The sequence below is a fragment of the Ostrinia furnacalis genome, unplaced genomic scaffold, assembly GCF_004193835.3.
Source record: "Ostrinia furnacalis isolate ACB-3 unplaced genomic scaffold, ASM419383v2 OfSCF2450, whole genome shotgun sequence".
Classification (NCBI taxonomy): Eukaryota; Metazoa; Arthropoda; class Insecta; order Lepidoptera; family Crambidae; genus Ostrinia; species Ostrinia furnacalis.
Genome location: NW_021132689.1, coordinates 374,911 through 435,858, shown reverse-complemented (window position 1 = coordinate 435,858; position 60,948 = coordinate 374,911). Strand labels below are relative to the sequence as shown.

Genomic DNA, 60,948 nt, shown 5'->3' with positions numbered 1-60,948 from the left:
AAAGGCAACAAAACCTTGTTGAAGAATTTATTTTATACCCATCTCACTTCTGATTCTGTTTTTGAGAGTCATCATGAATGGTTTCACGCGACATCTAGCCTCCCGAACAAATCGGTTTCCGATAAGGCTTTAGTACGATAGACCACATACTTATCTATGGCAGAAAACTGAGGAGAATAATCAGCAACTTTGTCTGGCATTTGTGGTCTATGAGAAAGACTTCTCTCTTCAAGCTACAGTCTCTCCAACGGTGCCAAATTTACTATAGATATAATCGTTGAAGGGCTTGTACGAATAGGCCACAATGTCAGTCCGTCTCCGGGATCAGGACTTCAGTTGCAGCGAGGGGTCAGACAGGGAGATGTCATATTTCTAAAACTGTTCACTACCACTCTGGAAGATGTTTTCAAGCTTCTGGACTGGAGCGGATTGGGCATAAATATCATCAGCGAGTACATCACCCATCTTTGATTCGCGGACGATATCGTAGTCATGGCTGAGAACGTGGAGGATCTAAGCTCAATCCTCGATTGCCTCAATAGAGCCTCTCAACAAATGGGTCTTTAATGGACAAGACAAAAATCATGTCAAATGCCGTGCTGTACCCACTCCTCTGAAGGTTGGAGACACTATAAGTTGTCTGATGGCCGCTGGGGCAGGAAAGTTCTTGAGTGGCGACCATGAGCTGGAAGACGCATCTTGGGCAAGCCTCACACTAGGTGGACCGATGATCTGGTGAAGGTAGCGTCAGGTGCCTGTATGCGAGCGGCACAGGACCGGTCTTTGTGGAAATCCTTGGGGGAGGCCGTTGTCCAGCAGTGGACGTCTTTCGGCTGAAACGAACGACCGAGTCTTTATTTTATTAGATTGGTATATTTAAGATCTAAAAGTACGTGCCATATCTTAATTTTTGATTGAATAACAAGCGATCTCAGCAATTATTTTGTAATACTTGTTTCATTTACCCCTTGGTCATTTGGGAAAGTTCAACATGAAAGCGTTATTGGCTTATGATAAGCGCAGTATAATTGTATTATTACTGCGCATTTAAAGTTTTGATAAATTATTTTGATTCACACTCCCACTCATAAATGCAGTAAGTTGTAAAGATACGGCGCTTATATTACGTTGTAAGAACTAAAATTTAAATCAATCATTTAACACATGTACCGTAAGTAACGAAAACTACTGATAAACGCAGTAAGGAACAATCATACTGCATTCATGGGTAGTAAGTATCGAACGAAAACTTAGTTAATCCATTCAACATAAGAGTGTATATCATAGTTGCGACAAACAAAGGTGCTACAAACGTAGTGGCGACAGTACGTTATGCCGACAATCAATGGCGCGACTGCACATTTGCTCGACGAACGTTAGCGCGACAGAACGATGGGGCGACAAACGAAAGCACGACAGTACTTTGGAGCGACAAACTCTAGCCCGACATTACTTAGGCTCGACAAACGATTGCACGACAGAACCTCCGATCGACAAACTACACTGTGACACAACTTTTTACTCAACGACCTAAAGCATGACAAACATATGTGGATATATTAGGTTTATTTTAATCTTACATTTTCAACTTAATGTTATGTTAATTGTTTCAACTTAATGTGCCATAAGTATGTATAACTTAACTTTAAACTATCATGTTTACTTTAATTATACACAAAAATAGAATAAAATAAATTATAAAATAGAAATAATAAACGTTAACAAAAATGTACTCTCTGTATTTTTAATATTTTTTTAAATCACATTAATGTTATACGAAAAAATATATGATAATGCATAATTCGATGGCTCCTACGTATAAAGGCGAAACTGCCGCTTACGCCTTTTTCCAATTATTTAAGCAATGATTTCATTTTGCTCTAATCTATAACGTCAGTAAGAAAAAATATTTTTTTTCCCATTAGATACAAAATAAAATTTTAGGCAAATAGGCGTATGTGCAAAACTACGCCACGTATAAAGCCCAATCATACGATTCGTCAATCTATACGAGTAGTTGCTTACATAAATATATATTTTTTATAATCCAAATCTTAAATAAAGCCATGAAAATATTTAGCAAATTGTTTTATTTATAAATTATGACACATTATATAGTTATTTAATTTTTAGCGTTAATAGTCGCATCTCAAACTAATTTGAAAATTATAAATAACTTGAAAAAATCTAACTGCCTAAGGCATCGTGGGTTCATTTCCCGCCTTAGGCAGTTCGAATTTTTCAAGTTATTTATAATTTTTAAAAATATGACACATTATGTTAAAAGACTTAACTAAATCTCGAGCACAGTATATGGGCGTATTTGCGTTAAAACGTAATAACGATACATTAAACAACTTTTTCTAACTGATTTATTATTGATATAGCACATGATAACAATTAAAATAATTACATGCATAAATAAAGAGAGTAATCGCTTAAAATATTATACTTACGTTGTCATTTAAGTCTCTTTACGTTGAACAATATACATGAAATTATAGAAATGTGACGACGTAAAAGGGCAATGCGTAAAATCTCAAAATATATAAGAAAAATATAAAAATTGATAATAGCAGTAGCAAAAGCATTACATGTTAAGGCTAAATGTGAAATTTCATTAAATTCGTTTTAGTAGGTCAGAAGATATGACCCAAAAATATGGTTCTGGCCACTAAAATGGCTCTCCTGTAAAATTTACTTTTTTCACTTACGCCAGTATACGTAGGAGCCATCGAATTAGGTTTTTTTTACTTTCATGTTTACTTTCACATTTTTATACAATTACATTTTTTGTTAACGTTTATGTAGGTATAATTTAATTTTAAAGTAAACATGTAATTAAAAAATAAATCTAAAGCCTAATTATTATTATACACTAGCTGATCCGGCGAACTTTGTTCCGCCTTAATGGCAATAAATAAGCAGACTTTTTTTTAATTTCGAACGGGATAAAAAGTATCCTATGTCCTTCTCCTGGCTTTAAACTACTTCCCTGACAATTTTCAGCTAAATCGGTTCAGCCGTTCTTGAGTTATAAGCGAAGTAACTAACACGACTTTCTTTTATATATATAGATTACTAATACATCCAAATACATATTTTTTAAAATAACTTGTCACTATGTTTGTCATGCTTTAGGTCGTTGAGTAAAAAGTTGTGTCACAGTGTAGTTTGTCGATCGGAGGTTCTGTCGTGCAATCGTTTGTCGAGCCTAAGTAATGTCGGGCTAGAGTTTGTCGCTCCAAAGTACTGTCGTGCTTTCGTTTGTCGCCCCGTCGTTCTGTCGCGCTAACGTTCGTCGAGCTAATGTGCAGTCGTGCCATTGACTGTCGGCATAACGTACTGTCGCCGCTACGTTTGTAGCACCTTTGTTTGTCGCAACTATGATATACACTCATAACATGAAAACAGTTTTTTAATAATTTTAAATACAAAATATTAATTAAAATACAAAAACCTCATATCAAAATAAACTTTGAGTTTAGCTCTATAAGCCCATACATTTTTTTTTACAAATATTTGCGTAACTAATTGTAGACACTCCAAAACAAAATTTCAACTTTGATCGCGTTTTTCTCGAAACTGTTCACGTGTTACTTACTGCGTTTATAAATTGTGCGGCAGAAAACTGGTCGGGGTCAATGATCTACACTCATTAGTTTTTGATCACGCTTGCCCAGCACACATAACATCTTATCCCTATAACAAAAAAATCACAAAATTGTACTCCATGTGGAGACGAATACGGTTGAAAATCCATTGGGTGGTGAAAGAATTTTTTATAATACAGGTACTCTAAAACAGGTTTTGTTCTTTAGACGGTCGAAATGATAAAATTCCACGTTGGTTCGTGTAGATTAGGAAATATCTTCGGCTGGCTATAAGTTTCGAATGTTTAGTACCTCGAGGGGCAGGCCGATAAATTTTGGTAGATTATAATAATAGTTGTGCCGGACCGAGGTGGAATGTCTGGAAGGTTCCGTAGCGGTATTTGTTGGTATCGGGTTTTGGGTAACGTTAACTTGGTTGTTTTTGATCGAAGTTTGTCTATTATACACTTTTTATGCTAATTGATACTGATATTTATTTCAAAATCCGACCAGAGTTTGGGTAGATACCAAAGCGTATATTTTAAATAAATTAAAATAGAATTTAGGTAATTATCTTGTATCATTCTTCTAAGTCCCATTACATCTATACCAAATTCACCAGTTACCTACTTAATACTTGTAAATGAATTTAGACAGAGTTACTTCAATACATTCTAAAAAAATTATTTAGGACGAAAACGACCAAAATAAATTTGACCTTCAGCACCCATCAATCGCATTAATATACGAGTTATAAAAATTCTAAACTGTTTATTGCTATCCAATCACCATAGCATTGTTACTTGTCTTGTTACTTAGCCACTCTTAGGTCCTCTGAAATTCTAAAATCACTGAACTAGTGGCTATTTGTTACCACAGTGTTACCAGTGAATCACTGAAGTCAGATTACCAAACAAAGCTGATATTACCAAACTCTGGCCAGAATGGTTAATACTATCAATTGAATGCAAATATGATCGCACGCGCATTCTCTCACGCACACTACACACTACGCGGGGCACATACAAAGAAAAAGTTGGGGTAAACAATTGAAATGTATTTCGGTACAATTTCACCAATGACGTAACCTGTGGTTACATACTGGTATGTATCCTTGAATAAGTCTTTTTAGTCAGTGAATTGTAATTACTAGACGTAAGCCTTCCCTAAGGGGAATCGCATAGCATAGCACCATCTCCCGCTTTTTCATCCAGGCACTACCATTGAAGTACCTTCTCCCATCTCTCACCATCTTACTTTACTTTATCTTTAACAAACGTCAAAAATCTGTCAAAGTCCATACAAAAAGCACCTGTTATCGGGTGGTTATAGTTACGGTTAACGTTAGATGGTGCAACTCTGCGTGTACTAAACACGATCTACATTGAGTGCCAGTAACATTTACCTACTTACATTGTGCCTACGATAACTCAATTCTGAGGTAAGTATTTATTTTTTAGATTAGTGTAGATTCTGAGCCCTCTACTAAGTAGATGCAATATCATGTGAAATATGTAAGAGGTCACGTTTAACTGAACATCGATTTTTATGCTCAATAGTTTCAGAATTTCTAAAAATAAAACTCGAAAGTATCGACTGACGAGACTTTATTCACTGAAAAATATGTCCAAAATATAGTTGACGTCATGGGCTCACTCGAACGACTTCTGCCTCCGTTTCAGGTACCCCCGTTTGAAGAAACTGTTCTGTAACAAGCAGACAATAATTCATATTTATCACATATTATTATAACTCTTAAAGCTATGAATTAGAAGTAAAAATACAATTTTAAAACTCCTATATTAATCTACAACAAATGAAAATGCATGAAATGAGGATAAATGGATCTACAAAACCAAAATACGTAATAGATTTCATACAAAGAGCTCACAAATAAAAATAAAGATTCAAATAAGATTCACTAACAGTCATTAAACTCGTCAATAGAAATAAAAATCTAAATAATTAAAAGCGTAGACTCTCCACTGTCTTTACACTCTACATCGACAAGTATCTATTAACTAACTGTACCAATAGACAAGATGCTAAGAAAATCATTAATAACTCACATGACCTAGCAAATGAGCCGTCAGGACACGTAGAAAACATAATTACACAATTAGCATCTTGCCTACAGTAGCAATTTAGACTATGCGACAAGGAGAAGCGGGGTATTGGCAAGTAACATTCACCATTTTGGCGGACTTTCTGCAACAGGCTGGTATCGACTCACACGTCGGCTGGTGGATACAGTCAGGTATAGCTTCACAGGGAACATAGCCTTCACACATCAACTTCCCCAAGCATTTAGGTATGAATATACAAGGCGGATCATGCTTACACTCCATCTTTACATTCGGCTTAACTTGAGTACCAATCGTGTCTCGCGCTGCCAGAACAATGTACTTCTTCGGCTTTCTCTTGCAAACAGGCAGTTCAGTACACTGCGGCTGATGATCGCATTTCATCAAATTCACGCTCTCATTTATGACGCATTCCGGCAGTCTCTGACACATTGGTACATGCACACATGAGTTCTCTAATTTTGGGTCAAACTCTGGCTTGTAACAGCATCGCACCACTTCGCAAGGAGGATCGTGGTTGCAAATACTTTGCGTCATCTTCTCCGTTTTGTACTCTGTCTCTAGACGTTGCTGTAAAGTGAAATCAGGATGCTGGTACTGGCACGCTTGTTCCTGGTGCTGCTTGTTGATTTCTTCCTTATGAAAACCACAGTGGAAACTCGATCTTTGAGTCACAGGCCATGCTGAAGGAGAGAACTGGCCTTTCACTGGAGGAAGATTGAGGCAACCGTTAATGAGGATACAGGGAGGATTGTGAATGCAGAGTATTTCGCCGTTGTACTTCTTTTCTAGCGATGCTTTGATCTGATCGTGTGGCTCTTGACATGGTCTATTCATATCGTCACTTCCTTGACCTTGCAGTGGAGTCTGAGGTGTTGGGGAGTCTTTTTGCATAGGAGACAGTGGTATAGGTGTGTGACATTTGCATTGGATTTTAACAATGGGTGTAGTTTGATCTTTTTGTGCTGTATTGCTCATTTTGGGTTGGCTTGGATTTGGGCTTCCGCTCGCTGGAGATGTTTTGCACGAACAGATAACATCCTGTGTGCCTTGATCTCCAGTGCTTACTGGACTTTTAAAATCTAATTTAGGCCCGGTTGCATCACGTAGTAGAGAATCCATGGCATTTGGACATTGCTGCGTGTTTGTGCAGTGACATGACTTAAGTAATCCACTTCTGTTGTTGTTCTGATATTTTTTGTTGATTCTGTCAACGAGATATTCCCAGAAAACAGATGAGTTTGATGGCATCACGTTGCAGCCGAAACTGCTCATATCTCTCAGGTCTTGTTTACTCAATTTACTTGTTCTAGGAGTGGAGAACACCTGATAATTTGGCTTAGCAGGTAACTGTTGCTCTTGTGTTTGCCTTACGAGTTTCTTGAGGTATGATTTCCTGATTTCTCTTTCAATCATCTTTTTGAATTTCTTTTTAGCTGTCTGTATATTTTCACTAATAGAAGACGAGGTGAAGCTGCAGCTAAGGTTGGAGTCTTTCGCAGTTGCGCTCTTGTTTGGGCTGTCAACATTAATTCCTGAGTCTGGTGCATTATCCAAATCATTGTCAGTCGAGTAAACAGACTGCATTGCGAAGTTATGAACTCTTTTGCTGGGCCTTTTTAGTCGTTTATGATTGCAGTTAACGCAGTACACTTGGCAGCAGTTATCTTTAGTGGAATTCATTATAACGTGTTTATCCTTGACATTTGAAGCGTGAGACCGACTGAAAATATTTGACAAACATGGAAGGATTTTACTGCGAACTAGAGATATTCTGGAGTGGGTGTTATGGACGTTTATGTTGTTGTCTCCCTCATTGAAATACTTGACTTTTTTCCTTTTTAGATAGTTCTGTTTCTCTTCAACTGGCTCAACGCATTCTTTGCAGGTACATTGTCGGGCGTGGATGGTTCTAGGCTCTGTGTTGTATTTGTTTTTGTATCTCTTGGTACTCACTTCTTTCTCGTAGTTCGCCATTGCAGTATGCCTATACACCTTCCTACGTAACACGCTGTGGTTTGTGCCGTTACTTTTCAATGTTTCATCATCAAAATCACTGCTGTCTGAATAAGTCTCGAGGCACTCAGGATTGTAGGTCATCAAAATATCAGAAGAATCATCGCACATACTGCAAGCAATCCAAGACCCATATACTTTCTGGTTGGTCTCGGTTTTCGAGTTTTCGTGATCATTACGGATTTTTTTGGATCATTTTCGTCGCTTTAAATTCACATTTTTAAATTATTGTGTTTTAATTTTGAATTTCACGCCTGTCAGTCGACATGACATACTTCGCTTGTTGTTTTCTGTTTTCGTGTGACTAAATTCTTGCATCGTCAAATGAGTTCTTATGTACTGGTTTACATAAAAAGGTTACAATTGTTTCACGATTAATAACTTTTTACTTAAATGCAGAAAAGAGGACTATGTTTTTGGAATATAATAATATTAATTTGTGTATGTTTGGTAGGTGTAAGTGTATTTATGATATTTATTTATGCTTATTACTATCCTTATTTACCCAAATGCTAAAATCTTAAATAATTAACTGAGACTTCATCTTCGGAGTATACAAATACTTAATTATTTTTTTTAAATAAAAATAAAATAAAATCTTTTTTATTTACTTTTACAAGCAGGTAATTACATTAATCTGAGGCTGGGGTCTACCTAGTAAGTATATGGATATACTTGTGGAACCCTGAGTTGTTATTTTATATTCATACATGATTTAGTTTGTCATAACAATAATTCATAACTTATCATTTAATGTCATGATATTATTTTTTACATAACAGGTACTGTTAATTAGTATAAAAGTACGTATTTGTCAAATAGCAAAAACAAAGCTATTGTGTATTAAAAGAAAAAATATTCTAATTTTAAACGTACAGACGACAGCACGCAGCTATTCACTGTGGGCTCTTATGCAGTTGTTATAGAGGTGATTTTGGTCTGACGTGCTGTGGCTGTACAAAGACGTTAGTCAAGCTGCGCACACGCATTGTGGCGTTGAAACAATGGCGCGGCATGATTACGCGCAAGCGCCGAATTAATATGCACACTGATACGTCATCGTGGAAGCGTTAGAGTAGAGGGGGGGTGTACTGCGACTGAGTAGTTTTGAGCTTAAAAAGTATTTGTTTAAAACAATGAAAAAAATATTTTAATAAACTGTCATAGAAATAATTCTGTATGTAGGCTGAAAATACCCTGGAAATGATAACAGATCTAGCTTCGAGTAGATATCACCGTATTTGTACTGGAATGACTGATACGCAAATGAAAGTTTTTGTTATGATAAAAGCATGTTAAAAACATTGACTCCTTTATACCCAAATTCATCGACTTTACCAGGCAGATGTTATAGAAACAAGAGGGGCAAAATTTTTCAAAATTTTAACCGTCACACTTTTTACAGCTATAATTTAATCGAAATTTGGCATACTTAAAAGGGTATTGTTGAAAATTAGTCTCAAAATTAAAAATTACCCTCCTCATACTAGCAGCAAGTATCAACCTCATTAAATCGAACTAAACAACTAAGCATCGCGTCACACTATAAAATAATAGGAACAGAATAAAAAACAACGGAGGTGAATGCCGGTGCACGTAGGTACGTTTTAGAATAAATCGAAAGGGTTCCAATATTAATATAATAGGGGTCCAACCCCATATAATCATAGGTGATCTAACGTACCTTTGACCATAGCTCGGAATGATAAGCCAACTCATGGCGAGATATTTACAGATAAATGGATACTACAGGACTTTCTAACAGGGTAAATTTTGTTAAAAAGTATTTTATTGTATTTAGAATTCAAAAAACTTCTGATTTAGCATTTCATCTGATTGTAACAATGACAAGCTGTGAACTTAGATTTTAATCAATAGGTACATTCGGAGCCACTTGTGACTCGTGTTTAATAATTTATGAAGCTTAACCTTTCTTTTTTCAGGATAATTATGTCAAACCTTAGTCAACATCATCAACAACAGAATAATCAAGACACAATCAATATCAGCTGTCAATCAGCTAAAATATCTCCAACTGAAAATAGAAGACTACGAAGGACCGGACGTTCTGTTGGTTTTAGTGAGGTATAGCCTGACCAGGAACATAAAAACCCTGGCATAGAGGCGCTTCAATCGCATTTGATAGTGCAACACTGAGTACAGTCGTACATGTGTTAAATTAATAGGCTAAATTTATGTATCAGGATTCAGGATTACGGGCTAATTTGATATTTTCATAAATTAACGAAAAATATTACTAAAGGTAACCTGGTTTAAATAAATTAAATGAAACCATCAATCGAGCTAGTAGGATTTATTTTTATTTATTCATCAATAATCAAATTCAGAACTTGAATATTCAACTGCAATGTCTGCTCATGAACGCTTCAAACTCGGTACTTCTTTCCCAATTCCATAAAATTCAAAACTTAGAAAGTGACAAAAAACTTTAAAATAGGTAGTTGAAACAGACTACAGCTAATTTTCATAGTGGACTGTACTATACGATATACATGTCAGTCAATTTGACAACCTTTGTCGGAAACATTATTCAATGAAAATATTGTCCGAACCTTAAGTATTTCTCTTCGACAAATACTTTAACACATAGTGAACCACTTTTCTTTCACGACTATAAAAATATTTTAGCAATTTAATTCACAAAATCAATTGCAAACATTTAAAATAAAGTTTGTTTACACTTTGACAACAATAGACTGACATGCAAGGTGACATGTCAATGAAGTTTTCAGTTACTGTTGCCATTAAAAGAAATTAGTACCATTAATTTTCCGCAACATGGCGAGGGTTTTTATGTTCCTGGTCAGGCTATACTTATCCATATTTTTGGTTTTAGTTAGGTACGTAATTTTTTTTACATTAACTTTACTTCAACTTAGACAGTGCTTATTCAAGAAATTAAAAACTACTAAAATTCATCAATGAACACTGTTTTCACGTTTTTTATTTAACAAAACATTATTAGCAATTTGTATTGCACAAATTACTAATAGTCCCGTTAGCCCCTCGTGTTAAGCTAAATAAGCTTGTATTACGAGTGGGCTCACCACAATAGTCGAGCGGTGGGAGGTTTTACTGCCATCATAAGCTCTTAGCATCTTAGCTCTATCTTTTGTACAAAGTGTGCTGTCTCATCAAGTTGGTCTACCAAACCTTTTTCTTTTTGATTCCAAATTAAAATTGGAACGGCTATTATGTTTCGGCCAGTAGTCCTCGCCTAGCCAGCTGGGATGGGGTTAAATTTACACGGACGGTTTGTGTTAATGAAAAAATTCGACTTGGTATTACGATTTGAGAAACAGACACGTTAAGGCTGGGTTGCACCATCTTTAACTTTGACAAACGTCAAAAATCTGTCATACTAAGGGTACCACCAACTTTGACCGTAACTATAACGACAACCGGTGCTTTTTATATGAAGTGTGACAGATTTTGACGTTTGTCAAAGTTAAAGTAAGATGGTGCAACCTAGCCTAAGTATAAAAAACGTTTGTTAACGTTAAAATTAGCGTTAAAGTTTGGCGGTGCAACTCAGCCTAAGATTTTAAGCATATTAACAACTAGCTTTTGCCCGTGGCTTTGCCCGCGTTAATTTCGGTCAATCGCAGTTAGTTATAGCTTATGTTCGTCAGGAATAATGTAGAATTCTAATAGAGAAAGAATTTTTCAAATCTCTTCAGCTCTAGACATTTTATAGAGCGGCTCATTGTTCTGTTACAAGTAAATGTACTAGTCTATACCCACCTTTAGGGTCGGACGTAGTTCAAAACCGCTCTATTATCTTGATTTTTATAACTAACCATTAATTTGCAGCCGTTTGTGCAAAATTACTACAATGTTGTCCAAAACATAATGAGTAAGAAACTCATCTTTTATGCGAACCAGATTTTTTTCGGACCCCCCCGCGAAGTTTGTAGGTAGGTATTCTGTTTATAAACAAATTTCACATTTAATGTTCAAAATTGAATCTTACGACCATTGCAATAGGGCTGTCATGTTTCGCAAACAGTCGCCCAAAATGTTTTAACCGACCGTAAAAATATACAGTTGTATGGAAGTATTTTTCTTCATAAAACGAGTGCAAGATGTACGACTAAAAATAAAATGTAGTCGTTTTTTGTTCTTAATTTTTTGCTATTCATCTATTTAAATAATAATCTCACACATTGGCCAAATGGCTAGCTATTAGAATGTTTTTGAACTCAATGTGCTAAATAATGTGATAAGATAGTGAATAAGCATTCAATTATGCGGAACGAAATAAACGAATTCTTGAGAGGTGACTTTGGTCTTAGTAAATTCATTGTATTTCTTTGGAAAATTTAACAAAATAACTATGCAACTACGCTTTTCAGCAAGCGATAGATAAACTTTTGGGTAAAAATAAAAATGACTTGTTATGACTTATGGACAAATTTATCAAAAAGCCGCTGGCCTTAAATCGATCGCGAATTTTCAATTCATTTTTCATTTTGTTTAATATTGTTAATAATACCTACATAACAAAATAAAATGTCATTATTTCTTAGCTTCAACTTTTACCTGGTAGTGGCAGAATTGTTGCCACCATATTTTGAACGTTATTGAGAAAACATAAGGTACAAAACTAATGAAAAATATTTTTCTCTATACCATTTAAAGGGGCTAACGTAGCCTGCCTGTTATTCTGTTATTCAATTTAAAATCACACACAACTGGTAGCAATGCAGCAATAATAATTATAATTGGCACAAAACAAGTTCAAATTCGAAATTGGAACGGAACGTCAATCGAAACTTAATTTGATTGGCCGAAATCCCGCGGGATGTGCGATCACCGAAACGGTGGAAATGGGGGGAAAAATAAAAAAGTTTTTTTCTTAACGGCCAGTGTATGTTGAGCCGCCATACCCATAAACTGATTCTGATTTAGCTTAGTAGATGTAGTGGTGTAGGTCTGGTTAGGCTGGTGGGTGTATGCAGGGTAAGCCAATCCGCTGTCGCGATTGATTGGGGCGATTTAGCGAACATTGGCAGGGGTGAGTCACTTTTGGCGTATGTGAAACGTGGGTGGGTCTTGTGTGGAATCGAGTAGGTAATGTGTGATAATGTTGGGTGTGTCAGGAATATTAAAATTCGAAGATCTGCCGAATCATGCGAATCATAAATTCTTGTAGGTATTTGCAATGCTAATGTGTAGACTTTTAGGTGTTTAAAAATAAATTCTTTGGATTCCTAGTTTATGGATGATGATTTCATGTCACTGACCTACCGCGCTAATATTTAATTTTGCAAATAAGGCCCACTACCTAATATACCACTGATTATGATTTATGCTCTTAATGAAGTTACTAAATAAGTATTGAACTTAAAGAGACATGTCAAGTCAATAAGACTTTTGAAAAATAACCTTTTATCCTAACTAATTTAGGTATTTTACTGTATTGCATGATTTACTAGCTCGGATTCAAAAAGCACCAATATTTTTTCAAATATTATCAAAACTTATTATTTTAGAACTTTTTAAAAGTTGTAAAAGTAAAACTTTTTTCAACAAAAACGCAGACTAAAAATCAATAAAGGCGCGCACCAAGCGTTCCATATTCAAATTCGAAAGTTTCTTTACGATCATTTATCTATGCGTCCAGTTAAGCCGCGGTCACACGACCGTTAGTCTTCCGCATAAATAAAATAAATGTAAATTCGACTTAGATGACACCTTTCACTGCGACACGAGTAACCAAAAAACATTCCCATGAGGCATTAAACCTCAACTTTGTATTGAAATGGTGACTTGGACCAGTGGGAGGGAATCAGAATCGAATAAAATTTTTATGCGCCATAAATGTCGGATATGGACACAATTCTTGCTCCATTTTGTAAACCTGCCTTTAATCTTATAAGACATTTTTCAGCGCTGCCATTTTTGACATTTATTTTCTAAAACCATAATTTATAGTTTCTCTAAAACTAAACTTTAACCATTAAACATGCTTATTATCAACCAGTCTTTGAAATTAGAAAACAAATACTTTGAAATAAATTTAAATTTATTTTCAATTAATTTTAATTGTGTTTAAATCGCATACAAATTAGTCGATAAACTTGATTTACAATATTTTTTATGTTTCATTAGATAAGATAAAGATTTTTAACAATATAGTACAGTATCATTAAAATTCATGAATATTCAAAATTGCCAAACGTCTATCAAAAATCAGAAACCCATAAAAGTTAATTGGGTTATTTATTATTTGCAAACTATCGCTAATTAACTGATTTAAATCAATCTTATAGTAGTAAAAAATAACGCATTTTTCAATCACATAGAACCGATTTCTATTGGCTATAGAATCTTAAGTCCCACGCTGATCATTTGCATCTTTAAGTTGACATTACAATGTTGCTAACTACTATCAAATAAACACAATTACCCACCGTCTCAAGATCTCTCTACCTGCACAATCTACGTCTAGAATAAATTAGAATAATTTAAATTACCATAACACATGAAATAATCAATTGATACTCATGCGGCTACCGGCTTACCCGTTTGAATCGTACTTTTTACTTTTCTCACGTTCGTAAAGCAAAGGAATATGCAAATGTAGAGCTTTGGTGACGGAATCCACACTATATGCGGACGGTAGCAAAAATATTTAAATTTAGAACGTGGTACGTTTTTTTATTATGCAAATAGATACTTGTGACTGTTTTCCTGTCACCTGCAATTTTTTTATTGGTCAATATTCTTTTTTAAAGTGTGTAAAGCCCCAAGAATTGTGGTTCTCATACTTATTGGATTGCAAAAATAAATAAGACGCTAAACCGCATTAACACCTGAATAAAATTTTTTAGAATTCGTAAACAAACTGTAGATTACGAAAATCATAGAATAATTAATATTTTGCTACTTAAACAAATATAAAGCTTGTAATAAATATTATCATTGGAATATTATAAAAGACTTACACATAAATCTTGTGTTAATATTTAAAATACATTAATAGGCAAAATGTGTTTGATTCTCAATTAATGATGTCTTAATAACTAGCCTATAATTCTTTTTTATTTTATCGATATTATTTTTATAGATCCTTAGTTAAAAGAACAAACATTACAGAATTTACAGAGCTAAAAAAAATTACAACTATTATACACATTGTCGATAAAATCAGCCTGATTACCCTTAAATAGTAGGAGGATATTATTAGGCCATGGAGCCATGTGCCATGTGAGACAAAATATTTATTATTAATAATATTATTATGCAAGACACATAAGTCACGGATCACAAAGTCTTAAAATCGTATTATTAAAACCTATTTGGTACAAGTTACAACCAATAGGAAAAAAATACAACAATATTGTAGCATTTCCAGGAACAACCTATTACGAAAATACTCAATAAAAATATTTTGTAAATAATAAGGAACCAAAAACGCTAGAAAGACACATTCACTACGCTTGTATTAACAACTGCTTAAAATAAATCACGTCACTTCCATATAATACTGTCCACCTGCGACAAACTAATGTCCGTTAAATTACCTATTTTATACGTTTTATCTTTTACGGCGCATTGATTTATGATAATTCACATTTCGAATGCGAAAAAATGTTCAAAAGATTCTCATAATTGTCAAAAAGAAAAATTACTTCCTTTTTTGAATAAAAAAATTGATAGAATTTTAACTTGGTCTAATAAAGGGTTAAGTCATGATGTTAGATGTCATAAAAATTAAGATTTATCTATAGAGTGTCTCATGTTTGGTGAAGGAAATGTTTATTGCCTGTTTAATAATAATTGGTATGAAAAACTATCTATCTAGCTAGACTAATCAGTGCTAATGGTCTCTGCATTTAAAATACTGATTATCGAGCTTACTAAAATCATATTTTGTCGACTTCATTGATCACTTTTTGGACTTCGCCATATTTTTGCATTTGTGAAAGGTCAATTTTGAGCACCTAATAGTTGTTAATTACAAACGACTTATTACATTATTTAGCAAGCTTAAAAATGCTATTATTAATCTAATAATAAGGTCCAAGCAGTTCGCAGATGCACAGCCATTGTATTGTAACCCAATTCAATTTATAACATGCAAATTAAGCACTTTAAATAAAAAACACACACAAAAAACAATAAAAAAGAGCAGATGCGAATGAAACAAAAAGCGAAACTTTTTTTGTCATTTTCCTCCAATTTCATTGTAATGACATTCATTTTTTGGCCGGCAGAAAAAACGTTAACCCTTGCATTTTTTACTAGTAAGCTTAGGCTGTCTCAAAAAAATCTAAAAAAAAACTACCGGGTCATATTAACGCACGCGTATGCAAATAAGTCCCGAAGAGTTCAAGCACAAAATATGGTATTAAAAACAGAAGCGAAGGGAGGGTTAAATAAGGGGTCCGCATTTTTTCATCTCGCATCTCCAAAAAAGGAATTTTTGATAAAAATCTTTTTCGTTTTTTATTATCTTTTTATGCTTAGCCGATTGTTGTATTAGGATATTATGTTGAAGTTGGGGCATGAGTCTGAAGTATATTGCATGGCTTAAAGGCTTTTTCTAAGTTTCAAGAGTTAAAAGAGATTTTTATTATAATGTCCTGAAAATATTAATAAACGCTATTGAGCCGATAAATATCATACATATTTCAGTTATTTTTTAAAAAAGTGGGAAATTATAACTTGAAGCATAACCAATGCAATCAATTTGTAAATATTTCAACGAACATTAATTAACGTTTCAAAGAAATTTGTTGTAACAAATATTATATTTTATTCCGAGAAGTTAAGGGCAATTTGGTACTAGGTATTCTTAAGTAACAACAATAAAATTTAATAGTACATGCCAGTGATTTTGCTCAGTAAAAACTAAAGACAAACATAGTAGGTATGTACTGAGTTGATAAGTTTATCATCTTTTACACTATTTTACTAAATTGACTTACTTTTGTACCGACTGAGAAAATATTGAACCTTTGGTTCAAGTACCTACAGGGAAAACTATAGTCATAATATAAGTTTCTTACAACATCCATTATGAAAACGTTTCCTTTCTTTCCTCAAACTATGACTAAACTTCTAATAGTTTCTAGAAACGGATCTAAAACTTTTTGTGCCATTTTCCTACAAACGTAGCGTTTAGTGAATCACTCATTTAATTGTCTCAAACAATATTTTTAATTAATAAACCATTCAGACCACGGATGTAAAAGGGTTAAAATGTGGAAAAGGTAGATTTTATAATTAATTTATAACATGGTTTTTCAATAAAAAAATCTCAAGATCTGTTTTTTTTTTGTTTTGGACAACAAGCGATCTTATAGATCTAAAATCTTCACAATCACAATACTAATAAGATTTTTAATTGGACTATTTTCAAATAAATTTATTGGGAGTAGAAGTATACTACGAATTAATGCATAAAAATACATAAGTGCGACAAAGTACTTTCTCCTTTTTTGAAGTTGGTTAAAAACTCCATCGAGTTTTCTATCTTTCTATCGATGTCAGAATAGTTCCCTTGAAAAGAGATTGTTAGAAGGAAAATTATGCGAGCGCCCAACTAATGAGTCACCAAGTCATCTGTTCTTTAATGACTTGGTTCTTAGTCATATAATGTCTTGCTTTTTATAAAGTAAATCATCAATCCTTTTCTTATTATAATAACTTCTCTGCCTTTTATAATTTTTCCTTGACATTCAACTGTTTTCTTCAATTTATTAAACTAGGAGCACTAGTGTGGTACTAGCTTCTTCAGCTTTTCCTTTTAGGTCAGAACGTCACAAATAAATAAACAGACATGCAGCGTTATCAAGATGTTACTGATTGGGTGACCTTTTTTGGCAACTTTATTTCATTTTTTTTGTGTATGTCTTTTGTTGCCTGAGTTTGTTGCCAAAATAAAATTATTTTTTTCTTTCTTACTTTCTTTATTGTCAAACGATTCTGAAACATCCAGTGGCAAAAATGGGAATTAACAACCCAATATCCTGTGAATGTCTTTTGGGACACTTCAGTGTTGTACAAACCATACTTTCGCATTTCTTATAAATTGCACGATGTTGGTTTCCTTATAAAATCCACAAAGGTTAACATCAGTCATAAGGTTAAACTTAACATTAGTCATTTAGTCTCCATTGTAGGAACACGGCCCTATCCAATTTCATCATCATCATCATCATCATAATTTTAGCCAAAGACGTCCACTGCTGAACATATGCCTCCCCTAATGACTTCCACATCGCACTTTATGGAGGGATCCGCTTTGCAAAGGAGGGAAATCGAACCTTAATTTCGAACTACTCCTATGTTCTTCTTATTAATTTCGTTGCGGGTTCAATGACAGTTTAACTTTCCCTTGGGACAAACTTGTACTTCATTTGTTGGGTTTTTATGGCGGTCAAGCTGTAGATCCTGGCTACACAGGAGTTGCAGTGGTGGGAACAAGAGCTGGGGATAGTCCCGTTTACCAGAGGCAATGATTAATGGCCTTGTGAGCTGAGGACGCTTGATGTTCGCATACCCTTACTTTTTCTGTTACCAAAACTTTTATTCTTATTAGAACTTTAAATTTTTACTTGAGCCCTACACATGCCCGCATTGAAACTAAAGCGTAGCACACACTGGGTTCTTTTGTTTTACCGTCGAGTGCTACGGTAGAACAAAGGCGTTTTGTTCCGACGCCCCGCGGTGGATGCAAATGAATTTTATTGAAGAATTGGGATCCATTTTTTTCGACATGCGGGCGACGCACGTGTGTACCAGCCCTTATTTAGGTTTTGATTATTATTAGTTTTTAATTGTAAGGTAAAACCCGTTGGTGCATTGTTTTTGGTGAAAGTCGATTGTACTAAATGTTTTATGTCTAGTTAGCTAAGTACAAAGTAACTGAAAATAATAATTAAATAGTATCTAATTTTAAGCTTTTGCAACTTAACTTCCCTTCTATGATCTGAGAACTTGACAATATTATTAGCTATAGTTTTTAATTCTAAGGTGAGATTCCTATCGGACAAAATGACATTGTCAAATTTTGTCTATGGTATAAATCTATAGGAATAATGGAACAAAATAACTGCTATTTTTAACGAATAATAATCTTATAAGACTATTATCAAAGTATTTATCTAATAGTGAAATTCAATAAATTGGTAGCAGACTCACAAAAATATTATTGTTGGCTACTTTTCTTATACTTTACTAATAATGGTTTTATAACGCCAAAAAGTATTTATTTAACTATTAGGGATTGTTAAGGAACGCGAAAACTAAAAATAAAATAAATTCTGTTTCCGCCCGGGATCGAACCGGGGGCCTTGTGCGTGTGAAGCACACGTGATAACCGCTACACTACGGAAACTTGACTGCTGGTGTTGAATTTACCGTTAACTTCTAGTTATGAACATAATTATTTTCATTTATGTAATTTACATGAAACAAAAGAACTAAGTTAAAAAATAATATCAATTAGTTACTACTAATAAATCGTGCATCCATTGAACTTGGTACTTTAGAAAGTCCCTAAATGTAGTACTAATAATAACGGTACATGCGATGACAAATAGAAAACGGCTTATGTAGAGTCATTCAACAAGATAAGGGAATTCACCACGTCAAAATAAAAAAAGAGCTAACAGCTGAATATTTCCGACGCCTTAACTTGATATGCAAAAAACAACTTTACGCGAAAAATCTTTTTAAAGCCATAAATACATTTGCAGTACCAGTGTTAACATATTCATTCGGCATTATAAAATGGACCAAAACAGACATCAATAAGTTAGAAATTAAAACAAGAACTACACTTACTAAACACAATTACCTACATCCTAAATCAGCTATACAGAGAACAACACTTAAAAGGGAAGAGGGGGGAAGAGGCCTGATAGATTTAAAGGTACTATGGGAAGGGCAAATAGAGAGAATGAGAAGTTTTTTCTTATCAAAATCAACATCAAGTCAAATACATTTAGCAGCAACAGATTTAGATGACAAATATACACCACTAGACTTACACGATACAAATAAAGAGTTCTTAAGCAAAAAACAACAAGAAGCAGATAAGCTAGCAGCATGGCGCCGGAAAGAACTGCATGGTAGACATCGTCACGACATTGAACAACCTCACATAAATACTATCGCTTCCAACAAGTGGTTAAAACTAGGCGCTCTTTTTCCCGAAACTGAAGGCTTTATGATAGCAATTCAGGATCAAGTCATAAACACCCGCAATTACAGAAAATATATTATAAAAGACAAAAACCTTACCACTGATAAATGCCGTAAATGCAACAGACAATCGGAAACAATTCAACATATCACAAGTGCTTGCCCGAATCTAACCCAAACAGATTACACCCATCGCCATAACCAAATTTGCAACATTGTACACCAGAAGCTAGCATACAAACATAAACTTTTAGCTGGAAAACCACTGCCATATTACCAATACAACCCGAAGCCAGTGCTGGAGAGCAGCACCTGCAAGATATACTTTGACCGCGCTATACTTACCGATCGAACTATACACAATAATAGACCTGATATCACCTTAATTGACAAACAAAATAAAACAGTACATATTATAGACATAGCCGTTCCTAACACACACAATTTGCATAAAACCATAACAGAAAAAATACATAAATATACCGAGCTTAAAGAAGAAATTCTGAAAATATGGAAAATGGAAAAAGTATACATTGTACCGTTGGTGCTCTCCAGCACGGGTGTCATCCCAAACCACTTGCTAACTGCCCTACGCAATTTGGACATTAAAGAAAATATCTATATGACTATGCAAAAGGCAGCGATTCTCAACACCTGTCGTATCGTCAGAAAGTTCATGCAGGACGACTCCAACTCCGCAATTAACTCTGAACACGTAACTCACTTGGCATGAGCCCGTGAGTTAACGTTATACCGAAGAACTTATGAACTTCGAGTAAAAAAAAGCCTAAGAAATAATAATAATAATAATAAATAAATGCTAATTTTTTTTAAGTTGCATCAAAATTCATCAAGCCTATTTTACTATCCATCCATTCTCACAATCTAGTTATAAAAAAATAAATATTAGTATAGATGCTTTACACGTCGTTCTCATTACACGTATTCTTACTATGACAGTTTCAAATTCACGTATCCCGCCTACACGCCTCTAAATTCCATGATCTCACAAGTACATACAGTCAGCGTCAAATATTTCGTGATACCCAAAGTGACCAAACGCAACACGTCTTTGATACAATGGACAAATTTCCCATTTTTTTCTTTTAATGAAACTTGAAAATATAAGTAAAACTAATAATAATTGTGAAAGAATCATGAAAATATCTCTACAAATACAAAAGTTACAGGGCCCGAAAGTTGCGCATTTTGATTCGAAGTAGTCACGACAGTCATTCGAAGTACAAACAGTGAATCACCCCTGATCCAGTACTGTTGACAGATCATATTTTTTTAAATCTAGTAGTTTTCAATTTTTCAGCCAGGTTCACTCAAGATTCTTTTTTAGTAAAATTGTGTAACCTTTTTTGACATAATATCCAAGACCTGACCATTATTTAAAAAGTAAAAGAAGACTTTGATTATAGTGTCATTCTCGACAGTGCGTTAGGGGTGGTATAGATGACCCACGCTGAACTGTCCCACCAAACTCAATGACAGGGGGGCGCTACCATCGTTCAATTATATGGTTTCCAACATGGCAAAAATCTGAACCAGCGATCCGGTATTGACGGTGGCGCCCCACTGTCAATGTCATCGACAGGACAGTCCAGTATTTTGGAACTATAAGCATTGTGATTGAAACTTGAACTGGTGGCCTGACATCACGGGCTCACGGCACCGCCTATTTTTAAGTTCCACGCGAATATATGGAGGTAATTTAAATAATTAATTTCTCAGCCATTTCTTGATGAATTTCAAAATAACTTCACGGGCTTTTTAGTTTTGGTCTATATTTAAATCCCATTCAGTGAAACCAACATCACGAAACTAATCCCATTCAGTGAAACCAACATCACGAAACTTGTCCATTGAAATAAGGTTATGTTGTCAACTTTTGGCCACTTTGGAACTATTTGACGCCGCTGTACAACAGCTCAAGTATGTTATTTAGCTATAAATAGGTGTTCAACAAATGTTTATTGCCTAATGTGTTGTGTGTACAGTCAGCGTCAAATAGTTCGTGACACTAAGGCTGGGTTCCACCATCTTACTATAACTTTAACAAACGTCAAAAGTCTGTCAAACTCCATACAAAAACACTGGTCATCGTTATAGTAAGGTGGTGCAACTCAGCCTTAAGTGGCCAAAAAGTTGATAACATTCCAATTATAACAAAGAGGAGTTGCGAATTTTTTGGCTATTATGGGTCACGAACTATTTCAGGCTGATTGTACTTAATCTGCTAAAAATACCAATAACCATCGTCGCCAAGGTCTGAACGGATTAGGATTCAACTCACACGGTCACGGGCTTGCTCGTAAAACCGTTGACACCTCGGCGACTTGATGCTTCAAGGACGACGGACGACACGTGTTGCCTTGAGAAAGCCCTTGTGATGTAAGATCGAATGTTCTAGAAGCTACTAGAATTATCCTGGGACTTCCTTCCAGAGTAAAGTGTGCACAGAAAGTCTTGTTTATAAAACTCATTAAATTTTGCAAATAGGCTTTTAAAAAGCACTTTTACACGTCGCAGTATTAATTATTAACCCTACCACTGCTTCAGGACAATAAACGGAAAGCCCTTGTGATGTAAGAGAACCAATGTTCCAGAAGCTATACTATGGTATAACTAGCAGTGTATGGTTTCTTCTAGGTCCCAAAACTCATCAAAATTGGTTTACTAATTTAGGTGAAAAACTGTAACAGACAGAGTAACAAAGATTTATATGAATCTAGTGCAAGAATACATTAAATCTGGATTTTGATTGCTTCAATAATGTCATCATAAGAGAAATGGATTTGGACCCAACCAATTTTGTAAACTTTCCAAAAATACGCCATAATATTATGGTAATTTATACTTTTTTATGATAGAAAAAAAACGTTTAACACCACATTTGCGACACCCAGAAACCGTTTAAAATACATTTGACTAGTAAAGCTATTAAATATAAAGATTTACAGCCACTATCCAGCCAGTGGTCTGATCTTGAGCATGTGTCGCGAACCCCATAACATATAATAAGCCACATATAAGTCATATATCACTATTAATTTACGACAATTTTCTCGCGCACTTTGAAGTTAATATTAAAACGTTTTGGCGCCATTGAAATTAAAAATAACGGCTATTCTGACGTGTCCTCCTGAAAACAGGGTTTATTACTTTTTGATTTATTTATTTTCAAGCTTTATAAACTGTCGAAGATTTTTTTATGCAAATAAACGTCGTTTGTAAACGATTAATTTTCAATGTTTTTTTTATTATGAACGAATTAGCTACTAGCGACGCTAGGGTTTTGCAAAATTATGCAATGTATTACTCTGATGCACAAAATAGAGTAAAGGATTTAAAAGAAGATTTTAAAATAAACTTCCCCTTGTTGCTAAGCAGGAGAGGAGATGACCAAAAGAACGGTTCAACTTTTTAGTAATGAGTTATACAAGGACCTAATATTCAGTCAGACCGAAAAATTCAGTTGTACACAGTAAATAAGCGGTAATAACCGCATTTTTCTAACGAGAAAAGTAATAAAAATGTAATAAAAAATACGGATATCCATCGCAAATGTTTGCTTCCAAATCATCACCAACCTGTGAATCATTAAACAATGTTAGTATTAGTATAGTTCTGTGTGGCGACAAAAGTCACTGAAGAAGTCAAATAAGGCCACTGACAGTTGCGTAGCAACAAAGATACATTAAGCTAACATTACATACTAAGGCTGGGTTGCACATCTTAACAAACGTCAAAAATCTGTCAAACTCCATACAAAAATCACCGGTTATCATTTATAGTTACGGTCAAAATTTGGTGCCTTAAAAGCCTTAGGCTGAGTTGCACCACATCTTTAACCATAACTATAACGATAACCGGTGATTTTGAGTAAATAACAGTTAAATACCGGCACCTATTATAATAATTCAAGCGGAGACATATTCACCAAATAAGGTCCGATTGGCTACCCTCAGGTATCCCGTTTAGTTAAGAAACCTTAAAATCGAAAAAATCTAATTTAAAACAAAAATTAAAATGTAACTAAGTATTACTCGTAAGTCGTAATTAAAGTTACGTGCCTAAATAATATTATCTAGTTTTAGAGACCATTCTTTTACACTTTAAGAATTTGTATGTATTTAACAAAGATAAAAAGACAAATTGAGATATGATATCGGCGAATATATTGGCAAGGTTAATGGGAGTTGCCATATACAAGCAATAAATTTTTTCCACACCATTTCTTATCTGGAAATATTATTTATAGCCTGACCAGGAACATAAAAACCCTGGCATAGAGGCGCGTCAATTGCATTTGATAGTGCAACACTGAGTACAGTCGTACCTGTGTTAAATTAATAGGCTAACTTTATGTATCAGGATTCAGGATTACGGGCTAATTTGATATTTTCATAAATTAACCAAAAAATATTATTAAAGGTAACCTGGTTTAAATAAATTAAATGAAACCATCAATCGAGCTAGTAGGATTTATTTTATTATTCATCAATAATCAAATTCAGAACTTGAATATTCAACTGAAATGTTTGGTCATGAACGCTTCAATCTCGGTACTTCTTTCCCAATTCCATAAAATTCAACACTTAGAAAGTGACAGAAAATTTTAAAATAGGTAGTTGAAACAAACCACAGCTAATTTTCATAGTGGACTGTACTATACGATAAACATGACAGTCAATTTGACAACCTTTGTCGGAAACATTATTCAATGAAAATATTGTCCGAACCCTTAGTATTTCTCTTCGACAAATACATTAACACATCGTGAACCACTTTTCTTTCACGACTATAAAAACATTTTAGCAATTTAATTCACAAAATCAATTGCAAACATTTAAAATAAAGTTTGTTTACACTTTGACAACAATAGACTGACATGCAAGGTGACATGTCAATGAAGTTTTCAGTTACTGTTGCCATTAAAAGAAATTAGTACCATTAGTTTTCCGCAACATGGCGAGGGTTTTTATGTTCCTGTTCAGGCTATAAGGCAATAATTTAAAGTTATAAATGCGTTTAGATCAAAAACGAGATCGGGTAATAAAAAACATGAAATTCTTGGTTTGTGGTGCTTAATCAGAATTTAGATAAAAAATGTTTTATTGATTTGATTAGACTTACATACTCGTAAATCTAAAATATCAAAAAAGAAATTCAACTTATTAGTTAGAAGAATTTATCGGTCTACTCTACACTACACTACGTTATAAATAGGTAAGTAAGTATGTACAAGTTATAAGTAATTCTTAGCTCGCATCAATATTTTTAACTGTGTATATTTTAAATACTTTGTAAACCCTTGAAAAAGAGGCTGACAATAGTGATTGAGATTCTTGCGCTGCTTCTTCCCAGCACTGGCCCATTTATTGTCCTGAAGTAGTGGTAGGGTTAAAGTTAATACTGATTTTATTTTATTTATATTTTAATAGGACAACCAACAAGACATACACTAGAAGACAATCAATATTTACTGATACGTGTCAAAGTGCTTTTTAAAAACCTACGTGCACAAATAAAATGAGTTTTGTCACTGTTCGACAGCGGAGTACCTACTAATAACATGTACTTATTAAAAACTATGCTCTTGATCACTGCATTAAAATCCGTGGCGTACTTTAAAAAATCTTAACACAAAGACAGCGAGAGCGACTTTGTTTTATACTTATGTCGATGAAACAATGCATGTTGTTCTCCTAACAAAACTGTTTTCAGCAAATAAATAAAGGACATCATCCACGTTTCATATAATATTTTTAGTCCAAAATCAAAAGTGCCGGCCAACAAAAAAAAGTGCTGTATTCTGACATAATACGTCTGCCTTAGCATTTGTTACTATGGCACCAAAGCCGTAGCTCCACTGTGCGTCGAGTATTTGAGATCTAAAAGTCATCGACTATTCATACATTTTTTGTTCAAAATTAAAAGTGTCGGCCAATAAAAAAAAGTGCTGTATTCTGACAGAATACGTCCGCCTTAGCATTTGTTACTATGACACCAAAGCTGTAGCACCACTGTGCGTCGAGTATTTGAGATCTAAAATTCATCGACGATTCATACATTTTTTTGTTCAAAATCAAAAATGTCGGCCAATAAAAAAAAGTGCTGTATTCTGACAGAATACGTCCGCCTTAGCATTTGTTACTATGACACCAAAGCTGAAGCACCACTGTGCGTCGTAGTATTTGAGATCAAAGTCAGTCGTTTCATATATTTTTAGAACTCAAATACTACGATGCACAGTGGTGCTACAGCTTTGGTGCCATAGTAATAAATGCTAAGGCGGACGTATTCTATCAGAATACAGCACTTTTATTTTTTGGCCGGCACTTTTGATTTTGGACCAAAATGGATGATGTCCTTTGAATTTGTAATGATGATAATGATAATAATGAATAAATCTACCTCTCTTGAATAAACCTCTCTTGGTTCACAAACTAATTTATATAACTACTACTCTTAAAAACATTTAAGCCTCATACTCGTATAAATACCGTCTAACAATAAAATCCCCGATCTATTATTATACTGCTACCACTTGTTTAATACGAACCTTGTCCACACATTTGAGAATTACTGGACGCTTTTAGAACGTCATGAATCTTCATTAAAGTAGAAAAAACCACTATAACAACAGCCGTTCCTCTTCAATAACCTCTAAAGTAGTATCATCATCGTAGAGCTCATGTTAAAATGGTTTGTTGAACTAATTTGGTCACATTCTAAGGCTGAGTTGCACCACCTAACTTTGACCGTAACTATAACGTTAAACGCGTTAACGTTAAACTATAACGTTAAAGCCTGCAGTAGGCGCGACGCGACTACTGCAGGCTTAGGTTTAAATTCAGTTGCTAGGCCTTTTTATGTTAATGAACGCTTAACTCCTACAAATCGCAATCTTTTTTACAAGGCTCGTGTGGAGGCAACCCGTGCTAAGTGGAGGTATGTGTGGACCCGGGAAGGCAAATTATACGCTCGCAAAGACCATGGCGCGCCACGGCATCGACTGCGCTCGGAAGTCGACATTGACAAAGTTTTTGGCTAATGTTAGCGTTCGCTCATTTCCTTTGCATATTTTTTAACACACAAAGTAATTGGTACATAGATTTTATGTTAAGCGTTAACTTATTTCAATATTTTACATTTTGTTACGCTTTAAGCGAGAATTTTTACGTTGTGTTATGTTTTTTGTTTTTTAATAGATACTTTGTATTTTTATACTATAACCTAATCTCTTACGGTTATAGCTGTCTCTACAAATTGACACTAGTTATTTTTGAGTGCGTGTGTAATTTTGTTTTTTCCTATAATAATCTAATTACTCGTTTCAATCCGCTGCCGTATTATCCGACTTGTGATTGNTGAAGCACCACTGTGCGGCGTATTTTTTGAGATCAAAGACAGTCGTTTCATATATTTTTAGAACTCAAATACTACGATGCACAGTGGTGCTACAGCTTTGGTGCCATAGTAATAAATGCTAAGGCGGACGTATTCTATCAGAATACAGCACTTTTATTTTTTGGCCGGCACTTTTGATTTTGGACCAAAATGGATGATGTCCTTTGAATTTGTAATGATGATAATGATAATAATGAATAAATCTACCTCTCTTGAATAAACCTCTCTTGGTTCACAAACTAATTTATATAACTACTACTCTTAAAAACATTTAAGCCTCATACTCGTATAAATACCGTCTAACAATAAAATCCCCGATCTATTATTATACTGCTACCACTTGTTTAATACGAACCTTGTCCACACATTTGAGAATTACTGGACGCTTTTAGAACGTCATGAATCTTCATTAAAGTAGAAAAAACCACTATAACAACAGCCGTTCCTCTTCAATAACCTCTAAAGTAGTATCATCATCGTAGAGCTCATGTTAAAATGGTTTGTTGAACTAATTTGGTCACATTCTAAGGCTGAGTTGCACCACCTAACTTTGACCGTAACTATAACGTTAAACGCGTTAACGTTAAACTATAACGTTAAAGCCTGCAGTAGGCGCGACGCGACTACTGCAGGCTTAGGTTTAAATTCAGTTGCTAGGCCTTTTTATGTTAATGAACGCTTAACTCCTACAAATCGCAATCTTTTTTACAAGGCTCGTGTGGAGGCAACCCGTGCTAAGTGGAGGTATGTGTGGACCCGGGAAGGCAAATTATACGCTCGCAAAGACCATGGCGCGCCACGGCATCGACTGCGCTCGGAAGTCGACATTGACAAAGTTTTTGGCTAATGTTAGCGTTCGCTCATTTCCTTTGCATATTTTTTAACACACAAAGTAATTGGTACATAGATTTTATGTTAAGCGTTAACTTATTTCAATATTTTACATTTTGTTACGCTTTAAGCGAGAATTTTTACGTTGTGTTATGTTTTTTGTTTTTTAATAGATACTTTGTATTTTTATACTATAACCTAATCTCTTACGGTTATAGCTGTCTCTACAAATTGACACTAGTTATTTTTGAGTGCGTGTGTAATTTTGTTTTTTCCTATAATAATCTAATTACTCGTTTCAATCCGCTGCCGTATTATCCGACTTGTGATTGTTTCTCCTTGAATATATTTTGTGCTTACACACTTTACACTACACATTACAATACTTCCTGCACCAACACACAAATAAGTGATTTCGAAAGTCTAGCTCATTTAGTTATTATTCTAAAACTTGTAAATATAAATAGGCGTCATATGACACTACTCCGGAGGTTTTTATGTAATTGTAAATATATTGAGATGGTTTACTCGTTTGTCATTCAATTTTTAAAATATAAAAAGTTATCAGTGGGTCTCTTAAATCCGGGATCTCTTGGCACAAAACACGAAGAATTCTTAGTAGCTTTAGATCATCATGATGTGGACATTCTGGCCATCAACGAGACCTGGCTGAGAGCTGGTGAGGAGGGCCGCGCGCCTGCACCCCCAGGCTACCGTCTGCGGCATGTGCCGCGCCCGTCGACTGTTCGTTCTCGCGGTGGTGGCGTGGGGTTTTACATCAAAAATGGTATTAACGCGCGGATGATACATCACCCTTCCCCATTATCTGTGGAACAAATGTGGCTAGGCCTTAATTTAAGCGGCATCAAACTGGCGATTGGCACGGCATACCGCCCGCCGTGGCTAAACATTGATACTTTTATAGATGCTTTAAGTGAATCTATCTCGTCTCTTGGGAAATATGATAAAATACTATTATTGGGGGACTTTAACATTAATATTTTAAATACTCAAGATGTACAAACTAAAAAACTCCTAGATTTTTTGAGTTATATGAATCTGAATCAGTATGTAAATCAACCAACTCATTTTACAGAGCATAGTGAAACACTTATAGATGTCGTATGCTCTGATTTCCTAATTTCTCAATTATCAGTAAACCATATACCAGATCTTAGTAGTCACGCTTTAATCACTTTCAAATTAAATATTAAAAAAGACAAACCGCCTCCTAAATGGATCATATACAGGCCTCTGAAAGATATAAATTTTGAACTGTTTAATGATGATCTGAACTCTATTTCATGGAACGATTTTGAATCGGACGATGTAAATGTTATGTTGAGGTTCTTTAATGATAAAATTACACAGTTATTTAATAGGCATGCTCCAGTTAAACGAATCTACATAAAAAATCATTCACATCCATGGATAACATACACAATTAAAGAGATGATGAAGTTGCGAGATAAGGCTCATGCTAGGAGTAAATCAACAAATTTGGAAATTCATAAAAAATATTACCGAGAGTTAAAGGCTATCGTAAAGTCAGCAATTCACAGTGAAAAGACGGCGTACTTTAACAAATACATACATTCATGCTCAAATGATCCCCAAACTTTATGGAAACATATAAAAAGAGATGTTGTAGACTTTAAGAAGAAAGAGTTCATATTACCCTCGCACTTAAATAACCCTGACACAATTAATCAAACGTTTTTGAATATACCCGGAAATAATGACACCGACACTTCTCTGCTAAATGACCTTAAATCTAGTAAATATAGTACGGCCTTGTTTTCGCTTAAACCTGTGACGGAGGCGGAAGTGAGTAGCATTATTAAAACTATAAAAACAAATGCGCAAGGAGTTGACNCATTCACCAGGTGTATAAATTGACATAATAAGTTTATTATATTTGCTGCTACGGAACCCTTTGTGCGCGAGCCCGACTCGCACTTGGCCGGTTTTTTTTTTCCTAAAATAATGATGATATTGATGCTTTTTTTTCCGTTCCTCTAAATCTGCCGGTGTGTGTATATAATCTTAGGTTCCAAAAGTGGTATCGCGGCAGTTTCTGCCAAAAGTCCACGTGTCTCTATGATGGGTGCATGTTTGGAACAAGTAGTACAAGCTCGCAATCTGGGTTTACTTATGGATGGAAGGCTACTTTTTGAAGGACACATACTGGAAATAATGAAAAATTGTTTTTATAGGCTCAAAGTTTTATATAGAATCCGCAAATACATCGATATAGAGACAAGAGTTAGCTTATGTGAGTCACTCGTCCTTTCAAAACTCAATTATTGTGACACTGTTTTTGGTGGATGTTTGTTAGCACGGACAAGGAAAGTGATTCAACGTATTCAGAATGCTTGTGCGCGGTTCTGTTTTCCAATACCTCCACGTTCACATGTTACTCCGTTTCTGAACCGTAACAGACTTTTGAACATGGCCGCTAGACAATAACTGCACTTTGCTTCATTGCTTTTTGAAGTCATCAACAAACAGGAGCCTTCATACTTGTTCTCTAAACTGAGAGTTGCTCAGCGTAAAATAAGGATCGCCTCTCGCCTTATGTGCCCAGAGCACAGAACAGCTGCTTTTCGTGGCAGCTTTCGATATTCTGCCACGAAATGTTGGAATAACTTACCGCCGCCAATTCGAAACTCCAAATCAAATGCTACTTTCAAACGTAATTTAAAGAAATTTCTATTAGACGAACAAATGTCTATTGCCTGAGTAGTTGTTCTGCATCTCTTCCCTTTATTACACAAACATAACTTTTTGACACATCTAGCACTTTCTGTTGACACACACACAAGCCATATACACCCAACACACACACCTAACATATACACCTAACACACACACCTAACACACACAGCTAGCACACACACCTACAAATTTATGTAATCGTTGAAGTTTTGTATAAGTTTATATAATTTTAAAATAAAAATGCCAATGTTTATGGCGTCCAATGTGACGCTCTTTTAAAAAAGTGGCCTCCGCAGAATAACAGCGTCCTGTTCTGGGTCTACCTCAGAGCAGGACACAATGCTGAGCGGATGCCATTTTGGTCCACAAATGTGCAAGTATTGTAAACTGTATACTGTAATAATTTAATATGTTGGGCCAAATAAAATATTTTCTTTCTTTCTTTCTTTCTTTCAAACGGTGTGTTTGTGTGGAGTTTGACAGATTTTTGACGTTTGTCAAAGTTAAAGTAAGATGGTGCAACCCAGCCTAAGTATTAGTCGAATGTTTGGGACAATAGTAAAAAATATAGTCGAAACTAAAATAGAAGCTGTTCCAGAAGCAACTGGTCTCTTAAGATTTTAATTGGCTGTAGAGTTTTTAAAGTCATTTTTAAAACCTCATAAAAATAAACAGATTATTATGTACTTAGGTACTCGTTAGAAAGAATGCTGCTGTTCGGAAATTCTCTGTTCATTCGTAATAATTATGTTTCAGGTTTTAACAGTTTAATTTATTTTGATAAAAAGTTGATTATACAGTCAGCGTCAAATATATAGTTCATGACACCCAAAGTAGCCAAAAAGTTCGCAACACGTCTTCATTACCATAAATTATTGGCATAAGGCTGTGTTGTCAACTTATTGGCCACTTTAGGTGTCACAAACTATTTGAAGCTGACTGTACTAGGTATAAGCTTCAGTTCAGGGATGTTATGGATATGAAGTTTCGGTTTTGGATACGGTTACGGATATTAGAATACCTAATATTATACCGGTTTCGGTTACGGTTACGGATAGCAAATCATTCCGGATTATCCGAAAGTTTCGGATAATTTCGGTTACGGATATTAGAATTTTCAAAAAGGTAAAATTCAAATAGCAAGATGCTGCGCGACTCACTTATCCACTTTATGTACAGTCACGGAATGAACAGGTTCGTCAGTTTTCAAATTGATTCCTTCAACGAATCGCGAGCACATATTATTATTACCTTTTGAAACTATGTCACAGAATAATCTCGAGTTAGAGAAAGTAATCTTTAACTGTTCGGCAGTAAAGTTCAAAATTATTCAGATCAGAGTTGTTTGACGATTTATTTTGTCAAGAAGATTAGATTTATAAACTAAAACCTTCTTGTTGGTTCAACCTGCCATTATTATTTCTATTAAATAAAAAAAACTATTGTCAATTGGTCAATGTCATCATTGCATTGCACTGATGGGATAGAAAAATAAACAAGCAAAACCTTATTCATTAGCAAACGTCATATTTATTTAAATGTTAGCAGCACTGTTTCTTGCACTGTTATGTTGGCAGGTTTGACTCTTACAGTACCTAGTGCAAGCGAAAACCGACACTAAGGTGACGAACCTTTTCATTCCGCGACTGTACTATTACGGTACCTATGATAAAGATAAAACAGGCGGGTATATCCGAATGGTGCCAGGGGATGCCAGATAAGTAACAAATATTAAAAATATTAAGATTTAGACTCCACCTTTATCCGAAACTTTTGAATCGGTTTCGGTTACGGTTACAGATTTTTTTATTTCGGATGTTCGATAGTTTCGGTTACGGTTACGGATATCCATAACACTTCAGTTTGTGCAAAATAAATTTGAAATGTTTTAATTGGGATGTGTTTTTTGTTTTAGGTCATGAAGCTCACGACTTTCTATGGCAAAGTCCAAACGAGTTTGTTATACTCGTATCATGGATCATTTCTAAGGTGCGCTTCGAAGAATAGTTTAGGTGCGCTTCATTAGGTGCCCCTCAAAATAGGTGCGTTTCAAGGAATACCTTATTACTCTGTACAAGCGGAACCGGACAGTTATAAGTGGTCATTTTCTCAATATTTATCGCGAAGACACCTTAGCTACTCCTACGCATGTCTTGAAAACGCCTAACTGTTAACACAATCTCTACCTTATTTTTCAAGTGTTACGACTGACTTTCGAACGCTATTACAATCTGTTGTACAAGTTCTGACAAATGGCATTAAAAAGGCCATAGTAACACATCTCATTGGAAACTTAGAATTTTAAACGGTAAGGATCATAAAAGAATTACTAACGGTATGTTCATTTCTGTTGCAGAATGGACCGAAAGTGCTCTATGAAGCACAGAATCCTACTTCTTTTTTTTCTTTCAGAAACGTTCATTACAGCCATGTCCTAATCAAACTGGCAACAAATAGTATGCAATGTGATTTTATCCAGAAATCGAACCTAGAAAATTCGAGTCGAAAGTATCTCACTCTCATTTCACTGGACCACGAAGGCAGAATCGTAAAAATAACGCTGAAAATCAAGTTCTAAAGTGGAGAAGATGTTTCAACAAGCTCGTGTAAGTCGTATTCTGCTTGATAGACTGATGACTTAAAAAAATAGCTAGCAGCAGCTGGATGCCAAAATATTATCATGCTCTTTAACGCTTCTTGTTCCTTTTTATAAGTCTCATTTGTGGAAAGTAGGTCGGCTCTACTCGATGGACCAACGACCTTAATAAGGAAACTAGCAATAGCTGGAATCATCATCATTTCAGCAATAGGACGTCCACTGCTGAACATAGGCTTTCAATAATGACCGGTTGGTAGCGGCCTACATCCAGCACCTTCCTGCTACCTTTGTGAGGTCGTCGGTCCACCTTGTGGGTGCACGTCCTATATGCTGATATGCTCTTTGTCATTTAATGGGAGGTGATCCTTCTTTATTCCTCTCAATTGTGGCAAGAACCGTTTTTCATCTCGTTCAAATTACTATAATGCTATAATTAATAGTTATCTCAGAAAGTAACTGTAGGGCAGCCGGTTTGAGGGACTTGACTTATAGTCAAATGGAAGTTAAAGTTAACATAATAATTAAGTTTGGTGGAAACATTAACTCTAGATGAGAAATGAGACTAACCCCGGGTTGCACCATCTTACATTCACTATAACAAACGTCACAAATCAGTCAAACTCCATAATAAAAACACCGAATTAGTTATAGTTACGTTTAAAGTTATTGTGGTGCAACCTAAGAATAGTTTTTCTGCTGAACTCATTCGTATCGTTTATTGATATCGAGTATTTCCAATTAAACATTTTTTCTTAAAAATAGTGGCTATATTTTCAAGATAACAGAAGCGATCGCGCCAATCTTTCAATTGCAGACCGTATTTTATAGAAAAACTAGTGTCCAATCGATCGCTACAATCTTTAGGCCGTAGTAGAAACCTAAGAAAAGCTAAGAAATTTAGTTCACACTGCTACTGAGAATCATTTAATGATATTAAAACATGTAAATTGAAGGTTTTTCATCATTACCATCAAGCCTAGTCTTCACAGCAGAGGACGATTCTCACAAATGTATTAAAGGCAAATGGAGGATGAAGGTTAATTTCGACTGTTAAACAGTATACAAAATCTGATTTATATCATCCCTGGAGTTACTGTATAAATCATGATAGCTCATTACAAACTCTACAAATGTTTGTAATATATAGTAGATATAATTTGGGACGTATACAAGTGCCCTGGAAAGGGCCTATGTACTGAATAAACTACATATTTGAATTTGAATGAATTTAGGCCATTTAATAAATTTGACCAATGCTGAAGGTGTATTTTAAACCGAAGATGGCCGAAGCCAAAACTTTAATTCGACACCAAGAAGAAGGAACCATGTATCAGTATGTTAACAGATGACTATCGTAGACTATGATACCCATTACATTAAATCAGCAGATCAGTGACGTTAACCGACATTATTGATGGAGATAATCCACTATTTATATCCTAGTTTTCGATTTGATCTAGCAAATTGATTGGAAAATTTACTGTTGGTATTTCCGTCAGTAAAAGTTGAAGAAATGAACAATTTAAGGCCCGTATTACGGAACGACACACAAAAGTAGATTCAGACTTAAGCATAATAAAAATTTGCGATGGTGCATTATTGGTTAATGCCCGTTTTCACCATCAATCCCTAATTTTTTAGTGACCCCTATGATAACACCTAACAGGAAATTTGTTCTCTTAGGGGTCACTTTAAAAATAGGGATTGATGGTGAAAACGGGCGTAAGTGTAGCAACTTGGCACTTTGCAAGGTAAGTACCTAAGCACATTATATTTTTCGGCAATTATAAAGTAGAGAACATGTAGTCATTTTATCCTGATGATACATTTTTTCAACAAGGTGGACCGTGCCTTCAGAAAGGTGCAGCAAGGCACTGAGTGCAGGCCGCTACCAACCGGGCGATGTGGAAATCATCAGTGGACGTCCTGAAGCTGAAATGATCATGATGATGATGATAAATAAATAAATAAATAAAAAATGTATTTATTGCCTTCGAACCATTAGACAGGTACAGGTATGATCATGTAGAGTCATTTTATCCTAACATAATTTTTAATTACATTACGTTAATAAAATTTTGATTTGCCCTTCATAATCACAATAAATAGTAGCCATACATAAAAGCCGTCATAACTGGCAACACCAACGGTTAGTTTTCGAATTTCACCTCGAAGCAGGTCACACCGATCGGTAAGTTTGTGTCCTGTGTTGCCAGTAACGCCCCCAGACATCGAATTACTTGTGTTGTGTCGTGTCTTTATTTGGCCCGTGCTGCAACGTGAAACATTTTGGGGTTCAGCTAAAAATAATGTTGAAAGCGATCGGGAACCTTCGATGAACTTTGTTCAGTATTAAAAAGACGCTCAAAAATTGAGGAAATGAGGAAGACGGTGGGTGAAAGTTTGCATCGTGCGGTCCACACTGCTTATGACCGCAGTCTGTGGAGGAGTGTTCCTCACCAGACTGCGGTCATAAGCAAGTAAGGGGGATAGTGTTATCCCCCTTATTAATAAAAAGTTACACACTTGTTGAACACTGTTTTAAAGTGTCATTTTCATACTAAACCGCCTCTGTGGTCTAGTGGTAAGACCACCTGCTGCAGACGCAGAGGTCCCGGGTTCGATTCCCAGTGGGGGCAGATTTTTTTGTTCGGTTTGGTTGGTGGTAGGGCTTGTTCTAAGTCCGCCTAGCTAGCTACCACCATCTTACCTAAGTCTATCGCCATAACAGCAATGTTTACAGCACTGTTGTGTTCCGGCAGCTAGGGGTAAGATAGCCAGTTCCTCCGTGGTTGAGGATTCCGGGTGAAGCTCGCTTCCACCTTCGGCCTGATCGTCACTTACTATCAGGTGAGATACTGCAGCATCCTCGTTGTGGATAAAAAAAAACGTCACTTTAAAACACTGTTCAGTGAGTGTGTAATTTTTATTAGTAAGGGGGTATGTGGTCGCGATCCTCATCAGTGAGGGACCGAGAATGAAGATTGCGAAAATTGCAAGGTTTCATCAAAGATCGCTCAGTAATATCTGCTTGAAGGAGTTTTAATATTCCACTACGGAACCTCAGCGCTCATTCTCCGTCACACTTGCCTTACACTCCACCTTTTAACTCCCGAATAAATCTGCCGGAGCCTTATTTACAGCGACTCCCAATGATGCGTAATGGTAGGCCTGGAGAGGGCGTAATAAAATAAAACTTAAAATATTTCATCTCCAAACATTGCGTCCATAAATGCATTTAAGATCGAATGCCAGAACCTTGGGAATTGTTACATGTACTTGAGAAAATGAAAGTCTTAGGGCTTGTTCCCACTGCAATCCAGTTTTTGCGGGACACTACACACAATAGTATTAAAATACGTATAAGTACTACTAAACGGAATCATGCAAAAAAACAGTTCCTGCAAATAACAGGATGTCTCTGTGCGAACAAGCTCTTACAAGAATTACCATCATTGCTTAATGAATAGTTTGCAGAATGTACAGTCGCGGAATGAAAAGGTTCGTCACCTTAGTGTCGGTTTTCGCTTGCACTGTGAGAGTCAAACCTGCCAACATAACCGTGCAAGAAACATTGCTGCTAACATTTAAATAAATATGACGTTTGCTAACGAATAAGGTTTTGCTTGTTTATTTTTCTATCCCATCAGTGCAATGTTACAAAATGTAGTTTTTTTTAATTAATAGATAATGGCAGGTTGAGCCAACAAGAAGGTTTTAGTTTATCAATCATAATAATCTTCTTGACAAGTTAAATCGTCAAACAACTTTGATCTGAATAATTTTGAACTTTACTGGCGAACAGTTAAAGATTATATTCTCTAACTCGAGATTATTCTGTAACATAGTTTCAAAAGGTAATATGTGCTCGCAATTCGTTGAAGGAATCAATTTGAAAACTGACGAACCTTTTCATTCCGTGACTGTACAGGAGATGAGCAATAACAATATAATTATGATAGAAATACAGAGAGGCGCATACTTTTGGTAGAACTCGTCTAAATGCTTATCTGAACACAGCGTGGGCTATAATAAAATACAATTTCAGATTAATTTAATAACAATGACGTCTTTTAGTAGGTACCTACACCTACACAGCCACTGAACTTAACTGTACCAAACTTTCGCTCCACTCGTCAAGTTTCCGTAGTGTAGCGGTTATCACGTGTGCTTCACACGCACAAGGCCCCCGGTTCGATCCCGGGCGGAAACATTATGACTTTTTGGATTATTATTCACATCACATTAATTATTTTTCTACCTCCTTCAAAATAGGGTTATTGGTGTCAATTCACCATTTGGTAGGTACTTCATCATGTCACTAAGTTTTCACACACATTTTAGGGGTCTTTAATTTCAAAATACCACGTTAAAATTTAGTTATGGGAGAGCTGGCGCATTTCTTGGCCAAATAATCAGTTCAGTCAGGCCATTCAGTGCGGAAATGCAGCTAGCTTTCTGGGCACCATGTCGCGTAGCTTGGACAGCGATTTAGGACATATTTTTTATTTGTAAATATTTAGTCCATATATTTAATTAAATTTAAATGATATTCCTACTATCTTTTTGAATCCAGAACCGTTTTCATCTTCCTGAGGATCTCCAAAACCATTGCACCAGTTCATGAGTCATTTATATGCGAGTGATACACTAAATGACACAAAAATGCGTGCGTGTGCCATGCGCGGCACATCGCCATTACGCGGTCGTGACACTCGTGCGACGGACGATTTGTACCACCGAGCACAGTTGAAGCAGGCTCAGTTGGATCTCTTTTTCTAGAGCAGTGTTTTACAACCTGTGTTAGCTCCTGCTAGACCTACACTGTTTCCATTGTGGCATCCATTCGTGATACCCAGTACCGAATATAAGTCACATCTTTTGACCCTTAAAAAAAGCTGCAAGCTTGAAAATCTTTAAAATGTTCTTCTGACTGTACATGGGCTCATTGTTCTGAAGTTACCTGTCACCTAAACTTTTACCCCCTTACTAATAAAACTTACACGCTCGTTGAACAGTGTTTTAAAGTGACGTTTAGTATGGAAATGTCATTTTAAAACAGTGTTCAACAACTGTGTAACTTTTTATTAGTAAGGGGGTTAGGGAGTAGGTAGGTACGTAGAATTGGCACACGATTGCATCAATATTTGAAGTAGAGTACGAGTATTATTGTTTATTTTTATGGATCAACATAAGCGACAATAGCAAAATGATGTCGGTGTCGAATGGGCCTGGTTCTTTTTGAAAGCTAAGAATATTGTTCTGCTGAATTTGACGTTCAAAACTTATCTTTGAGTGGCTACTTATTATTAAAGTTCTTATTATGTACTTTTAGTAGTTATCACGCTGCCTTAGAAAAGAAAGACAATGATGATACTGGATAAATTTTTTTTCTTTCAGATACTGATAGTTCATTAGTGACCTGCGCCTCCCTCTTCTTTCATAATCATTTTAAACTCAAAATTTTCCAATTTGGTTAACAATCTTCAATGGCATCAAAAAATTAACACCCATTAACAAAATCCCATTGAAATCATGACAACTAGATCCGAATCAGAACCACACACAAATCCTGCTGCGTCACATCACAATGTAAACTTTCATATGGGAATTTCTAATTTGGAGTCACAATAGTGGCACCTATCTAATTCAGATGAAACCTGGTGACAATGGCCACTAATGTGTAAATAGAGCGCGTGGCTACGGCCCGTGTAATGTGGAGTATGGATCGCAGGATGGGCATAGTGGTCATGGAAGTGACATCGGGAAATTGAATTTAAACGCAGAAAATACGTGATTTGAAGCATCTGAATCTGACGATTTTGAACTTATTTGTCTTGGTTGGTTAAGGTTTCACTGCTTTTGGCTTTGAATTCGTTGAAGACTACATTTTGGTTTCAATTGAAATACTTAACTTACTGTTAGTTCTCATTTGTTTTGATATACTTCTACATCTTCTATTGGGCCCAGTCACTAGAAGAAAACCTATTTAAAAATTCAAAACAGTGACTTGGCCCGTGGACCAAGTTAAAAGTGTGCCACGTTACTGGAAGACTCAATTCTAGTACCTACTATCAAATCAAAGAAATCCTATAATTATGTAAGTAGGCTCCCAAAGAGACTATTATACGTTCCAACCCTACCATTAAATAAATAAATCTTTGGACACTTTTTCACACAGCGCCAGCTAGCCCCAAAGTAAGCAACTTAATGCTTGTGTTATGGGTGCTAGCTTTACGGATATACTACTTATATACTTTTTTTTAATACATACATATTATACCTAGTAACACCCAGACCCGTAACAGAAATTAAAATTCACCATTTCAATTTCTGCTCGGCCGGGAATCGAACCCGGGACCTCTCGGCATAGTAGTCCGTTCTGAACCACTACACCAAACGGCCGACATAAACCATTGCTTCGGGAAAGTAATATCAATTTAGAGTTATCACGTCAAACACGTGATTCTGTAGGCTTAGATTCTTATGATAGTTGTAATAAGGTGTTATTTTGCTAGAAAAATATACAAAATAATCTGTCGACTGTATCACATTTAAAAAATTCTCTTATCCTTCCTATTCAAGTATTTAACACATAAACGACCAGGAAACAAAGCATTTCTCAGAAGCCACGCTCCTCGGCTAGAAATTGCGGGTTTATTCGAGCCAGCCTATCTTCCTTCATAAATAAGCCAGTCATTCTCCGTCCATACTAATGATGATCGCTGCCTGAATGTGTAAGTGATAAATCAACAGCGTATATACGTGAGTGATTGCAATTATTATCCAACTATTAGTACTATGGTTAAGGTTTACTTGGTAAGAAATACTACTTTAATGAAATAAAACCTACAAAAATTCTTATTAGATCTGTACAACGAGTGATTTGAGGTGCTTTTTGACGCTCTTTGGGAGATACTGTTTCATCGAGCAGTAAACTGCTAAGTCTGTCTGAAATGATGATGATGATGATGACTATACACATGATCGTCATTTAATGATATAGGCCAGCTGCAGATACCTACACAATAATATCTGTAAAAATCTGACATATAATCTAGTTCTTTTTTACATAGTTGACTGATGCCCGTTTTCACCATCAATCCCTAATTTTTAAGTAACCCATAAGGTAATACATAACAGGAACTTTGTTTTCATAGGGGTCACTTAAAAAATAGGGATAGATGGTGAAAACGGGCATGACACACCATCAATAAACCGTCAATAAGCTAATCTTAGCTTAAGACGAACTTACTCGTGGTAACAATATTTGCATCTATATCTACAGCTTCTAGTTTTTAAATTTTTTTGCTACCCATATTAATATTTATTTAATGTTCCTATTCACTTTGCCATCAATCAAACTCTGGCATTCATCAAAATGTATGACTGCTAATTATGCAAAACTGTATGAATGATAGATATAATTTAAACGAATGGCTGCCCTCTTTAGCTGAACGGACACATCAATTCTAATCACATAAGTTTAATTAAATGCGTAGCTACTTAAATAATTACCATTAACTACCATTCTCATAGTTTCCTTTCATCATCATCATCATTTCAGCCATAGGACGTCCACTGCTGAACATAGGCCTCTCCCAATGATTTCCATGTTGCCCGGTTGGTAGCGGCCTGCGTCCAGCACCTTCCTGCTAACTTTATGATGTCGTCGGTCCACCTTGTGTAGACGTCCCACGCTGTATTTTCCTTTAGTTCGGTAATATAGTTTCCTATGCTTATAATGCTACTAAACAAATAATTTGTCCTTTGCTGGATTCGAACCCGAGGCCAGTTCCAGAGACTGTAGTTCTGGGTCGGTAGGGTACTCAGCGACCCGCGATAGAGTCATTTCCTGATTTTGATGTCGCAATACAATGTCGAACGGGAGTATACGTGAAGTTGTCAGAGGTAGCAATACAATTTCATAATGACTAATAAGAATTTAGATTATAGTGTCAGGGCGAAAAGAGTCATACTTCTTAGGCATGTTTCGTGACAAATTGGTTTCAATGCATGAAATTTACAAAAAATGTGACAAATTAATTTACTAAGTGGCAAATTGGCAATAACTAAACGTAAGAAGCAGTTGCAGGTTCGAATACTGCTGATGCAAATGATACTTAACTGACTAACTTACCCCTGCAGCTAAGGTAACTAATATAATATTATTAGGAGTGGCTTTACCACAAATTTTCCAGTGGAAACGAACTACTAATCTTCAGCAGTCCGAAACGGACACCTTTGTGCTATAATCAGTCGTCTTTATTACGAAGAGATTTTTATATTTACACCTACTTACTTTTATCTGGTGAAGGTCGCGGGAGGTGCCTTTGTGGAAATCCTTGGGGGAGAACTTTGTCCAGCAGTGGACGTCTTTCGGCTGAAACGAACAAACGAACTTTTATCTGCAAGCCAAGCATATACTACGCTGACAGCAACGAGGATGTGGTGCCCGGAGCGGCGTCACCTAATTTCGGTTAATTTCGTCCGACGCGCGCGCAGGCTGCAACAGGCCACGGCATGAAGGGAACATAGTACCTACATACTCACCAATACTCAATTATTTATTGCTTCCATTTTGAACTTAAAAGCTAGAGCATTAGGGGCGCCCTACATACTTATTCAATCTATACTTCGTTCGTTTCAGCCGAAAGACGTCCACTGCTGGACAAAGGCCTCCCCCAAGGATTTCCACAAAGACCGGTCCTGCGCCGCTTGCATCCAGGTACCTCCCGCGACCTTCACCAGATCGTCGGTCCACCTAGTGGGAGGCTTGCCCTATTACTATACTTACTCGTATTATAAATTCTTAAAAGACTAACCAATCGGACCAAGTCATTGTATTTAAATCTTAGTTGAGGAATCACTGGCTACTAAGATACAGGTTGTAACCTAGTTTAGTAGTCATGGGACCCCCGATTATCATCCCACTTTTTGTAACTTTTGCATAGTAATACATGCATAATGTAACTTTTGGTTCAAATAAACGTTTTTATTATTTTATTTATTTATTATTATTATAAATGCGAAAGTAACTCTGTCTGTCTGTCTCGCTTTCACGCCTAAATTACTGAACCGATTTTGATGAAATTTGGCATAGTGATAGTTTGAGTCCCGGGAAAGGACATAGGATAGTTTTTATCCCGGTTTTTGAAACAGGGACGCGCGCGATAAAGTCTTTCTGTAACAGACAAAATTACACGAGGGCGAAGCCGCGCGGGCCGAAAGCTAGTAGGTACTCAAATAATTTTATTGCTTCCATTTTGTTAAATTTAAAAACTACAGCATTAGTCGCTTGATTTCTCAACAGGTCCATGACATTAAAGAAACAACATAACTACATACTCAATACTCAATTATTTATTGCTTCCATTTTGAACTTTTAAGAACTACGAGTATGAGCTGATTATTATGGAACATCTAGGGCATGGCAATTAGAAACGAGAAGATCATACATCCAGTTGAATTAATGACTGTGGTGAACAGAAAGAAATCAAAGATAAAATATTTATTTTATTAATCAAACTAAAATAGAAATTTGAAAACCATAAACATTTAAATAACGATAATAAATTAAAAAAAATGACCATGACATTGACTGTTATGTATTTTTAAATATAGTAATCTACATAGTTAATGACATAGCAAAAAATACTTTTCTATTTTACCTTCCACTTGGCGAATCACTGGCAAAATTCTAGTTCTCAAAGCCGTTACAAAATCAACCACAGTGCTGCCCTCTAGAAAAAGTTAGTACTTCCGAAATATCGTTAGAATCGGAAATCGCGCGCGCAGCCTCAAAAATAGGCTCTTTCGAAAAAGTGAATTCGTACTAAAACACTGTTAAAATGTCACTAAAAGTGAATAAAAGTGAAGTGACCTGACCAGAACAGTCCGAAGATTCCTGACTCCTGTGGTGACTCCAAGAAGACAACACGGCGATAAGAAGCAGGTAAGTGCCTCTGATTTTCTAATCATCACAATTAAATAAGCAGTAATATCAAACAATGACCAATCAACACTTTTACTTACCAACGACATAGTCAGTATAATATTTCAGAACAGCATAGGCACAACTAACCTACTGTATGAAGAGTGTGGTTAAATTCAAAACAAATTAGTAAAATTCAGTTTTATTTTATTACTGTTCAGAATATTCCCATAACTTTAGTAGTAACACTACACATTTCAAAACGTCACATAATTTAAAAATGCGTTAGTTTTCAATATCATTTACATACCAAACGGCCTGTGAGATAAGATCTCCGTATAAATAATACTAACTGTCCAATAAATAGACAAACAATAGTCCATTGTGAGGCCTATCACCAAATATACTCATTCTCTAATTTTGATAGGAAGCGGCTACAAAATCATGCAAATCACAACTTTAACTTAATTGCAGGAAAGGTCACAAAAATGTAAATAGGCCGAAGCAGACGCAGTTTCACGGTCCATGATTTTTTGTACAATGTACTCAAATTTGGGGAGATTGCATCACTATTACTGTTAATGTGAGCTAAAGTGGAAATTTTAACTTCATTGATATTGTGTAAGCTAAGTACCTCTAACTGCCTCTGTGGTCTAGTGGTAAGACCACCCAGAGAACTCGAGTTCGATTCCTAGTCTAGGCAAAATTTTATATCAGTATGGTTGGTTGATAGGGCATGTTCTAAGTCCGCCTGGCTAGCTACCACCATCATACTAGCTAGAACAATATTAACAGCATTGTTGAGCCTAGGCAGTTTGGAGGTAAGATAGCCAGTTCCACTGTAAGTAGTTAAAGATTTCTGTGAAGCTCTCTTTCACCTTCGACCTGATCATCTCTTTCCACCTGCTGAGATGCAGGCCAAGGACTTACCTGCTGTGGACATAGGTACAAACATGCATAGTAACCCCTTATCATTAGATTATTGTATGAACCCCTCTGGTAAAAAATCTAAGCGCTCAATATTTTTTACAGGATTTTTCTTCTAGGTTTGATAGAAAAAAACATAGTCATGAGATCCTTGTGCAGGCTGTTACAATTTAATACACTGTCTTCTTTCCGAGTAAAATAATAATTTTACAATAATTATGACTCAACACCACCACATATTATTACACATTGAAAACAAGTATCATCGATAGAGGAACTCTAAAATATTAAACACAACTTATAATTCCTGTAAGTAACATATTGTCCAGCATAAAATATACCGATAGGTATGTAATGAATATTTAATAACGTGCCCACGGTGGCTCGCATTGGAGATTGGCTTATTAATATTTCTGTCAGGCTTGCACAGTTGAGGACAACGTAGAATAATGCAGTACGGCCAGCTGATAGAGGAGGACCAGTAGTGAAGATTTAGAATGAACAGAAAGAAAGGAAGATTGTTTAGTTCTAAATAGTAACTCTAACTAGTTTTTTGAACCAAAATGGCTACCTCTCAACATGCTGACGCTCTAGGATAGAACCCAGAACATAACGCTAGTAGTATTCTATGTAAACTTCACTTGAAATGAGCGTTACCTTCCGAATTTCCGAGCAATTTAAGATGGCGCGGATTCACATTATGTATGTGGTGGGCATATACTTATACCCATAACTTTATCTGACGTCATTCTTTCATGGTATATTGAGATCGTCAGGCACTTCAGGCAGGCTGATGATATTCTATCCAATGTCTTGAGTAATTGCAACTGCCCCTGCACTTCGACGACTTTCGGGATTGTCTGTGACGACAACCTTTCCGATCGACGCTCGATCCTTGCTTGAATCTAAGGTCCAAAAATCAATCAGCAAACATTAATTGTGTGGCAGTTCGTGTCAACCAAATGACGTCCACTGCTGAACAAAGGCCCGCCCAAGGATTTCCATACCGACCGGTCTGACCTGTGTCTATCTATAAACAAATAAGTTGTACTATACAATGAGTGCAAAATAAAATTTCATCGAAGATAGTGATCTCAGTTCAGTGCCTGTAAGAGGTGATGACATTATAATTACACCATTATAATAGCAAGTCACTAGACCAAAGCGGTTAATGTAGTAGACATTTTTATGCTAAGAAGATTTGCCGACACATTTGCTGAATTCTTTGCATATTAACTAGCCCGGGCTCGTAGATAGCAGATATTATTTGAGAGACTTTAAAATTCAAATATAAATTTAATTTTGTACATCGTGACGAATTAAAAAAGTAGGGTCTTGGTCTCTATTAAAAAAGACTTATTTATTGTTGCTTGTATAATTAAAAGTATTTAATTGTATGAGGTATTAACGGAACTATTCCCACCTTTCCTTCCCACAGCTGCAACTCCTGTGTAGCCAGAACCAACAGCTTGACTGCCAGTAAATCTCAATCAGTGAAGGTCAAGTTCGTCCCGGGGAAAGTTAAACTGTCATTGGACCTGCAACAAAAATCAGAAGATTACTTATAAGCTTATAGTTCAAAGTTAAGGCTGAACTGCAGTGTAAAGCGAATAGGGTGACATGGCAAAGATAACCATAGGATAAGAAAGAATGAGGTTATAAATCATGAACAGAGAAGACCTCCTGACCCATTTTACTTTATGTTCGCCACCACGATATTTTCTTCGTGACATAACAAATCTATGATCTCAGAAAAGCAACGTGCATTGTGAGTCATCAACCTTGTCCAGTGCATTCATTTAATGTTCCATTTAGAAATTACATTTCATACGATGAGGAAGTTTCATACGACGATGCTTCATTCGAGGCAAATGATAATTAGTTACTTAAGGATGAGGGCATGCGATGGGTCTTGAAGGCGAAGCTGTTTATTTGAAGTGATTTTCTATTAGTATCTATTAGTATAAAAATAAATATTAGTGTGGCAAAGCTCATCAAATCAAATCATTGGGGAAAGCCTATGTTCAGCAGTGGACGCCATATTATGGCTTAAAATAATGACGATGATGATGAAAGCTGAACCGAAAATGACTAAATATAAGTACAGTAAGCCAAAATGACTGAAGAGGGAACATTTTATTGTAGAATGGTAGCCACAAACTATGAACAACATGACGTAATTTGTTTTGTGTACAATAGACCAAATATCAGAAAATAAGGTAAAGGATCTAATTCTAACATGACTTACAGACCCAAACAATTCTTCACTGCCGTATTCCGAATCATACTATCATCTCCATTATAAGCATATCTTAAAGTAAGTCTATTCGAAGATTACCAGTAATCATAAATCAAATTGCAAATTAATATCAGCAACATATAAAGACATTAAACACTAAAATAGGCATAGGCAAATTGATATCTACCGCGCTATCAGTGACTTATCAGGCGGATCTCTAACGGATCCGGCATTATTCACTTTGCAACCAGCAGCGGGGTAGATTCATCTGCTATTGTTCTATGCAGTAGTGATAAGATAACATCGGATAACTGCTAGGTTCTAATCAGGGATCAGTGGCTTATAGGTACGGTTAATTTGTGCATTGGATAACGGTTTATTAGAGACATGATAGTTATTCCCTTTGATAATAAGATTTTGCAAATGAAGAAAGCTACGTTATTATTACAGACGGTAACCAAACCGGCATAGCTGTAATATATTCTTCAAAGAAATGAATGCGTCAGAAGAACACGACAAAGTAATCAACAAATTAAATTCCATTGAATAAGATCTCAACACTATGTAACAGAAATGATGATGGCCGAATGCAACAAAATTGATGGGAAGAATGAATGTCACCATTACAGGACAAGTCAGCATATTTTTGCAAAAGGTCGAATTCTAATTTAGTATGTGTACCTATGCAAAAGCGTATTTAACTTGAAAACATTATTTGGGACTTTCATTCACGAGCTATTAAAACGAATTTGTGTATAATTTATGGAATTTTACGCTTCAAATTTTCTGTCGCAATCAAATAGTAATTCGTACGTTGCCATAATTGGTCCTCATTTGGTTACACACCCCCTACTTATAGCTACAAAATAAACGCCAATTAAAAAACTAATAACCGGGTACCAAACAAATAATTGCTTTACGAGCCTCCCAAATAAAGTCATTCCAAAGATCTGATAAGCAACGAGCGTGATGAATCCCATTTGATATTCCTTATTTGTAATCAGATTAATATCTGTAAAGACCAGCAGTCGTTAATTCACTTTTGCTGCGATTGGTACAGTTGGGTAACATAAATATGTGTCATTAATATGTAGTAGGGGACTATTCTCACCTCTCGTTGCCACCGCTGCAACTCCTGTGTAGCCAGGATCGATAGCTTGACCGCTAATTAAAAGCCAACCAATGAAAGTCAATCGGTCGTATTCCCATGGTGCCCAATCAGTCGTATCTATGTAAACTGATGGATAAAAGCCTGGACTTTCCATCAACAGTCTCTACTAGCAAAAGTATCTTCAACTCTCTTCTTCTCTATAGGCAGCCATCACGCAGTTTTTTTGAAAAAAAAAAGAATAATAATTAATTAATGTATTCGTGGGCAGTGTTGATCTGACCAACGAGACTTGTAAAAAAGTCATGTTACGTTTTGTACGGACAATACAATTCAGAATCCGAATCATAGAAACAGAATTGCTTTTTTGGAATCGAGCAGATTTTACAAAAGTGTAAGCTTACATTTTTGATTTGCAAACCTAAGTGTTCATTTTGAATATGAACGTTCCTAGGTTTTCACGCTATTGTGTTTTAGTTCAAATTGAATTGTACCAGCAGTATTTCTAGCAGAGTGTACGCGTACAAAGCAGCACCTACGCGGGTTCGACTCCCGGGAAATAAAACGGTAACAAAATGCCGGATGTGCCGTGGGCGGTCCACTGGGCGCATTGTTATTCGGAAAGCTTGTGCTTTTTGGGGTGACATTAGTGAAGACAATTTATAGGACATTGCGCAAAAATCGTTCAAATGACACGTTTTTATTCTTCATTCAGTACGTACTACTGTCAGCATAAACAAAACTAAATAATTTAAAATATCAAATCTCGAAGTAGTCATTAAAACTGAAACAGACTTAATCAATTAAGTAATATTAAATTGTATACCGATCGAGATCGAGCACAGGTACATAAAATTTTATACAATGGATAAATACTTGATTCTTGGCTTCTTTTTAGTACATAATGTTTGCCGCTCGCGACTTCGTACTCGTGGTTTCCGTTTCACCCCCGTTTAGGGGTTGAATTTTCCAAAATCCCGTCTTAGTGAGCACCTACATTTTAAAAGAAACCCCCATGCAAAATTTTCGTGATGAGTGAATGAGTCAGTCAGTGACCTTTCGCTTTTAAGATAATTTCTAAATGTTCAAAATGATACGACCTATCCACCTCATGGTCACCCCAGCCAACTGAACAAAACCTATTGTCTTCGCTAACGCTATTAACAAAATTGCTGTTTACCTCCTCACCCACTTAGATAGCCTGCCTCTTCCGGTCTCCCGCGATTTTTAATTAGAGTCATCGTTAGAGTCATTGTTTGCTGGTCAATGGTTTCTCTTGTTGTTATTGTGGTTAATTTTAAACATTATATTTAGGTACAACAATTGAAGTAAAAAACCCTTCCAAATATAACGTTGCTTTGATGAAATTACCTAGACCTGATAAAGGTAGCAGGAAGGCGCTGGATACAGGCCGCTACCAACCGTGCGATGTTTTTTTTAATTTTTTTTTATCCACAACTAGGAAGCTCTTGGCCTGTATCTCACCTGATGGTAAGTGATGATCAGGCCGAAGGTGGAAGCGAGCTTCACCCGAATCTTCAACCACGGAGGAACTGGATATCTTACCTCTAACTGCCGGAACACAACAATGCTGTTAACATTGTTGTTATGTGGAAGTCATTGGGAGGCCTATGTTCAGCAGTGGACGTCCTGTGGCTGAAATGATGATGATGATGATGAAATATAATATGACGTGAGACTCTACTGGACACAAATCTTTCGAACATGTTCAAACTCAAACTCTTAAACTTATAACTCAAAACTCGATGCAATCTTGCGGATGATTTAGGATTGAGGGAGACTACTTCATTGTTTAATTAACTTAATGATGAAATTAAACCAATTTATTAGAGTTCTGAGCATCGAGGTCTAACTCGTATTCTAATTCAAAGTTCTAAAGTTTAGCAAATTCAAGATGGCATTTTTAATGTGCTGTTTTGTACCTTATTTAAGTCTCGTTTCATAATACGGGCCTACGACTTAGGCTGAGTTGCACCACCTTATTTTAACTGTAACAATAACAATAACCGGTGCTTTTTGTATGGAGTTTGACAGATTTTTGACGTTTGTCAGTCAAAGTAAGTTGGTGAAACTCAGTCTTAATTAATGTCCAAGAAGAAAAATTATGTTGCTACGTGGTCAATTCTATGCCAGCAGAAGGTATCAATTGCTACTTAACAATAATGTACCTACACCTTAAATTCAAAGAGCTTTTAGATTGACAGTAAAGCATTTGTATCTAAAACCATAATAATTCAGCGTCGATTGAATATTCTTTTCAAAACGTAAAATGTCATTAGTATAAAATATTAATATTAATGTAGGCAGTAAAATATACGTAGTTTCCATAAAGGAGAAATCTTGTGATGTAAGCATTCAATATTCACTCACGTTTAATAAGGTTTTATTGGTCGATAAATCACATCGATGATGTTTAATGATATGATGATTAAAATTTAACTGTAGAAAATATTGCTGATGCTGTCAAAACTAAATTTAACTATAAAAACATATTGCTGGTGCTGTCAAAACTTATTGATTAGTTAAAAACTTATATGTTTTACATGCATCTAATGGCATTAGTTTGGAAGGGAGACAAGAGAAACCTTATTAAGAGGCTTGAAAAAAGAAAGAAGAAAAAATTATAAATTACTATCTGACCCAGCAAACTTTGTACCGCCTATGTTCATTAGAAACAATGTAGGATTATATTGATATAGTGAAAGAATGTTTCAAATCAGTAGTTTCGGAGCCTATTCATTAAATACAAACAAACATTATCAAATTTTAATGTTTTATTTTTATAACATTATTAAAGTAGATGAATTCAGTTCTACCTATTTCTATTTTCATGCAGTTCACATTACCTTTCGGCAGTAACTAGCTTACAATTGAAAAAGTTTAGTTATTTTAAGACGCTTTTGCTCAATGCGCGAGAAAATGGATATCTAAATACTTTGTGTGATTGTGTCGTTTGAAGATGGTTCTACGAATGATACTAGATATACTTAGGGGACGTACCTAACTTACTAAAGAACGATAGGGCCACCAAACTGTATACTGCCACCAAAAGGCTTCATAGTTCATCGACCCTCCCATTCCGATGCTTGTCACGTCGACCGCCGAAATAATAGACTGTAAGCTCGATCAGACTACAATGGCCTATAAATATTGAAAAAAGAGATAATCTAATGGATTCGCTTTATATTCTAGCCTTATGGCTACTTTGTATGCCCTTTGAAACGCCGTGCCGACTTTATTGATGTGTTAAGGTGCGCGTGGGCAAGGAAGATGTGGCTAGGGCGCTCGGGTGAGACGCAGCCAAGTTTTTGGTTTTAAAATTGCATAAGAAACTTCGGGATCGTGCATCGAGATGAAATCGATTCAATCAGATGTTTGATGAGACAGCTTACCTATTTTTATGTGAGGGCATATTAAGAATATGTTGTCTTGAAAAATGTACTTTGTTCACTATATTGATACAGAAAAATACTGGGCTTTTATTATATTTAGTCGATTCATGGATATTTTTTGCATGATAATACCTTCTGCAAAAGCTACCACATATTAAGTTGTCTGTATACGTTACTTAAACTTTGTTTTTTCACGTGTCATCCGCTTTGCACTGTAGGGAAATCGATCCTTAACTTCTAACTCCTTCCAAGATCCAATCTTCTAAATAATTTCGTTGCGGGTCCAATGACAGTTTAACTTTCCCCCGGGACAAAATTGACTTTCACTGGTTTGGTTTTTATTGGCGGTCAAGCTGTAAATCCTGATTACACAGTTGCAGTGGTGGGAAAAGTCCCGATGTCAATTCACATTTTGTCCTTGCGTCAGCTTTCACCCGAACTTGGCCGTTTTCTACCTCATTGTTTCCAGAAGATCCAATTGTTCTCCCAATATGCTGCCGTGGTTAGGCTATCACTCTGCATGCAATACAGTCATGAATTATTTAATTAATCCAACCAACAGCTGGTTTCGAATTAATGAGATTATTGTGTTTGTAAGTTCATCCTTTACTCCACATCAAAGGAATACTATTATTATTATACTAGCTGACCCGGTGAACTTCATCAAGAATTTTTCTAATCGGTGTAGTAGTTTCAAAGCCTATTTAACACAAACAAAAAGTCAAGTCAAATCTTTCCTCTTCATAATAGTATAGACAAGTATCACAATAATAATGGAATGATGCCACTGAAACGATTTGTCGGCTGCCCTTAAAATAGTTTCGTTCCTTCGTTCGTTTGTGTCAGCCAAATAACGTCCACTGCTGGACAAAGACCTTCCCCAAAAATTTCCATAACGACTGGTCCTGTGCTGCCCGCATCCAGATACATCCAGATCCTTCACCAGATCGTTGGTCCACCTAGTAGTGTCTGTCCACACTACGTCTTCCAGTCCATGTAAATGGTTTAAGCTTCGCCATTCAGTCATAGTATGTGAACGTAACGGTAAGTGTGTCTCACAGCTCACTTGGAAATTAAATCTATGAACGAAGGAGTTCAATTCCAACCATTAACGGAAAGGTTGGAAGATTCTTGGGCGATACTTTTTAAGGGTATAAAGTTTTATTGATATAACGGGACTATTCCCGCTTCTCATATCCACCTAACAACTCCTGTATTTACTAGGATTGACATAATAAAACCCAATCAAAGAAGATTTTGTGTTAAGCTTCGGCCAAACCAACGCGTGCAGCTCGCATCAGCAATCGCGATGGCGATCACTGCGCGTGCATAGTTTGCCGCGACCAATGGCAGGACGCGTTGATGTGAACACGACATCTGCCCCTAGACAAAATGCACTTTTTGATCGAAACGAAAATCGAATCCGTCAAAACTCCATACAAAAAAGGCCTTTCGACCACTTTTCGACTTGTTTGCGATTATAATGTGCACTTTGTCTAGACCCACAGATCGCCATTGTCATCGCCATCGCGCACGCAGGCTGCACGCGTTGGTTTGGCCGAACCTTTAACGGTGTTAACTGTCTTGAAACCCGCTACGTATTTAATCAGAAGAATACTGTAAGAATTCGTGCCTTCGTTATTCTTCAAAGGTGTGGTGTCAATATCTGCAGACTTATTAAGGTGTGGTGTCCATAAACTGACACTTAGCACCGTAGGTTTCAAAGGACTGCTAGGAATGCTTAAGGCCTCGATTGAAAGAGCCAGCACAAAGCAAATTCTCACATGTCCAAGAGTTCGCTGTAAGAAGCTCCATTCACGTACAGAATCGGCTCGTTTACACCGACGCGTTTATATGAGCTTTCGAATGAGACACACGGCTGCTGAAAATTACACGCATTGTTATTTTTTTAACATAAAAGCTTTATGATGCAAGTATATCCGTTGTCTTTGATTAGTTAACAAGCTTTGCTTAGTTGGTGAACTAGAGGCGCAGTGTAAAATGTCCAAGGATTATTTATTTACTTATTTCATTTTATTTAATTGTTGAATTTGCTGTAACCAATGCCACTTCTATAAAGATGCATTAAGCACTTCTATAAAAACGATAGATAAGTTTGAATTACAATTTTGTACTTAAGTTGCAAATCTTGTTCAGAAATCAGGATTCAACTAAGCTGCCAGAAAAATGCAAATTAACTTAAAATCATTTTTGAAAAATATTTCTCCTATTCATAATAAGTCAATGTCAATTTCAACAACAGCTGCCTGAGAAATCACTCAGCGCGCATAAATTAAAAATCGACGCCCACATTGTTGACTTTCATGATGTCCGATTGCTTAAATTTATTTTTCGACAGTTTTTTCCCATTCGCCTTTAACTTAACTGTTAATTTTTACCATTTATTATTCCATATTTTAGAATATGCGTCACCATAACCGCTGACATACAGTTACTGCGGTTGACAAACTCGACAGCGGACCGGTTGGAAAGCGTAACGAAGGATATTGAAATGCACGAGCCGATTCAAAGTAGCGTAAGAGCAGCATTATTTATTGTAATTGATCTGTTTACATCAACGCACTTATTCAAACTCGTGTGGCTGACACACGGGTGTGGAAATCGGTAAACAATTACCGATTGAATAAAATAATGATTTTTAATGACATTGATAAACGTCATGTTCTACCGTTGTGGTTTTGGTAGTGGAAGAGGGTCACCCTCATCCTTCCCGTGGATGTAGCTAAAGGCGATTTAGGGAGATCATTAGCCCCCCTGATTGCTATACATCATACTTTGATTTCTTCAGAACTTTCAACAGTTTTTTTTATGTTAAAAACTTTAGTAAGTAGAAACCAAAATGTTATTATGTATAGGTATTGAAGGTTTATTTAGGCTGCATTTTAGTAACCAAATCTTCTTTTAAATAATCTCCTACAGAGATGCAGAATAACACAAACGCACAAATAAAGCTTTGTCAGGTACCTATACTTTTGAAAATACAAGATTTTCTAACTGACGCTTTTTCTTTGCGGTCCAGTGTATTAATCTTTGATGACATGCCAGCTTTCAAAGCTGGCATGCCCACGCGCCCGTGTGTCGCCAGTTAGGCAACTCGTCTCTAACTTGTGTAAATTTATAACTTGAGTTAACCGCCAATTCGTATGCACATTCGAGCCGTGAATGGCAGACGCGTTTATGGCCGCGAGTTCTAGAGGAATAATAATTCAATAATCGACCGGTCGATCTGGAGTCGATAGTTTATGGTTATGTACCGTTTTTGTAACGAAGGCGGTTAAGATTCGGACTTGGTTGAAGTTGACGTTAAGTCAAAATAAAAGAGGTTGACAATTCTGGCGATATTTTGCATGGTTCTGTCAATCCTTACCACACACGTGACATGCAACAAAATAATTTGAATTTGGTGCTCTACTCCGCGTCTATCTCTATCTAAGGCTGGGTTGCACCATCTTACTTTAACTTTGACAAACCTCAGAAATCTGTCAAACTCCATACAAAAAGCACCGGTTATCGTCAAAGTTTCGGTCAAAGTTAGGTGGTGCAACTCAGCCTAAGGGTAGGTCTCAAACACCACGTTGTTCTCCTACGTTAACGTGGCAGTTGAGACAAAATTGTTTTAACCACCACGTTAGTGCCGTCGTTGCCTAACATGGTGGATGGGACAAATAAAATTTCATCTACCGCATTGAGATATTAATTTACTGCGGTGAGTAAAAAGTACCAGGGAAATCATAAAAGAGATCTAAGATCTTCTTAGGTTGGCCCAAAAAAAAATCACAAATAGCCAAATCATAGTTATGTTTAGCATACTTGCTGAAGTTAGGTATGTATTTCCTTTTTATGTTTAAAAAGGCAGATATAATGACCGCAATTGCACCTGGTTTTAAGTGAGATGCAGCTAGGTTCTTTTGGGTGATTTTTAGAAGAAGTGTCAAGTATTTTAACTATCAACAAAGAACCGGAAATTGTTGCCATACCAAAACTACAAGCATTTTAATACATAAATCAGGAAAACTCTGTAACTGCCGGTGTTAATTCAATACCAGTTCATAACAATTCCGCCGAAACTAATTCGAGTTGGAGAGTCCGTCGCGAAAGTTGCGACATGACCTCCACAACTACTGTGACCTTCAAACTATTGTGACCTCCACAACTATTGTGAACTGCAGTGACCTGAAACAGTCTGGTTGGAGATTGGGTCAAAGCTATCGGACAGTTTTGTCAAAGAATGAACCCTTTGTAGTCTTGAGAATATCTATTAGTGACCAAGAATTAGGTACATTGATGTCAGGTAGATACTTATTGTACCTACTTAAGGATTAGTAAGAAAGGAAGAAATTCGTTTATACAGTACGCGGGACTATTCTCACCTTTCGTTCCAACCGCTGCAACTCCTGTTTAGCCAGGATCTACAGCTTGACCGCCAATAAAAGCCCAACCAGTGAAGGTCAAGTTTGTCTTGGGGGAAAGTCAAAACTGTCATTGGACCCGCAACGAAATTAGTTAGAAGAACAAAGGAGGAGTTTGAAGTTCGTTTATATAGTATTAGATCAAGATCGGCTATACGTGAGCTGTCGGGTGCACCAGCGCCACCAAGACAGTTAGGCTTGGTTAGCCGAAGTAGTTCCCATGGCCGAAATCGGTTGGATGATCATCATCATCATCACTAGACCCAAAACCTTAAGGATCAATACCTTTCAGTGTACTAATTTAGACGTTAAAAGATTCCAGGTAAGAACAGAAACTAGTAGGTACAGAGTTACCTGTATTATTATATTATAAATGCCTTATAGTCACGATCCTATAATAATTTGCTAAAGGCGCGGTAACCACGTACCTAAGTAACTGCTAACATCCATTAGTGAAAGTCAGAAAATCCAATATTACCATAATAAAGTGAATTTATGTGCCGTCACATAATCAATTTGCTGTAACATCTAAGGTTTTGATTTATACATAAGTATATTAGTGGCAATGATAAATAAACGCAATAAATAAATGCTTGGAATAATTTGTGAACCCTTAAAAGCAGCCTGTGTATAAGACAGGGCTGTCAATTTTTTTTTAAATAATATTTCACTTTCCAGTAATTTTAAAGACAATAATAATTGAGATTGATCACTGACGCACCTCGTACACATAGCTCGTAGAATTGAGGGCTGCTGGGGTAAAACAGTTCTCCAGTGGCGGCCATGAGCCGGAAGACGTAGTGTGGCCAAGCCTCCCACTAGGTGGATCGACGATCTGGTGAAATCGTTCTGGATGTGGAAATACCTGGATGTGGGCAGTGCAGGACCGTTCGTGGTGGAAATCCTTGGGGAGGCCTTTATCCAGCCATGCCATTTGGCTGAAACGAACGAAAGATCTCGGAAAAAATTGTCTTTATTAGCAAAAAACTGATTTCAACAGACCCAAATATCTATGATTGGTAGGCCTGTTTTAAGGCAAAAAAATCACTTAAGAAGTTGGTAACGGTTTGAAATTCTTTCCCGTTAATTCAATTTTTACAGCCCTAACACAGCTATAAACTGCCCTGTAAGGTTTTACAAGCTGGTAAAGAATAGGCAACGCACTTTATACTTCATTTGCATATCCTATATTTACATACTAGACGTGTTTGCTTGAGGTAGATTTATTGACATTACGATAAAATTGAAATTTGTGTAGACTGGATGTTAAATAATAGCTTGGTCTTTTTGATATTAATCTAAATTTAAAATAAAATTATAATCATCAGGAAATAGGTCATCATGAGAAGCGGGAATTAGTTTATTTTCAACGAACGCAATTCAAACAATAAAACACAAATTAATTTCAATTTGAAAGTTGTGTCTAGAGTTTTCAAATACTTAAACAGTAGGGATTTTTTTTTAAATTTGAAATAAATATCCTTGGACATTATTACACTATGCTTCTAGTCCCAAACTAAGCAAAGCTTGTGCTATGGGTACTAGACAACGGATTTAAAAAAAAAAATTTGTTATAAGTATCAAAATCATACTGCTAGCTGTTTCTATTGACTTCATAAAGTTCTCAATGGCACAGTGATGCTAAAACCTTGATTTACCAAAATTTTTAGAAACAATAGTAAATAAGCCTTTACGGATTAAAACCCAAAGCCTGCTGAATTAAAAAAAACATCTATTGAGAAGTTTCTTCAGTTACTACGTGACCATGGCGCTTGCAACAGTGCCGAAAAAATATCGAAAACTCAAAATTAAGGTACATGGTAGCAATCCCGTCAGTAATAATAATTATGTTAGTGACCATGAAAGTTTAAAACAATATATCTATTGAGAAGTCTTCGAGCCATCCTCGCGTGGACCGCTTGCGCACAATTTGTGTGCGACGTGTAGACGCGTGCGCATCCTTCTTGGGCGCGGCGCTTGGGACATTGAATAAATGAATATGGACATGTAACACCATCTTGGGGGACGAAGAAGCGCCAAGGAGCACAATGTGTTGCTATTTCAATCCAATCGTTACCAGCCATCTTAAAGTCGTCGGTCCATCGAGCTAAAGTGGTGAGGACACCTCAGCGGACGCAATGTAGGAATGTTAGGTCTCGACTGGAGAACTAGTTGAGTCCATCTTTGATTGGATTTTCGACAGTTATGGTTGACTTAGACTACCCCATTCGTCTATATTTTTGAACAATGTGTTATGAATGTTATTACTTTGGTATTCTACCAAAAACCTTCATCATCATCATTTGCTGAACTTAGGCCTCCTCCAATGAGGCTGGTTGGTAGCGGCCTGCGTCCAGCGCCTTCCTGCTACCTTTATGAGGTCGTCGGTCCACCTTGTGGGTAGACTTCCTACGCTGCGCTTTGCGATACATGGCCTCCACTCCAGAAATCTTATGTTACTTTATTTATAATGTCTTAAGCATCGAACTTCCCTTCCTCCCGTGCAACGTGTAGTTTGTGAGCTGGCTTTACTGTTGTAACTATTAAAAAAAACAATCGAGGACCGACATTTGACCTATTCAGTCTGAAAGTGTGCAGTCTCTTTTTACTAAAAAGCAAAAGAAAGATACATTATTTTAGTTTAAAAGGGTTTGCAATTTTTGCAAACCTTTTCTTCACACTCAATCATTCCTACCATGACTTAGCGGCAATTTGTAAACGCGAAGACGACATTTAAAGGCGCGCGCGCATCCTTGTTAGTCCGCTTTAATAGATCGCTTTCGACCGCGGCTTGTTTACGATCACTGAGCTAAACTACAGTTAAAATTAACACAGAAGGTTCTTTAATCGAAGCTCGTTCCTTCTGCTAAATGGCTGAAACGAACGAACTGCTACACAGAATCCACTGCTGGACAAAGGCCTCCTCCAAGAATTTCCATAACTAACGGTCCTGACACCTGCGCTGCCCGCATCCAGGTATCATCATATCGTCGGTCCACCTGTAATGGGGGGGGGGGGGACTTTAAGTAAGTAATACTGGGACGTGTAAAAGCTCTTTTAAAAAATATATATCTGAGAAAACAAAATTACTTTTTATGACTTGTTAAAGCTACAAATAGAAGTAAACCTTCTGCTTATAAATTCACTATCGCAAAATCGTCTAGCACTCCAATTGCCTTATAAAGTAAATTGGAAAGGTGTGTTCTGCTAATTGTTGATTGAAAATGTGACAGCCACAATTCAATGGTGCAAAAATTTCAAAATGGCGGCCTTCAAGTGCCGTGAGTGAGTTATGTCGCACCATTGTTTATTTGTCGAAAATATTCACATTATGCGGGAGAGATATTAAATAACTTTTTGAATAGCCTATTATTATGCTAAGACTTGCATTGTCTAAAACTCTAAAGGTATGCTTTTTCTTTTAAACGCACGTTTGCGTGACGTTTTAAGAACTTTGTTCATCAAAATACTGTGTAGGTAAGATTCTGTGATTTTTAGATCTTAACAAACATCCATTTATTCGTAATCTAGTAAAATAATAATAGGTAGTAATGTAATCTAGTACTTAGATCAAAAAAATGCAGCGAGCGTCAGATTTAGATTCAGAAAGAAATAATGTAAAGAGTAACGAAACTTAAGACAAACCATTTCACCCAATGTTTTTTTTTAGTTACATACACTATGCAATACTTATTGTTTTGAGCTTATGACACTATTAAACTTTTATTCAGTAACGAAAGTAAAGGCTTTATTCATATACCTAGATCCTGCTCGCCACATCAACACTGAGACTCACAGTCGTCAATGCAAACAAAACTCCCAAGTACATACTTACCTACGTCCGGTACTTCTGTAAGACGCGTTTGGTACAATGTGGGTTATTATGGGTTATTGAATAGCGCCGAGTATGGAAAATACCTCCTCAATATGGCAATATGTCTTGCAAGTCTTGCAACGTCCAGTGGGGTGTAGGGTGGTCATGGGTTCTTAATATTCGGGATTTTTTAGTAACTGAAAAAAAATTACTTAGGGTATAAAAAGTCCCAGTAATACTTAGCACACAACAATTAATGAAAATAATCTTAAAATATAAAAGAAAAGAAAATGGCATTCATAAGTTTTCGATTACCTACCAACATTCGTATTCCACTGCCCGAAATGACGTGAAGTAAACTACGAGTTAATTTTTAAGCTTAATTTTTTTGTAAATCATTAATTGTTAATTATTAAAATTGAGTAAAATGAAGGAAAATGTCTTTGTGGAACTCCTTGAGGGAGACCTTTTTCCAGCAGGGAGTGTATTTCGGCTGAAACGAAAGAACGAAGGAAAATTATTAAAACAATAGTTTTGTGTCAAATATTTGTGGCCCTTGTTTCGCGTTTTACTAATTTTCTTACACAATTTTCCTTAAAAGCGTATAATTCTGGTCACTCTACATGTGGGTTAAAAGGTCATGTATCTCTCAATCTTATACAGCCTTTTAGCTTAGTTCCGTCCATACAAATGTACGTTAGTGTCAATATGACTATTTGTTTGTTCGACGAGTACTTACGTAGATTTATTATTTGACTCGCTAGACCTGTGTGCCTACCATGAGTTTACGTTAGGTGAGTTCGCTAGCGAATACGTCAAAAAATTCTATGAAGGTCTTATTTCTTGAAAGTAGCCACTAGGGGCGCTGCACAATATGTCATACATTTAAATGTCATTTTTTTACGCAGTCGCTAGCGAGCACACCTAACGTAAACTCATGGTAGGCACACTGTAGATATTAAAATTTGTAAAAGACGCGAATTTGAAAAGAAATAACGTTGTTTTTTAAAAAAAAATGTCTCTGTACAATGTCACATTAACTATAGATTCGACTTCGTTATTGCTTTGTTGTGTCTGTCGGTAGTTTTTGGCATTAAATAATAACAAAAATTCATCAATCCATCCTCACAAACTTGCGCGTTTATGTTTTGAATGTGTATGTGAAAGAAACGCTCATAAAGTTTATAAATAAATGTTCCAAGACATTATCAGCAAAATACTATTCATTTGATTATCATTAAAATATTATACATTGGTATAATCCCATTCAACATTGGGATTGACTTTATCATACATTATTGTATGAAGCAACGTACAATATGCACTCGTATCACGTTTCTTACGTTAATCAATGGAGTTTGATGAGAAAACATAGAGTTTTAAGGGCGAACGCAGACGAGGACAGACAGAATATACTACTATGTGCTTTAGTATGTAGGTGTAGGTGTACCTTTTGATACATTCGGCATCTAGCGTTTAGGAAGTAGACTCTCATCGTCCGAAAGTTATATGGATGCAATGATCAAAGAAGACACACAGGTACATCGTATAAATATTATATTGTGTCACATAATATCCACTCGGCGATCAACTAAAATAATTCCCCCTTGTTCCCCATCATTCCACACAATAATTCCAGC

General features: G+C 36.0%; 1 protein-coding gene and 2 non-coding genes across 3 annotated transcripts; 1 reads left to right on the top strand and 2 right to left on the bottom strand.

The window, feature by feature from the left end:
* Nucleotides 1–5,192: 5,192 nt before the first annotated feature.
* On the bottom strand, nucleotides 5,193–7,958 carry LOC114355626 (uncharacterized). Its single transcript, XM_028308569.1, has 2 exons — nucleotides 5,786–7,958; nucleotides 5,193–5,299 (listed from the first exon to the last, which is right to left on the bottom strand). The coding sequence occupies exons 1-2, from the start codon at nucleotides 7,802–7,804 to the stop codon at nucleotides 5,246–5,248; spliced, it is 2,073 nt and encodes a 690-aa protein (XP_028164370.1). The 5' UTR covers nucleotides 7,805–7,958; the 3' UTR covers nucleotides 5,193–5,245.
* An 11,033-nt stretch (nucleotides 7,959–18,991) lies between these two features.
* TRNAV-CAC (transfer RNA valine (anticodon CAC)) lies at nucleotides 18,992–19,064 on the bottom strand. Its single transcript has one exon. It is a non-coding gene; the product is annotated as a tRNA-Val (tRNA).
* Nucleotides 19,065–37,583: 18,519 nt separating this feature from the next.
* On the top strand, nucleotides 37,584–37,656 carry TRNAV-CAC (transfer RNA valine (anticodon CAC)). The gene has a single exon. It is a non-coding gene; the product is annotated as a tRNA-Val (tRNA).
* The last annotated feature ends 23,292 nt before the right edge of the window (nucleotides 37,657–60,948 follow it).

What these genes read in the sequence shown, in the direction of transcription:
- LOC114355626 (XM_028308569.1), bottom strand. Translation starts at nt 7,804, where the DNA reads ATGTGCGATGATTCTTCTGATATTTTGATGACCTACAATCCTGAGTGC. An exon ending in GCAGAAAGTCCGCCAAAATG is followed by an intron (nt 5,300 to 5,785) that starts GTGAATGTTACT and finishes TGCTTGTTACAG; the next exon opens with AACAGTTTCTTCAAACGGGG.